Source organism: Trichosurus vulpecula, chromosome 4 (genome assembly GCF_011100635.1).
Source record: "Trichosurus vulpecula isolate mTriVul1 chromosome 4, mTriVul1.pri, whole genome shotgun sequence".
Taxonomy (NCBI): domain Eukaryota; kingdom Metazoa; phylum Chordata; class Mammalia; order Diprotodontia; family Phalangeridae; genus Trichosurus; species Trichosurus vulpecula.
In genome coordinates, this window is record NC_050576.1 from 266,372,410 (window position 1) to 266,444,498 (window position 72,089).

The window sequence follows — 72,089 nt, forward strand, 5'->3', positions numbered from 1 at the left end:
GTTCATGGAACAACAAAGAGTCATTGGATCAAAGAGAACATCTTGAAGAGTAAAGGTGTAAGGAGACTGGAAGGGTAGGAGGGGGCTAGGTTATAAAGAGAAAAGGAAGAGAGAAAGAGAGAGAGAGAGAGAGAGATAGAAAAGAAGGAAGGAAAGAAAGAACAGAAAGCGAAGGAAGAAGAAAAGAAAAAGGGAAGAAAGAATGAAAGAAAAGAAAGAGTATGAAGGAAGAAAGAGAAGGTAGAAAGAAAAGAAAGAGAAGGAAGAAAGGAAGGAAGTAAGAAAGAAAAGAAAAAAGGAAAGAAAGAAAAGAAAGAGAAGGAAGAACAAAAGAAAAGAAAGAGAAGGAAGGAAGAAAGAAAAGAAAGAGAAGGAAGAAAGGAAGGAAGAAAGAGAAAGAAAGAAAAAAGAAAGAAGAAAAGAAGGAAGGAAAGAAAGAAAATAAAGAGAAGGAAGAACAAAAGAAAAAGAGAAGGAAGAACAAAAGAAAAGAAAGAGGACAGAAGGAAGAAAGAGAAGGTAGAAAGAAAGGAAAGAGAAGGAAGGAAGGAAGGAAGAAGGAAAGAAAGAAAAGAAAGGGAAGGAGGAAAGAAAAGAAAGAGAAGGAAGGAATGAAGGAAGAAAGAAAGAAAGAAAGAAAGAAAGAAAGAAAGAAAGAAAGAAAGAAAGAAAGAAAGAAAAGAGAGAAGAAAGGAAAAGAAGTTCACATTCTCAGGGAAAAGACAAATATAGACAATAGGTTCAGCCACAAGTCAAATGGAAAGGTCTCCTGGGTGCCCACAAGACAAGAAAACATATAAATCAAAACCTTTCTCTATACTAGTAAGAGAAATCATTGAAGCCATATATTATTAGTAAATTACCCAGGACCAGCAGCCATTTAAAGGAACATACTTTTCACCATCAGGAGAACGGAGCTATTCTTTCTGTAGGGGGAGGCTCACCTCATGTGACATAAGTTTACAAGTCTATGCCCAATGAGTTCAAAGAAGTCAACCTCAGGTTGGGTCCTTGGTGATTGAGATTGACTCTAAAATATCCAGACCATTTTCTGCAGGAGGCTTTTCCTACTACCTTGCACCCCAGCCTGTGCTAAGGCTTCCCCTCCAAGGGTACTTTGTATCTCTCTGCATGCCTCTTGCTTACCTATGTATAAACATGTTGTCGACCCCGATAAAATGAGCACAGGACATGTTTTCTCTTTTTCTTTCTATCTTTAGTGCCCAGCATCAAGCCAGGTGCATGACTGATTGACTTGCAGAAGGGTCACAATGCATCCACATAGGGACTCACATTGACAAAGTGACAAGTCACAGAAGGATTGAAATCATTGCTCATCATACACTTCCTGAGGTTCTCCTCTGAGCCTCATCATGGAGGCCACCCTGCAATCTCAAGGGCTGTTCCAGTTGAGTACAAGTTCTGTCAGGTCCGACCAAACTGGAAAATCTTGTTGGATTGCACAGACACTAGATGACAAATCCATGTTCTGAAGACCAGCTCAGCTAAATTCAGGAAGCTTCATTAACAGAAATTGGCTGGCAGGTGATTTTTTTTTTCTTGCCATGAAAATCCCAAAAGTCTATCCTGGTCAAAGTACCATAATGATTCATAAAAGGAAGTGGTCTTGGTGATTTCTGCAGTAGAATTGTAGCTATAGACATAGAGAGAGTTTCAGAATACTCACCCTAAACTTCAAGAATCTGAGATTTCTTCAGTATGGATATTCCCTTCACTGATACAGATTACAACCTCACTGGAACCTGACAATCTTTAAGAGCATCCATGGGGAGTTAAATCATCAGAATGTGGACAACCTAGTGGTCAGTCTCTATGAACTTTGCTAGGATGGTCTAGGTATGACAGATGTAGTCTGTCACTGAGATCCTTCTCAATACCTTCCTACTTTGGTCAATGATAAGTTTTTATTAAGTACCTACAATGTGCTCAACACTGTACTAAGTTCTGAGAATACAAAGAAATACAAGATATATTCCCTGCCCTTGAGGACCTCACTATCTAACGGGAGAGATAATATGCAAAGAACTCTATACAAATAAACAAGATGTATACGGGACAGATCATAGATAATATCAGAGGGGAGGCGCTAAGATCAGGGAGGACTGGAAGGCTTTCTTGTAGAAGGTGGGATTTTATCTGAGGAAGCCAAGGAAGTTAGAAGGTGGAAATGAGGAGGGGAAGTAAATGCCTAAGATCCCAAGACTCTTAGTGTCAGAGTCAGAACTAGGACTCCAATATTCTTTGCACTAGGCCACAGGTAGACACCCCAAATCCTAAAATTCACTTCTGTGCATCATGTTTGATTATGTGTACCAAAAGTCTTAGTGCAGTTCCAGACTTTTAAAATCTATCTAAAAATGTGTATGTTAGGAAGTGTGAAGACACAAAGAATTGCTCATTCCTAATCTAAAAGTGCAGCTGCTTAATTTACAGACCCAAACAATGACTTTAGCAAACCATTTAATAATATTCCAAATACTTATCTTTTAACTCTTGGCTCACCCACCATCTTCAGCGCTGTCGGTCCATCATGACCCCAGTGCACACGTTTACTTGAATAAGAACATTTAGATACACATTGTTTTAGCTTTCGGCAAAAAATAACTCCTTCTTAGAGCCAAGAAGTTAATTCACCCATAAAGGGGAGTATGTTTTCTTTGTATCATTTCCTATAGTTTGACCCATCCTCGAAGCAGCAGAGGCTGTACATAGTGATTAAGGTAGCTGTCTCTTGGGCAATGATGAAGGTGGTTAAAAGTTATCTTTGGGGAAGCATTGCTTAGATAGAACATAAATCTTGAATGCTCTGCAGCAGAGGAAAGGAATATGCTGCTTATAAGGATCTAAGAGGCTATGAAGGAATAGTAATAATGATGTTCTAGCCTTTGTCAACTGGGGTGAGTACAGTGTGGGCACTGAATTATTTTTCCAGTTGTTGTGATAAATTTATCCTGGACACTTCACATTCTCACCTAATCTTGATGGAAACAATGTCATGCATGTTCAAGGCCGTTAATATTAAGACATCTGAATGGGGCAAATAGAATTAGGCATAGACGGTGAGAAAAAAGCCTTAGAAGTTCATTGTTTGGATTTCATTAGTCTCTAAACAGTTACAGAGATTTTCCTATGAGATCTGTGGCCAATCAGAAGAAACCTAGTCTAGTTATCCACTCTGGAAAAAACAGGTGAGTAAAGAATGAATATTGCCCCAAACATATATGGTGACATATACACTGACTCTCAGTGTAGGAATGACTTTAGAGTTCATCTAGTCCAACTTGAACCTGAACAAGAAATACAGAGTGGATTATTTATAATTTATTAATATAATTTATTAATATTAACATTGTTTGAACCTAGCTTTATGTGACTAGAAAAATTGTCTAACTCAAAAAGCTTATATAAAAGTCAGGTTAACCTCAGAGAAGCTTCAAGGGAGCCAGATAGTTGTAAGGAATGCATAGATCCCACCCAGTGCTTCTTTTGGGTCCACCCAAGCTTGTGTTTTTGGTTTCCTTTGCTCAAATTTTATTGAATGTTCACATTTACTGATATCCATATCAATCTATCTTATGTTCATGCCAGCAAAATTGCTTAACTGCATAAATGTGGCTCCTGCTCTGATACCCTTGTCTAAATATCATACAATGTCAACCTTCCAGAGCCTGGAGGAAAGGGAGTCATACCTCCTTTCTGGTTTGTTCTCCTCTACCAAATGACCTAACAAGTTTCTTCCTAAAACTATTTCAGATTTTGGAATTCATTCTTGTGAGTAACAACAGCATCCAAGACAAATGGTCATCCAGTCAGCCACTACTTGGAAAACAAAGTACAAAGCAGTTGTGGTGGCAGATGTCTGCTACTGAGGAGGATGAGGCTGGTAGATCACTTAAACTCGGTTGTTCTGAGCTAAGCTGATTGGGTGTCCACACTAAGTTTAACATCAATGGTGAGGCCCTAAGATCAGGGGACCACCAGGCTGCCTGAGGAGGGGAGAACTAGCTATGCTAAGCTGTGGGATCAGGCCTGTGAGTGGCCATGGGATTGGGCTATGAATGGCCATTGCACCTCTAGCCTGGGTGAGAAAGGACACAGTCTAAAAGCCAACCAAACAAACAAAATACTTACAAGGAGGGAACTTATCTCATTTTTGGACAGCTATGACTGTTACAAACGGTTATATCAAACTACATTTTTTTATTCATTAATTTACATATCAATCTGTCTGCTTGTAACTTCTACCCATTGCTTCAAGTGCTTTTGATGCACGGCATCAAAGAGCTGGAAGAAATCTCAGAGGTCATCTCATTCATCCTAACCTTTTAAACTTTACATTTGAGGATGCTGGGGCCAGGGAAGTGAAGTGATTTGTCCAAGGTCACACATCAGAGGTGGGGTTGGAACCCATGTCCTCTGACTCCAAGATCTCTTTTACATCAATTAAACTTCTCTAATTAATGGTGATGTCATCAATATCTTTTTGTCCATTTCTCATTTTTCTGAACTAACATCTTTTAACCAATTTAGGCTAGAGTTTCAGTAAACTTATACGGTATCTTCTCATTGTTATCCTCAAATGAATACTGACTTTGAGTTCTGCTCTAATCATTCGGTGATCTTTCTATACCCTTGATTCTGAAAGGGCTGCTACCTATAAACCAACTATTTCAGCATTTTGTTTGTTTTGTTTTGTTGTTCAGTTGTGTCTAACTCTATGTCCAACTCAACTTTGTCCATGGGGTTTTCTTGGCAAAGATACTGGAATGGTTTGCTACTTCCTTCTCTAATACGTCCCTATTTTACAGATGAGGAACTGAGGCAAATAGCAGTTAAGTGACTTGCCCAGGGTCATATAGCTAGCTTCTCAGGCTGAATTTGAACTTAGCTCTTCCAGATTTTACACCCAGTGTTTTATCCATGGCAGCACCTAGCTGCTCCTCTGGGCACATAGTAGGTATTTCATAAATGCCAGTTAACTATCTCCAGTTGTAGTCCATTTTCTAATATCAAGCCTAAATTTGTCTCTTTACAACTTTTATGGATTGTTCCTAGTTAGGCCCTAAGGAGCCAAGCTGAACAAATCTAATTGCCCTCCCAAGTGACAGCTTTTTCCAATATTTGAACCCAGCTCTCAGGCCTCCCTCCCTTGGATTCTTTAGGCCAAACACCCCAGTTCCCTTTTAGTAGATCTTTATAAGTTGTAGCATGGTAAAAAGAGCACTAGGGACATGGGTTCAAATCCTGTCTCTGATGCTTATAGTCTGTGTGACCTTAGGGAAGGTTCTTAACCTCTGTCTGTCTCAGTTTCTTTATCTCTAAAACAGGGATAATAATATCTAGATAATAATAACATTTCTAGAGTTGTTGTGAAGATCAAATGAGATAATATATGCAACTTTGCAAATCTTAAAGCATTACATAAATGTAAGCTATTATGAACCATCCCCACATAGAACTTTGGTAGAATCCTCAAATAGTACATTTAAAAATAAGAAATCCCTGATTTTCAAGATAAAACAAAATGCATTAATCTTCTTTCCCTAAATGGAAGAGCTTTCTATTTCTATACATTATTTTTACTTAGCCTTTCAGGTTGAAGTCACTCGACACATATTTCTTAAGCACCTATTATGTGCCAGGCACTGTTCTTGGCCACTGGGGATATTAAATGAAAAACCCCTACTTGCAAGGAGCTTATGTTCTAAGGAGGGAGAGATATAATATTACTCAAATGACTTGAATCTTTTGAGAGCAGCATTTTGCAAATAATACTTTAATTTCTAGATGTTGTTCTGACAGCTTTTTATATTCAACTTTTTTTGTCAATAAAAATCTTCCTCTGCAGCACCCCTACCCGTTATCTAGAAATTGAAGTATTATTTCAATTTTAAATCCTAAAAAAAACAAGGTAAAGAAAGGCAAGGAGATCCATAAGATTTTTTGATTGAGATTCATATCCATCCGCCATTCCTCTTAACAGTTCAGATATAGGGAAGAGACTAGAAGAACAAAGCTAAGATTCAAGGTAGTACTCACAAAATTTCTGTATGAATATTTTCCTTTTAGGGTGCAAGTTGTCTATAACTATTCAACCATGTTTGAGAAAATACAATAGTAATGTGTTTTACATTCTAATCTCTAAGTAAAACCATGGTATACCAGGCTACAAACATATGGGTTATAGGAAGGAGCTATTTTTACCTGGAATTCCAGATTTCCCAAAAAAGCATTCAGCAAGCATTATTTTTAGTAGAAAGATTAAGCAGAAACCTAACTGAGTACTTGAAAACAATCTCTCAGAGGTAAAAAATACCATCCTTCACAATCATTTGTGTTCTTTCTCTTTACAATACAGTCTTGCTAGAACTCTTGTCTGAGTTGGAATCATACATCATAACTGAAAACTGTCTGTTTTGATGCTGCTATCGCATGGCTTGTCCTTCATCCTCGAAGAGGACCATGACATCAGGGAGATGATGACTTGCATTGAATTGGAGTGAGGGAGGGCTGTGCAAAGTCACCAGCCTCACTTTCTCTTCCAGAGCCACCTGGGTCTAGTGGCCTGATATAGATCAAGATGACTGGAGATGGCCCAGGATGCACTGGGAGACCTTGGCCTTTTTAAGCTATCTTTCTGAGTTCTCACTTTGAGGGAAGCAACACCCATTCAGTGAATAGGCCTGTTGAAGAAGTGAATCAAGGGATGGCCCTTTAATAAAAAAAAAATCAGACTGGGAGGGGAAAACGCTCAGGTTTGATGACCAAAAGAGAAACAATTACTACTTACATTTGCTCTGAACAAGTAGGGCCCAAAAAATAATAACATTAAGTGCTGCTGTCAAGATAAGAGTCAGAGGAAGAAAGGGATTAGTTCACATAGTCAACTATAGAATTGTCCATCAAACTACAGAGCACGGTCTGGTCAATGATAATTTTTTATTCACTTGTTTGTGTTTATTTTTCCTATGTGAGCAAGCGCACCAAACCTTTTTTTAGTTATGATATTATTTAGGAAGCTTCGTAATGTTCCTTAGCTTGATAAAATCAGCACATTGATGACTGTTAAAAAAAAAAAGCAAAGCATCTGAAGAACTTCATCTTATATAGGGAATTAATGCCTCTTCCATTTGGCTTTTGCATGAAATATCCTCCATGACAGTGGGAAACCATTTATGAACCATACGTTTTCCTCATTTTTTTGTTGTTATTCAGTCATTAGGCCATGTCCAACTCTCTATGACCCTGTGGACCATAGCATGCCAATACTGTCTGTGGATTTTCTTGGCAAAGATACTGCAGTGGTTTGCCACTTCCTTCTCCAGCTCATTTTGCAGATGAGGAAACTCAGGCAAACAGAAGTTAAGTGGCTTGCCCAGGGCCACACAGCTAGTAAGTGTCTGAGGCTAGATCTGAACCCAGGTCTTCCTGACTCCAGGCCCAGCTTCCCTCCCTTAGGCCTCGTTTTCAATTAATTACCAAAAAGTTACCTAATAGTTATTTATCTCTATTGTTACCTCTTTTAAGGAATTCTATATGTTTTTAACATGTGCATGGGAGGAGATCTTGATAAAGAAGAACCTTTACAGAACCTCTACCAAATCAGATGATTTTTCATAGACAATAATCAATCCCTACAACTTTAAGGCACTAGTGTGATAGTAAAGATGTCGTCTACTGTACAATGGTTTTTGTTCCTATCTCATACCTTCATTAAGACAGGAGCTGCCCCATTGAGGGATGGCAGGGCCCTTGTGTTCTTAAAGGTGATGCCATCAAAATTCAATGGTTGGTTCTAGCATTCTGGAAAGGCTTTACGAATGGTCCCATCAAGAAACTTTGCCTGTATTTTGAAGATCAGACAGCTAAGTTCAGAGACTGGTAGGTAATGGCTCAGTGTAAAGAGTGTTAGACCTAGAGTCAAGAAGACATGGGTTCAGATCCAGCCTCAGACACTTACCAACTATGTGCCCCTGGGCAAGTCACTTAACCTCTCAGCTTTCTCGCCAATAAAATGAAGAAAATAATACCTATCTCTAAGGATCGTTGTGAGGATAAAAGGAGATAATACTTGTAAGGTTTTTTGCAAACCTTAAAATGATATGCAAATACTATCATCATCATCATCATCATCGTCACCGTCGTCGTCATCATCATCATCATCATTGTCATCATCATCGTCATCATCGTCATCCAGTAGCCTGACCACCAGCTGCAGAATTCTTTGGCCCCATCAACCCATGAAACAAATAAAAAATACAAACTAGTCCTCAGACTTGTGAAGCCCCTTCCTACTTTTGCCAAGACGCTGGCAAAGTAGTGGGAAAGGTTTCCAAAGGGGCTGAGAATCACATGGTTTTTAAATGATCTACAAATAATAACTCAGCTGTTCCTACTCTGAATATGATATCATATCTAGTGGTCAATGACAGACATTTTGTATTTCAAGCTTCCTTCACGTTTTGAAGATGAGCTTATACTCTGAACTATTGGTGCCCTGGGAGCATATCTCTTTGCTTTGCAGGAAAATCAAACTGTAGCAGACTGAGGCAGCTTCTGTAGTATTCCAGTTTTTCATATGGTAACAAATTTCCATTGGCTAAACTTCTCTAAGAAACAGGGATAATCGGAGTCAATAGCTTTTGAGTCAATATGATGTTGTAGAGAGCATCTCGACTCTAGAATCAAGGACCAGGGTTGGAAACCCATTTGTGCTACTTACCACATGTGATCTTGAACAAGTTAGTTGATTTCTCTGAACTCCATTTTCCTCCCCTATACAATAAGAAGGTTGGGCAACAGGACCTCTAAGGTTCTTAGCCTCTCAAAATCTAGAACCCCATTTTTATCCATTTTCAGCTTGTTTAAAGAAATCAAGTTGGATCTATCATTTCTGCTTATCTTTAGCCCGTCTTATAATTTGTCAAATTTGAACTTTGCTCTGACTAGTTGACTGGCCCAACTGAACACTGACAACTAATCTGGAAATTACTTCTACATCAATAACCAGTCATTTTCTCTCTGTTAAGATATTGTATAAAATCAGCCACAAATGAAGGCATTCTGAAGTGACTCCATGTTTTAACTTCACTTGGCTTTGGCTAGCTGAGGCCAGAAAAGAGTGGTCAGCATGAGTACTAATCATACCTCCTTAGTGTTAATCCCATGTCTCTATGATGCTGTAAATAGGTGAGGAGCTGAGGCTGCACTAAAGCCATCTCCACACTGGAAGGACTAGCACCTCTGGTGTGAGAGCGCCTTTGGTGTGTCTACCTGGTATTCAGCTCTCACCTGTGGCTCTAAGGAGTGGCATATGAAGTGGCCACACCCTGGTAAAACCTTCTAGGCCAATGGGCTAAACCAGGTTGAGGGTAACCATTGTTCACGAATTAGGGGGATGTTGACTCCAAGCATATGAAAACTTCTCCTAGCTGAATGGCTGGGTGAGAACAATTTATTCCAATGGCCATGAAGGCAGCTGAAGCAGGCCCTGTGGAAAGCTTAGAGCTTGGTCAGACAGAGAAGACTCCAAGGTCATCCATTGCATCTGGGGGCCATTGCCAGTCATCTTGACTTTTGTCCTGCCCATTGACTTTGATGACTCCAGAAGAGAGAGGGAGCCTAACTTAAATCCAATTCAAGGGCAAGTGAAGGCAATACTCCATGCCATCATTGGTCTTCTTCCAAAGAAGGAGGAACAACAATTAGGATTGTCTCACCTTTATATTGAAGTTGTTTACTCCTGTCTATAAGAGCAGGGCCCACACTACACCCAAAGCTGCTGACTTGTTGTACTAGAAGAAACTCTTTTTTGTCTTAATTTCCTAAGTTTCCCTTATTAATCAGGGTGGGGCCTGAACAAAGAGTTTCCCTTTTAACAACATAGTCAATTTTTTGGGGGTAATCTTGTTTAATATACCCTTTTAGAAGTAATTATTCATGATATAAGGATATGATGTTTATCAGTAATGAATAAGCCTTTTGGTCACTTTCATTTCTTAAATATTGAACCACATTTTCCCATAATTTTGACTTCATGTATATGGTTAATTAATCTATAAAGAAATCATCTATAAATAAAAATGCTTTTGAAAAAAAGAGGGATACACTTCCCCCAGAACAACCTCAAAACAATCCCTTTGTTTGACTATATTTTCTACAGCTGAAAGTATCTCATTGGGAATGATTAAATGCCGTGGAACAAGTATTGAAAATTACATCACAGGTATATTTTTAACTAGCAGCAAGCTGTCAACAACATGTCAGGAGGTAACAAACATTCCACAAAAAGGTGTCAAGAATTTTCACTGTGATGAAAGATCTGAAAATCTTTTGGCAGTAACACTAAATATGTCCAGGAATAACCCAATATCTCACAAACTGGTATAGAAGCTTTTAAGCTAACTGCATCAGATGCATTATTTCTACAGGTGTAAGTTGGACAAGGTAAAAAGAATGTAAAAACTTAAAAAAAGAAATAGACACAAAAATGGAATCATAACAGCAGTACTAGATGTGGCAGAGACCTTACCATACCTAGTCCATCTAACCCCTGGATGAGGACCTGAAGGTTTCATTTTTGTTTTTGTGTCTCCAGGATTTAGTACAGTATTGTGGGATGTGGTGAATGCAACTAATAGCTGTCAAATTGAATTATAGACAATACTAATAGCAAACCTTTATTTAACACTTTAAGATTTGCAAAATGCTTTACATATGTTATTTCATTAGATCTTCACAATAAACCCACCAGGTGTTGGTATTATCACCTTCATTTTACAGATGAGGACACTGTGAATGAGAAAGGTTAAGAGACTTGCCTAGGGTCACATAGCTAGTAATTATCTGAGGCAAGATTTGAACTCAGGTTTTCCTGACTCCAATTCCCATGCTCTATTCATTAGGAAGAGCTGTCCTTGAGGACAAATGAGGAGATGAGGAGAATGAGTCTTCAGAGAAAGAAATGCCTGTCACAAGGGCAGCCAAGTGGCACAGCAGAAAGAGGGAGGGGCCTGGGGTCAAGAGATCTGAGTTCAAATCCTGCCTTAAACACTTTTGCATAATCCTGGGCAAGTCTCTTAACCCTTCTCATTCTGTTTCCTCATCTGTGAAATGAGGATAGTAATAGCCTCTACCTCACAGGGCTGAAATGAACAAAGGAAGCAATAAATGTGAAGTGCTTATCACAGTCCCTGGGACAGAGGAGGGGCTTAAAAAATGCTTGCTCCCTCCTCCCCCTCCTGTTAGTGACAGATTCAAATAAAAAACTCTTGTCTTCTGATTTCAAATCTAAAAAATTTCCTAATACTCTAAAATTAAACCTTGGGCAGCTAAGTGGTGCAGTGGACAGTGTCAGGCCTGGCTTCAGTCTTCCTGAGTTCAAAACTGGTCTTAGGCACTTACTTGCTGTGTGATCCTGGGAAAGTCACTTAACCTTGTTTGCCTCAGTTTCCTCATCTGTAAAACGAGCTGGCAAAGGAAATGGAAAACCACTTTAGCATCTTTGCCAAGAAACCCCAAAATGGGGTCATGAGGACTTGGACATGACTGAAACGACTGAACAACACATGTATAAAAATCAGACATGAAGGTGAAGCTCATAGTTTGGACCAATAATAGTCATAGTCGCTCTGTGTAATATTAATTAAGTTGGGACTTTTGTTTTTACTGTTTTAGAATGCTAAATTAATTAAGTGTCTTTGATTGAGCCTTACTAGGTGCAAAGCCCCAGGCCCAAACCCCTATCTACTAGGTGCTAAGCCCATGTGGGTGTGAAACCCTTGGGGCCCTAAGGGGAGTTGCTAAGATGCTGAGACCAAAGGGGAGTTGCTAAGACCAAAGCCAATAGTATGCTCCTAAGTTCTGGTCACTCAGATGATGTTTGATGACCAAAGACTGTATAAAAAGAGAAAACAGAGCTATTTGCTTGGGGCTCTGAGCCACAGGAGGAGTGGCTTGTGACTCTGAGCCAGCTGCTGTTATGAGCTCCATGGCTCCTGAACTCAGATGTTGATGGTTTCTTGGTAACTATGAATTGTATTTGGTCTGTTTAGAATGTATGTTTGTAACTTGTTTGTATTTGCTCTGAAGTTCAGGGTGCTGGCTTTTCCCCCTGAACTAAGCGAATGATATTTGTATGTTGGATTAAAGTAAGCTTGTCAACCCCTTAACGTTGCTTTCCTTAGTAAAGCAGATCAAAAGAACCTGTGCTGGCAGCATTCTTGTGTTCAGGCTTGTGTTGGTCTTTCACCCCCACAGCAGCTGCTAGCCAGATTGTTGCTATGACGATAAGCTACAAGATTCAATTCAAATACATCTCCAATGAGCAGTCTTTCTAGACTCTCCTCTTCCAATTATCACATACATGTTGTCATTGTTTGCATGTCAGGGCCTTCTTGTAGAATGTAAACTTCTTGAGGGCAGGGATTATTTTTAAATCTTTGGTTCGGTATCCCAAATGCCTAAGATGCCTTATACATGATAGTCACTTAATGAATGTTGGTTGGATTGGGTTAGATTGAATAAAACAGAAAAACCACAACCAGACAGATCAAAACTGCAATAGCTTGTGGGTGTCTAAGGAAAACATTTATGCAGAAAGAGATGTGGGCAAATTAGACGTGGAGTCCAAACTCTGGTGTAGTGTGCTTACAGACATGGAAAAGAGTGGGTTTGTAAAACAGACAGGAAAGCCAGTTGATGCCCTTTCATCCAGAAGAATAATGTGAATAACTTTTCCTTAAGGGACCAAATTACCTAGATGTGTTTCTGACAACTTGGACAGCTTGTCTGAATAGCAGAAGCATTGCTAAAGATCTATCCTGCCTAGTAATTTTCTTGGTGATTGTCGAGTCATCTCCATTTTAAATATGCTAACAACACATTCATAATTCAGGCCTTATTTACAGGATTCAGGGCTTACGTGTAGACAACTAATTCTCTTAAAAATGAAGCCTGAAATATCTTTTCTGGAGGTAAGTATTCATCATCATCCCAAAAAAACCCCAACAATTAACCCAATGCTTTTAACTCCATACCTTCTTTACAATGAAATACCCAAGGTTTCATATTTAAATTTTAAAAATTCAAATTTTGGACAAATAATAAAGTATTATGCAGACTGGACTGTATGTAGTTTTTTTTTAACACAATTTTTCCAAGTCTTAGCAATATGGAGTTGAATGTTTTTGTTTTTTGGTTTGTATCTAGGATTTCAGCATTTAGTGAGCAAATTCCCTCTACCAAGTGAACCATCTAGCCTTAGGGAGATTCCTAGGGCACTGAGATATTTCATATAGACAGTAGGGTAGGAGGCAGGATTTAATACCAAGTCATCCTGAAACCAAGTGTTTCAGAATCCAAGGACAGCTCTCTGCCATTCTGCCACAATGGTGTTCACAGGATGCAAAGCTGAGTAGGAGAGACATAAAGACAGGAATAACATAAAGTAAGAGAGAGGTCTGAGCTACTTCCAGTTCACAGAAGATATTTGTTTGCATCCCACTCAGATCTGTCACTAACTGGTAGCCTCTACCGGTCTCTACAAATGCAACATGTACTTACCAAGTGCCTGTATTTGGCACTAGTCACCAGGAGAGATGTAAAGTTGGGCTAAGATAGGTTTCTGATTTCAGAAAGTTCAGAGCTTATAGCAAGTAGATCAAGTACCAAAACAGTCAATAATACTGATAGTAAATTTATTAGAGCACTGAACAACAACCAAAAAACGGTATGAAGGGGAAGACTGTCACCAACCCTCTCATTGCTTTACGGTTTTTTTTGGCAGTTGGATTATGCTTTAAAGATGATTCCAAAAGGTAAAGAGGAATGAATTAATGAAAAAATGAATGAAGCATTTCTTAAGTATTTACTATTTTTAAAGCATTGTTCCAAGCCCTGGGGATACAAATAGAAATGTAAGACTCACCTTGCTCTCAAGGTGCTCACATTCTAACAGGGGGAGACAACATATATAGAAGGTTTTGCCTGCATGTCAGAGGGACAGGTGCCATAGTCCTTAGGGTGCAGTAGCAAAACAGATGCCAAGGCCTTTTCTTTGATGGCATTTCCACTGATAAAACCACATCAGTTTCTGGTGTTGTACCATTTGACAGCACCAGAGACTCTGATAATAAGAACCTTCTTTTCTGGGTCTTCAATAGATGTAACTAGCACCTGTAGGAAAAATTACCAGGTTGCATCCCCACAGGGGTCGCTTCTCAGGATGATGACTGAGACCACTGAGCTGGACGAAGCACTATCATTCTCAAGGCTGTTGGGTCCAAGGTCCTGGACTGTCTCCGTGAAGGTCTTAGGGGAGACAGTGGTCAGAGTGGTAGTGTTTCAACTTCCTTGGCCCATGCTGCCTCCAGTCTCCCCCAAGGGAAGTTTGCTGCCTCAGTTAGACTGGCTTATCAGCCCTCTGGGTTAGTAGTTGGTGGGGAGGGCTGATCCAGTCTCCACATGAATTGCTTCCCCAGATGATCAATGTGAGGACTTGTCTGGAAGCAGGACTAGTGGTCTGGGGGCTGTGTTGGGGGGTGGTCACAGTTGGTCAGCCATTGGTGGTGGTGTTGAGAAACGTGGGCTCTGTCTCCACCATGATTTCTTCCCTCAATAATGGCTGTGGGACCTGGGCTAGAAGCTGATCTAGTGGTTTGGGAGACACTGCTATTTCTAAAGGTCTTGGGCTCAGGGTCCTAGGCTGTCTCCCTCAGCATCTGAGATGAGGAGGAAAGAGGGAAGGGAAAGCACTGCAGACAAAGGAAGCAGGACAAAGAAAGCCATGAAGGCATTGGAGGAGGAGGTGTAGAGGACAGAGGAGACTCTAGGTGGCAGGAATATAGAGGACATGAAAGGAGGGGCGTAACCGATAAAGATAGAAAGGAAGATTTTGAACTTTAATCAGCAGGCCTTTTCTTGGAAGGATTTCTTGAAAGGGTTTCGTATTTGTTTTAAGTAGAGATTATCATAAAGATAGTGGATTTCTAGCTGGAGGGGACTTTAGGCCACATCTAGTGTAACTCATTTAACAGATTAGGACCTGGATGCCCAGAGTGGTTAAGTGACTTGCCCTCAGGTAGTAAAGTGGTTTTCACCATCGCTAAGATTAACCACAAGGAGCCAGGGGTTCAGGCAAACAATAACCTGATTACAATTTACTAGGTGACTGCTAGATTACTAAGGGGGGACAAGCAGCCTATGAGGAGGCTCTGTGGGGTCTCAGAATCCTTCTACTGAATCCTCAGAACTGTGCTGGGTTTCAAGTCAATGGCGGGCAGGAAGGAGTTAATGTAGGCTGATGCCAAGTGTATCATGGTGCCCTGGCACAGTAAGTGTTGGAGTCAGCATGCAAAGCACTATACAAAAGCAAACTATTATCATGAACTGTGGGGTTCTTATTGTGCATGTTTTCTCTTTCAAGCAGAACAGTTGTGAGACTAGAAAAAGGCAAGTCAAAGTGGCTAATCCATCCTCCACACAGCTGCCAAAGGGCAATTTCGAAAGTCTAGATTTGACCATGTTGCTCCCTTCTTCAGCAAACTCTTAGTAGCTCCCTATTAACTTTAGGGCCAAATATAAACTGCCATGATGGTATTTAACATCCTTAACAACCTAACCTGGCTCTAATCTGCCTCTCCCTCAGTATTAGATATTACTCGCCCTCATCACATTCTCTTTGTTCTAGCCAAAATAGGGTTCTTGATATTCTTCAAACATTAAATCACCTCTCCCAGTGCCTTTGCATGAGTGGGCCACCATGTACGAAATGTACACTGTCATCTCCCCCTCTGTGAATTTTTAGTTTCCTTCATAGTTCATCTCCAGGGTCCCCTTCTACATATCCTGATCCCTCCAGTTCCTAGAGCCTATCCTCATCCACCCCAAACAAATTACCTTTATTTTGCACCTACTTACACACTGTGCTTTTCCTTATGGAAGGAAAGCTACACATAGGCAGAGACCATCTCATTTTTGTCTTTATATTGCTTGTGACTAGCAGAGTCTGACACATAGGAGACATTCAATACGTACTTATTGATGGCTAGATAAATTGAGTGAAGATAAATAGGGAGACAGTAAGAGTATATTGATCTGTCCTTAAGTATGTTATTAGCTCCTAAGGAAGACTATCCCAGGTACTGAAACTACTAGTAAACATGATTGTGAAGTCATTGTCAGTTTCCTTTGAAAATCATGGACAATGAGAGAGGGACCACAGGACTAGAAAATGGCAAATGTTTAAATTTTCAACAAAGGGAAGAGTCTGCAATGATGGATATTCAGCTTGATTTTGATACCCGGTAAAATTCTACAACACATTAAATGGATGGTTTGGGAATATCTAGAAAAAGAAGTAATCACACACACACACACACACACACACACACAGCACGGCTTCATCAAGAATAAGGCATGTCAGGTTGGAATAATTTCATTTTCTGACAGGTTTACTCCACTTGTAAATCACATGAGTGCTGCTGATCTATTCTACCTACATTTCAACAAAGCATTTAAGGAACCTCTCCTGCTATTTGTATGGAAAAGGTGTAAAAAAGAGGGCCAGATAATGAAACAGTTAGATGGATTTAGAGGTGATGGAATAGCCTTCCCCCAAAGGTTGTCATTAATGCATCTGTGTCAGCTTGGAAGGTGTCTAGTGGATTGTCCCCAGGGAACTGTGTTCTGTCCTGTGCCATTTAAAAGTTTTATAAAACACTTGAATAAAAGTATAGATGAAAGGTATAGATGGTATGCTTATCACATGACACAATGTTAATAGAAGGTTTGAAATTTAAGAACACTCTGAAGGACCAAGCAAATTTTTACATCAATTGGCACACCTGGTCCTTCTAGTGTTAAGGTAGGATAGTTAAGCAACTAAGTAACTGAGGTTTCCAAAGGCACAAATAGTATCTCCTTTTATCCTTTCAACAACTCTAGGAGGCAAGTGCTATTATCTCCATTTTACAGATGGAAAAACTGAGGTGAACAAAGGTTAAGTGACTTGAGCAGGGTCTCATAGCTAGCATGTGTCTGAAGCTGCACTGGATTCAGGTCTTCCTGACCCTACATCCAGTGCTCTATTCACCATACCATTTTGACAAAGCTTTCACTCCTCCAACTCCCTCTCCAACTTTTCCCTCCTGATTGATTACAGTTCTTACTATTAAGCATGTGGGTTAGCATGCAAAACATAAATAATGCAGGTGACTAAGACTTCCCACATATGAATGGCTACAAAGATAGCAATTCTGAGACAAAACTTAGCCAGGAGAACAACAACAAAGAATTAGAGGAGATGGGGCCCATCAAAACTATGTAAAGTCAGTCTATATTCTTCATAGGTCACCACCTGGCAGAGGAGCTAGAAAGTCAGCCTTATACAATGCAGCATCATCCTTCAGCCTTTGAAAATGTAAAAAATTTAAAATAAAGAGACTGTGACACAGCAAATGGTGAGTTACAAGAGTAAGAACAAAGGCACTTTATAATTGGTAAACGATGAGATAACTAACAGTCACAATTTCAGAAAACTGAGTTGGGGAAAGAAAAAACATGAAAACAAAGAACAATGGACAAACTATCCCCCTCAAAAGCAGGGTTACCAATCATTTTGATGAGCTTTACATTTTAGAGAATTTAATAGGGATAGTACGTGGCCTTCGAGGAAGAGTGACTTACACTTTCCTATTGGCATAGTCCACTAGAATGCTGCTTAGTCCTTTCTCCTCAGAGGTATTTTTCTGGAAGGTACAACTCTTCCTTCTGCACCTCTTTTTATAATCAATAGTATGTATGTGCATCCCCCTAGCCCAGTGATGCTTGACCTCTTTAGCAGTGTGGCATGGGCCCCTTTAGCAGTATGGTGAAGCTTACAGACCTCTCCTCAGAGTAACATCTTTAAATGCATAAAATATACAAAATTGCAAAGGAAATCAATTATATTGAAATAAATGATTCAAGTATTTTTAAAAAACAGATTCACAGACCCTACATTAGAACCCTTCCCCTAAAACAACATTTGCCTCTATCCGTCCCTTCATTCATTCAGTCAATAAACATTAAGTGCCTACTATGTGACAGGCACAGTGCTAAGTGCTGGGGATACCAAGAAAAGCAAAAGACCATCCCTGCCCTCAGGAAACTCACAATCTAATGGTGAAGACAACATGCAAACGGCTACCTAAAACTATATATATATGTACACACACACACACACACACACACACACAGGAGAAATAGGAAAGAATCATTCTATGTAGAAGACTCTCAAATTCACATTTCCAGCCTGCCCAACCCTAGCTTCCCACTTCACACAGTCATTGTCATTATCATTGCTCTTGGGAAGGGCAATTAACCACCCAATCCATCACCTCAACATCCCCTTGATTCTCTGGACCAAAGTTCCCTTCTCTGGCCACCACTCCCCTATATGTTGTCTTTTCCTGTGAGAATATAAACTGCTTGAAGAAAAGGATAATTTTTAAAAAATGGTTTTAAATTAACCTTTATTTCCTCTGCCTCTCCCCTACAACCACCCCTCCTCCCCTCAAAAGACGAACAAAACCCGGGCAACATGTATTTATATCCTCTATGCTTATTAGCAGCTGTGTCTGGGGCTTACAGCAAGTACTTAATGAGTTTTCATTCATTCATGATGGGGTAAAGGATTTCTCATCATCACTACTTTCATCACACTTTGGCTAAATTGTTGAAAAAAAATTGGGGGGGGGGAAGGGGAGGGTAGTTCAAATGAATCATGGTATACTAGAGCTAGAAGTAGCATTAGAGAACCTATGGCCTAAGGCCCTCAATTTAAAAAAAATAATTTATTTTTAGTTTTATTTTACAGCATTGTTCCTCAAGTTTTTGAGTTTCAAATTTTCTCATCCTCCCTCCTCTCCTCCCCCCTCCCCACCCATGATGACATGCAACCAAATATAGACTCCACATACAGAAGGCCCTCAATTTTACAGGTGAAGAATTTGAACCTCAGGGTTTTTGAGACTTGACCCAAATTCCACAGCTAGTCTACAGCATATCTGAGATTAGAAATTAGGTCCAGACTCCTAGGCCAGACACTTTTCCACTACAGAACTCCAAAAAGAAAGAAAATAATCATAGCCAAGTCCTAATTCTTGCCAGCTCATAATTCTCTTATCTATTAGATAAAAATAAGGCTAAGGGCATCCAAAGCCGGGGGCTAGAATCTTGTGTTTTACCCAGTGCTACTATTCTGCCTCTTGTCTTCTCTCCTTGAACTGGCCACGGTATGAAATAAGTCTTCTTTAATTACATTTACTTTAAAAACTTGATGTTCCTTGTCCTTAAAGATGGTTATGATAAAATAACAAGGTCTCTAGAAACGAGATTCAAATCTGGTTTTAAGGTTTGTCATGAACTAGCTAACAGCAGGCAATTCATTTAATCTCTATAGGTGGCAGGTTCCTCATTAGAAAAATGAGGGAGTTAGACTAGATTGTTTTACATTCCTTACAACTCTTAATAGATTATGAACCTGTTTTTGAAAGACATATAAAAGACTAAAATTAAGTTTTTCATTATCTCCCCAAACTTTGGGGAATTCCCTCAAACTTCCTAGCTCTCAACAGGGGCATAAGACACCCTAGCCTCCATTATAAAGAAATATAATTTAACTAATATACAGGACTGAAGTTCTGGACATGTTAGTAAAAAGAAAGGTGCCTGAATTCTTCCTCATTGTTTATAGCATATATTTTTAATGATTAGCAAGAGGCAATTTAAAATAGTCAAAGTACAGAAGCAAATAATGAACGAAATTGTAATTATTTTTAAAAAGTTCACCTTAAATTTCTTGCTTGCATAGCAGATACAACTCTGACCCCTACTCACTGTACAGTTCAATAAAAGTTTATTTTTACTCAAACCAAATTTAATACAGACAATAATGAGCTTCAAAAAGGTGAGATTCATAAAGTATTCTTTATTAAGATCATTAAAAGTTGTAGAAACAACTTTGTAATATAAAGGCACAGGGAGACAGTTCTGGTAAAATATTGAAATTAAACAGTAACTTACAGTACAAAAGACAATTTTAATGCACATACAAATCCCAAATGTCTCATTCAAAAATATTTTACCGAGTTTGTCTATTAATGGGCAATGGTTAAAAATATAAACTGCTGTTGTATAATAAATATCTGATAGGTGCAAATTGAACAAAATATTTATTGCTTTTCACATACAAGTTGTTCCCTATAGTTTTAAAATTCCAATTTCTTTCCATAATCTGCTTTATCAGCCTATTTCAAAGGAACTAAGTTCCACAACAAATTTAAAAGGGAAAAATGGCAGTTATGAAAAACTACCTTTACTACTGATCATTGCAGGCAGTGTTCTCATACCATTCAGTAACCACACATTCAAATCAAACATGGAGAAAAAAGTAAAATGAACATCAATTTCAATGTCAGGTCAAGGTCTTTTGTTCCTGATTTTCACTGGTATTCTAAGGTTTGTGATATGAATGTGTTCAAATAAAAAAAGGTGCTTTGTTTCAAGAATGTAGCTGTTACTTGAAGGCTTTTCAAAGTGTTGAGTATGGATAAATGTCTGCCATAGATAAAAGTAAATTTACTTATAACAAAACCTTTTAGAATTTGCAAAACCAGCTTTTAAATTATTTTATCCAATTAAAAAATGTTTCATAGAGCTAGATTATGACATTTAAAAAAACAAACTCTAAATGACTTGCATGATCTATACACATTTCATATTTGGCAAATATAATCTAATTTCTCATGTTTAAATAAATTTTCAGAACTATCAACTCTATTTCACCCTGCTCTTTAAAAAGGAAAAAAAAATCTTAATTTGGTTTGAAAGAAATTTCCAATACAGTACTCAAAATAATCCATCATGAAGCCATAATTTTGGTTTAATTCCATGCTTTTGCTACTGTAAAAAACACAGTGGCTACTGGTTTCATTATTATTATAGCTCTATTGATAATTGTTTAAAAATGCAAAAACCAAGCTCTTGTGATTTTCAAGAAAGTTATTTTGGTTGTGCATATTTCAATCACTTTTTTTTATTTAGAATAAGGTCAATCTTATATCAGACACTGTACTAAATTGTACTGTAAACAGAAATGAGCTAAAATTACCTACACTGACGGTAGGCAACTTACAGCATGATTATCAGTCTTAAATGACCCACACAGCATTATCATCTGTGATATAAGGAGCTATCATCCTTGCATATGAGCAATGAATACCATAGTTGAGAGAGTAGGCAGATTGGCTGAATAGCCCAAACCATACACTCAAGTTCAGTCTTCCTTGGAGTAAAAATTTACATCAGTCCCTCCTGCCTACTACTCCTGAACTAGGTAAACATTAAACACTGATAAACTTAAATGATCTTGTTAACTTGGGGAAATACACACACACACACACACACACACACACACACACACACACACACACACACACGCGCGCGCGCGAGCACTTGCTTGCGTGCACAAAAACAAAATACAAATGACCAAAATTACCCTAAAATGTACAGCCCTAGAATAACTTTGCAATCAGTTACCAAAAGTTAAGGAATGAAGAAAATTTACATCTTAAAAATAAAACAGCTAGGAGGCTAATGAATCTAGGGTTAGTCAGGCTAAAGAACTCGAAAATGCTTTTTAAAATCTAGCCTAGGGACTAATGTTTCTTTGGCATATGCTTTATTTACTCCAATGTACCAATTCACCTTTATAAAAACAAAATTTCAGGGTTTTCCCCTCCCCTGCCAAAAGCAGATCTTAAAATGTAGCTTCCTACTAAGCTTTTCTTAAAGCCTCTAGTCAATCTAACTTAGACATTTTGAAACATATGCCAAGAACTCCCTGCTCAGTTATACTTATTGGCATAGTGGGTAGAAATCTGGATAACTACTAATTGACCTGAAGCGTTCTTTTGAAAGCTGCAACGACAGAACTACAAGAAAGAAATAAGAAGTTCCTAACATATTTAGAATGTTTAAAAACCAAAAAGCAACTGGCATATACATAATATCCAGTTGAAAGACAGTAAACGTGGGAATCCTGCCCTCATAGTAAATATGAACCACACAGCAATGAATGAAAACCAGTTAAATTAAAAAAAAAAAAATGCAACACCTACATTTAGCTGCATGTATATAAATTTAATAAGGTGAACATAAAGTAGAAGAAAAAAAAACTCCCACCTATCAGGAGGAAAAGAGGCCTATAAAACAGGCCATTCTAACTTGACTTTCCAAGTAAATGCAAGAGCTTCACAAAATTGTGATACTAATGCAGGTTATGTCAAGCACCCTTTGATACACAAGCCAATTAAGCTATCAGATACCTCCAATAGCTTTACAATTGCTGATCCATCCCTCAGATATTCAGGGGAGAAAGTCGATGGTAGCTCAAATCTTCATAAGACAGATATACATTTGTTTGCAGAGAAGCATCATATTATCTTTGAAATGCCACATTTGATGAATGTTAACATAGTATATTTACTAGATTAAATTTATCTTTTGAAGGTAACTTGCAAATTTCATTTCTCCCCATAGAGTGATATCTTCAGTTTTAGCCAGTGCTAGTCAAAGGGAAAAAAGAGGGAAGAAAATTGGCATGGACTACCTCCCATTGTTACTTAATTGTGCTAAATACTCCCGCAGTTCTTTTGCAGCTTGGAATCGGCCAAATCGCTTCTTTGGGTGGGCACACTCATCAAGCAAGGCCTCCAATCGGCCATCTTTGGCAATCTCGCCTGGTGGGTCATGAAGTAGTCCTCCAGAAGTACCACGCCAGGTGGCATGTCTAGACAAGAGGTTCTGACAAATAGCATAGTAATTGTGATCCACAGTGGCACGAGAACAAAGAATTTCTTTTGAAAATGATAAGCAAGCTTCTTTATCACAGTCATCAAACTTGCTTTCATACCATACATCCCAGTTTTCAGGTTTATCTGTGAAAGAAAGAAGAGGAAAACATACTATGAAATGTTATCAAACACTTAATTCTAAATCCAAGGAATTTCACTATTTCACATAATATTTTTAGATAATCAAGTGCAGGTAACATATAGTGAAGAATGTGGCTTCTATTCTAGAACAGGCAAGAAAATGTGTACATTTATAGACAGCTAGATACGTATTTAATTAAAGTTTTATAAGCAGAAAGAGGAAACCCAAATGGTTAGTTATACATTTTGGAGTTAGCTCTAGCAACCCGATTCAGCTCATTTTGGTCTTTACTGATCCAGACACTATTATTAAAAGTACAGTACCACATTTCTGTAGTAAAAATTCTGTGTGTATCCAGACTAGTTTCTTTAGACAACCCTCCCCCACCCCAACTTCCTTGTAATTCTTTGTGCTGTCGGAATTCCATTCCTAAATATGATATACTTGCAGAATTTTAAGCCATGAGATCCTAGATATTCAGTTACTGAACATTTTGAAAGCTGCACTCCACAAAATTGAGGTCACATGTCAAAATGGGACAAGTTTTCCTTTCCTTCTCTATCACAAATTCTAAGACAGAGCAGTCACTGTCCTCCAAGGTTACCATCATTTCTCCTACAGTAACCTGCTCCTTCTTGTTTAGAATCAGACCCAGAATAACAATTTCCCTCATAGTTTCCTCCACCTCTCTTGGAAGATAACAGTATTAATGGTAGCAAAAGAAAAATTAGCATATTAGCTTTTGGCTGAAAAAACAAACAAACCTCCCAAAAAACAAGATGACTGGATATCTGAAGTTTTTTTTGCCACACTTGTGATCCATTTCCCAAACTCCATCTATTTCTTTGATTCTGTACAAGTTATCTGAAGTATATACCAATGATGACATATATCATTTCTGATTCTGCCTCCATAGATCTTCCACTAAAAACGTTCTCCCTCATGTTCCACTTGTCTGGGTCCTAAATTTCCTCTCATGAATTTATAAACTCTTTAATATTCAATGACAATTATGTCCACCATTCTGCCCAGTACCAATTCTGCTCCTTCAAATAAGCTATCCCCACCTACAAGGCAATTTCAGTCACTAGTCTCACCTCACCAAGTTTCAGTTATTTCTGTAAGCTCAGTTTTGTCTCTGTGCATTAAGCTCCCTGGTTCACATCCTTTCTTATCCAAACTTGGCAATTTACGTATTTTTCATTGCTCCTTAGCTTTTGCTTCCTATGAATTTCTGGGCATCTCTAAACTGGAGCTATTCTCAATATTGGCAGATTTCTTACTCTCTCTTGCTTTTCAATTAAAAATTCATTTGAAGAAATTTGTAAAACTCCAGGCGAATACATTTTAAAAAATTAAACCTCTAGTATCATTACATCACCTCCATTTCCCAATATATGCTCCCTCCTCTTTTGTTCCAGAGGGTCATAAGAAGGAAATTAAGAACAAAAACAAAAGTTTAGCAAAACTATTTTGTAACACATCAACCAAGTCCAACATTATGGGCAGTATTTAACATTCATAATCTCCCACCTTGTCAAAGAAGGGAAGGAGATGTGGTCTTATCTCTTCTTTTGATTTCATAGACTCTGTTTCTATTCTGTATTCTATCTACAAAACTATTCATAGTTTTGTAGTCATTGTATATTGTTTTCTTGATTCTCCATTTTGCATGATTTCATAAGTTTTCCCATGTTTCTTTTTTTCCATGTTTCTTAACATTCTTCATAATCCCTTCTTATATTACAGTATCACATTACATTCATGTACCAAAATTTGTTTAGCCATTCCTCAATCAGTAGCCATCTACTTTGTTTCTAGTTCTTTGCTACTAGAAATAATGCTACTATAAATATTTGTGTGTGTATGAGACGTTTCTTTCTGTCTTTGACATCCTATGCCTACTAGTGGCATCTCCAAGTCAAAGGCTATGAACATGTTAATCTTTTTATCATAATTCAAAACTGCTTTCCAGAATGGTTAAGGACAAGACCAAGCTGCCTTGATATGCACGAATATGTATGTATATACATGCATGCATGTATACACATATATATGTATATATATACATATGTCTTCATAGAAAAAAATCTTTTATATCGAGGTAATAGATATTTTTATTCATCTATAGATATCTTTCTCCACACACACATCTACATCACATACAATAAACATATATGTATGCACATGTATATACATGCATGGCACAGGCATATCCATGCATACATTTATACATATAGATACATATATAATACACACATGCACACACAGGTATGTAACACACATATACATACACACACAAACCTTGACTATTTTAATCCTCATTGAAGCTATACTCTACTAATGGTAACAGAATCTGACCACCTTTTTAAAAACCATTCTCCAGAGAGCTAAGTGCCAATAGGGCTAGAGTCACTGCTATCAAAGACTGCCACACAACGTTCTGGATTTGTCAATGTTGATACCCCTAAGTCTCAACTAAGGAGGGAATTTCCTGAAAGGGAAGGGCAAAAAGGCAAAGAAGGGCAGAAACAAATTATTCTCAGATCACTACTGGCAGCTATAATTATTAATTTTAATGTTCTTAGGCAATTATTAAAAATGAAGACATGTATCTTGCAAATCAGAACTTGATCTTATGGTGTTATTGAACATGGAAAACCTAGCCTCTTTTCTGTTTCATGGGTCACACAGAAGTACTATCTGATAGGCTAGATTTAATTCAAATAATTGGGTATTTTATAAGACTTTCTAAATCTGGTCTTGAAACAACCTAATTATGAGCAAGAATTCCTTGTAAAATAAAAACTTGTTATTATTACTGGGAGATATACACACACATATACACATACATACACAATATATATGCTCACATGTGTATGTCTTTTCAAAGAATTGAAGATTTACTCAGTACTTTAAAGCTACATGAAGAGTTTTAAATGTTGAATTTAAAATTAAATGGCAGAGATTATAGAAAACAGTTTTAAAATAGTTTCAATGACTGTATTAATTTTATGCGAAAAGTTTGCATTTATATAAATAGTGACACACATGGGAAGTTTGAGCTAAGGATTGGGGCAGGGGGGAAGATGGCATCTATCCAAAACACACTACTCAGAAAAAGTCAAGATTAATCAAATGATAACAAAAATTAAACATAGTGGCAATAAGGTTTCATGGGGTGTTGCATGAAGAAGGTTCAATTAAACATGTTTGAATATGGTAGGAATCACGGTAAGATCAATGAATTTGCTCTCAGAGAAGCAGAGTTTGAACTCTGGATCTGCCATGTACGAAGCCCTGGGCAAAACACTTGGCTCCTCTGGGTCTCTCTCTCTTTGTAAAATGAAGGAATTGCTCCAAGGTTTCCTCTTGTTATAAATTAATACTTAGGAAATAGGATCCATAATACCTTGGATGGGGATATTTAGTAGCATTTTAAAATTATGTAGTACATTTCTCAAGGCACCACACCATCAAGCTTCCCTTCAATTTTCTTTCTTAAACAATTCTGGAAAACAATTTTTGCCTTCAAAAGTCTCTTTTCCTATTTGTCCTGTTGGGGGATTAGGAGCACTAAGATGCACGCATGAAAAATGTGGGGTTCCAGGATGAGGACTGTAGCTCCTAGAATGACTCACTGGGCCACGGGAAATGTCAGCAATGAAAAAGGTAATATAGATCGACAAGAAACAGCTTCTATGAAAGGAGGCTCTGGCACCTGCATGTCACAGTAGCACTGAATGGCACAAATTCAAAGGGACTCGGAGATCTTCAAATGCAAGCCCTTCATTTTATAGAGCCTCGAAGAGGTCAAAAATGACTTGCCCATAGATGCAGAGCTAGGATGCTTTCTTCTAACTTCTGAACATGAGTTTGGTGAATTTCTCTCTGAAATTTAATTCTGCATTTATACAGATGAAGATATGATTACACTTCTTCAAAAAAAAAAGGTCTGTTCAAGAATATAAATACATTAGTATGTAAGAATGAACACAGGTTTATATATGAGAGAGGAAGCATTGCTTAGTAATACAAATATATGTAGGGTCAACGATAGGCAGGTACCCATTTTAGTCTTCTTAGAGCAGTGGTGTCAAATTAAAGGAGGGCAACATATTGACTTAGAAAACCACATATTAACATCTGTTTTATTTTATTTTTATTCCTTTTGTTAAATATTTCTCAATTACATTTTAATCTGGTTTCACCAGCATTCAGAGTGCTGTGGGCTGCATGAGACCACGCATGCTTGAAACCTCTGATCTTAGACAAATAAAAAAGGTAAGAAAGAGGAAGAATGGCTCTTAACTTAAGGAGTCATAACTAACCACACAAAAATTGGGAAAATTGTTTTATGTCTATCAAACTGAATTTGTTAGAAACGGAGAAAGAAAATTAAAAGTACTTACTTTGTCTAATTAATCTTTTGTCTGCAACCAAAACATTTTCTGCATCTACAATGATCACCTTCCCATCTCTAGGACCAACTGCAAAGTTGTCAAAACTGACATCTAGGAGGTAGAGTGCAAATTCAAAGTCATTGTTGGTAAGCTGCTCCGCAATTTCCATTAACTGCCAAGCCAAATCGACACGTTTTTCCCAGGGTGCATTGAAGTAGCTCCATAATTCTTCTCCAACATAATTTACAGCCACCATTCTTCCACATGCTCCAAGGTATTTTGCAAATGGCCAGCCTTCGTCGGATGGAAAACTCTGTAAAAGTGGGTTACAAAATATTTTAATTCCAACATACTAAGACATCACAAAGATGTTTACTTAGATATAGAGTAGTTTTCTGATGGCTGCAGAAGAAAGATATTCAAGGGCAATTATTTTATTACATAATGCTAAGAACCATAGAACTATTAAGTCTTCACTTTCTCTGGTCCAAAGGACAAACAAAACACATTTAGGTATCATCAGAGAGTGGCTACTACCTACCCAGGGCTGAAAAACACATTTGTTTCACTTGTTCAATTATTTATTACAGATAAATGGTAATTTTTAACTAGATAAAAGCACTGTTATTGTGGAATAAGGAAATAACTTTCTTGTTTGTGATGGTATTAGTTTTAAGGGAATTTTACTTCTAACACAAATCACGCTTGACTAAAGATTGAGAATAAATCCACCAAAGCCTTCCTGATAATAGGCATATATATTCTTCCTTCCAAACTGATATAAAACTATAAAGGCTTCCCTGCCTGCCCATTGGAATTCTTCTAACATTTGTATTTCTGGACTGGGAGAAAGATATTTCTATATTAGAAAAGTGTCAGTAGAAAAAACTGATTTGGAGTCAGAACCTAGATTGAAATCTCAGTTAGCTTACTGCTTAAAATCACAAGTATTAACTAACTGCTCAGTCATCTTTGGTTTTTGTCAATCAATAAAGAGAGTTCGCTCAGTGTTCACTAAAACGTTCCTCCCAACCCCAAATCCCATAGTGCTCTGACCATCTGAATGAAAGGCCTCTACTCCATGTGTCAGCTTCCCTGATTTTTCCTTCAACATTTGATAATGTAGGACACAGTGGATGGCTAAAATCCCACCTTCAGCAAGAAGTCTTTCTCAAGCCTCCACAATTCTCATGCCTTCTCTCTGTTGATTATTTTCAATCTGTCCAGCATGTAGCTTACACAGAGCTGTTTGCATTCTGTCTCCCCATTAGAAAGTGAGGTCCTTGGGAGACAGGATTGCCTTTTGCCTTTGTATCTCCAGCACTGAGCATGGAGCTTGAGGAATTAATAATTATTATTGACTGATCAAAATAGGTTCTTTCTACCTACTTGCCTTTTTTTATTTTGTCCTGGGAGCCAAATATTAGTTTTCATCTCTAAATCATTGGCAACCATTACTCTATTTCCTTTTTTCCTTAAAGTAGATATATCCTAACTAAAACCTGGACCTTCCAAGCTTCCAATCTGTCTCAAGGAATGCTCTGGCTAGTACAAGATGATTTCTTAAATCCCAGTCTTTAGCTGAATGGACAGGCTTTTCCTCTGTGGCTGGCTCTGTAACAGAGAGAACACTGAACCTGGAGTCAGGTGATCTGCATTTTAGTTCTAGCTCTGACTTACCAACTCTGCTACATTAGGTAAGTCACAACTTCTGAGTATATTTTTCCTCATCTATAAAGAAGGGTGGAGCAGTGGTGGGGAAAGAGTAATAATGTGTGTTAGATTAAGTAATCACTAAAATCCCTTTCTGTTTTAACATTCTGGGGAATCTAGGAGTCTCATTCAGTCTAACCCCTTACGATTCTGATCTACTCTCAATACCTTTTTACAAATATTGTATTTTCATATAATTAGTCATTAATTATCACTATAATCTTCCAGAGCTTGACAGTCTAGGCCATATGTCTTTTAATAGATCAAAATTTGCTTGGATACCTTCTTAATTCTGACTTAACTTTTCTTTAGAATTTGCCTTGACTAAAATGGTCAGTTATTTTAATGATTAACTAGTCCTCAAACCTAGAATTTCACATACCCTAACCTTCCTAAACTTACTCTTGGTAGTCTCTACCAATTTCCAGACTATTGGGTTTCACTGGACAGTCCCAAATGTGTGCTGTTTTCACTCATAAATCTATCAAAGCTTTTTAGAAAGGTGATTCAATTCTCATTGATTTCCCTCCTCATTCTGCAAAGCAACTTCCCCCCTCCTCCACAGTTTGCCCCAATACCCATACATTAAGCAGCACCTGTTGACTTAGCCTCTTCCTTCATCAATATTGAAACCACACAGTGAGTTCTACTCCATTCAAAGCTTCTCATGATCTTCATTTATTTTTTATTCCTTCCCACTTGTCAAAGAATCCTGACCTCTATAGTGTCAAATCCAAAGACATTTTCTCAGTCATCTACGTCTGAAGCTTGACACTGTTGACTACTTCCCTCTTTCTGGACTGGGGTTATTCTCTTGGTTCTCTCATTACATTTATGACTATTTTTCCTCCTTTCCTGGCTCCTCTTCCTAACTTTATTACAAATATTTTCTAAATTTGTCTCTGGTTCTCTTTCAACTTTACAATTTTTCCCCTGACAATTTTATCAATTCTTATATATCATGTGTGTACCGATGACCCCCAAATCTTTATTTCTAGTCCTGAACTCTCTCTTCTACTTTCAGACCATCATAACCACCTGAGTTCTCCCAGTTCCCAAAAACTGTACTTAAACTGTACTTTTCTTTACCCTATATAGCTTCAACAAACCTTGGCTTTTTGCAGGCCTTAGTTTTCTTCACCAGCCTCAAATTTTGGCAGCAAGGTGGCACCACAGTGCAAACAGAGCTGGGCCAAGAGGGAAGAAGACCTGAGTTCATATCTGGCCTCAGAAACTTATATTGAGACCCTGGGCAAGTCATTTTAATTGTTTGCCTCAGTTTTCTCAATTGTAAAATGGGGATAATAACAGCACCTATCTTCCTGGGTTACTGGGAGACCAGATTAGATAATAATTTCATTTCACAAAGTGTCTAGCTGCCAGCACATAGCAAGTTCTATATAAATATTAGCCATTATTTTTAAAGCATCATTATTGTTATTCACCTTATAGATGTCTTAGCTCCTTATACATTGTTAACTTCATGAAGGAAGAGACCATGTCTTATTAATCCCCTTTATTTACCTGACAAGGTGCTATGCATATAAAAGACATTTAACAACTAAAGTTGAATCAAATGACTGAATATCTAAAAAGAACTTAGTCAAGTGTAAAGTAATATGCAAATGTGAACTATAATGTTATTTTAATACTGAACATAATCCAAAAACTTAAAACATTATATGCCAGGAAATTACATTCATCTGAAATTTTTAAAACTGTAACAGTAAACTACTCAGTGGCATGTATACTGTTACTAAATCTATATTATTCAATTGAGAATTAGTATAGAATTTAAAACTAGTAAGGCAGTAATGTGTATGAGTACATTTTGTGTATAATGATATATCTGGGATAGCATCTCACTGTAGCAAGCAATAAATACAATGCAGGATTAAAGCATAAAGGTATTCAATACCTTTTTTTTTTAAAAAGAATCAAATATGTTATCAAGAGACAAACTAAAACCATTCACAAATATATGCCTTCACTGTTTGATTTAAGGGCAATAATGGCTTCCAATTAGTCACATTAATGTTTTCAGAATTGAAAAAATCTCCACATATAATTCAAGAACTGACAAATACCATGGCTTGATGCCATCTCAGAATGATATCCAATGGGGGCAGCTAGGAGGCACAGTGACTAGAGCACCAGCCCTGGAGTCAGAAGGACGTGAGTTCAAATGTGACCTCAGACACTTGACACACTTAGCTGTGTGACCCTGGGCAAGTCACTTAACCCCAACTGCCCTGCCTTCCCCCATTAAAAAAAGAAAAAAAGAATGATACCTAATGGATATTTTAGAAATGGATAGCTAATATAGGGTCCTAAGAATCTGCTTACATTTTTATGTACTCAGATTTGAGAATTAACTTACTGTAAGTGGTAAAGGGTTATGTTAACTTGTTTTTTGACACATCGATTTATGCTAGAATATCTACATTTTGTAACCCCTTCCTGAAGCTAAAATGCAATTAGTACTTTGTACAAAGCCATGTTAATATGATGGGTTGCAAACTGTTAAAAAGCACTGTATGAAATACATTACAATGTATCAGGAATTAAATAGTTTGTGCCCTCTTGGCATTCATAATAACATGATATGCCTAGTTATGATATTCAGGACAAGATCCACAGGCTATGGGCAAACTAAATAATGGACACATTCAATGGAGGGCTAATGAAGACCAAGAGACATTTTAGAAGAACAACCACTACTCTTACGGAAGATTTACAGAAGTGGACAGAGAACTAGCCACAAAAATTAGCAGCAGTCTGTATCCTTAAAGAAATTAGAATGGGGCAGATAAGAATGGGGCATTGTGCTAACTTTTAAAACGAAGTTTAATATGGTTTTCTAGGAGCACCTGAGGAACATATTCACTACAACTAGAGAACTTTTTTTTTTTTTTAAGCAAAGGGCCATTTCCGATCAATGCAAAACACAAATGGCATGCCAGAGTTTCAAATATGCCTCACAGGCAGTGTGTGAGTAGGCTTTCTAAGGAGAAAAGCAGATATAGTCAACTAATTTAAAGGTAGCTAAGTATTAGGAGAATCCATTTTATTACAGTTTTTCTTTCAATCACTGATAGTCTCAGATGTTGCTATCTTATTCTTTTCCAACTATCATACTCTGTTTTCCCAGAAACACTTGCAAAATGGGATTCTAAGCATACAAAAAATAAATGTAACTGAGTCCTACATGAAAACAACAATCATAGTTGCCCATAATACATATTTTCATGAAATAACCTAACAACCTTCACACAGGATCATAAAAGATCTAAAGGTACCTGGAGACCTTTTAGTCCAATTCTACCATTTTTTACAGATAGGGGAACCAGGCAATGATTGATAAAATGAAGTGACAGACTTATGATAAGGTCTTCTAACTCCCACATGAAGGTCATAAAACACTTAAAAATGTATAGCAATAGATAGACAGAGAGACAGATGTATAGCCTGCTAAATTGAGGAATTATGCAATTAATGCCTTTAATAACCTCAAGCTGACCTTTTTAACACCAAGTTCTCCTGGTAATACTGAACAATTGTGTATCTTGGAGTATCATACTCTCCAAGGTAGCAAAGTTTAAGGCAATTTGAAGGGTAATGGGGATACAAATGTTGAATGCAAGTAGGCTGAAACACATTTGCAATGATGACTGATGGTCAAGAAGTAGTTTAAGGGATATTACTGAATATCAATATAATTAGGAAAGTTGTCTGGTAGTGTCAAGGCCTGATTGTTTCACTGGTAATCATGAAATGTAAGACCTCTAAGAGGAAGCCCAACATGGCTAAGAAGTGTGCCAGTTGAGAAGGCATGGATGGTTTCCAGTTTGCTAGAATTCTCATTACTGGGGACATAACATATTAATGCTTTGGAGTGGAAAGAGACCTAGGTTGGGAATCAGAAAACCTAGCCTCAGGATCAGAATCACAACTTATCTATATGGCCTTAGACAATTAGTTCAGCCTCCAGAAGACCCGGCCTTTCCAGCTGACAAAAAAAAAAAAAAAAAAGGAACACTATCTATTCTAGTCATCTCACACTACCACTAAGATCCAGTCCAACTCTGTAAGTAAAAGCAAGCTGAAAAGCAAAGATGTATTCAAATACTATTATTATTTCTGGTTAAAGTGACAGTACTGAGGAGAGGTCTTCAAATTGTGACATTAATCAATCAATAAGCTTTTATTAAGCTTACTATGTAGCCAGGCAGTGTGCTGAACACTAGGATTTAGGCAAAAGAAAATGTCTGCCCATGAGGAGATCATAATCTAATGGGGCAATTAATTAAATAACCTATTGTAATAAAGGATTTAAAGCTAAAAGAGCCCTTAGAAGTCATCTACCCCAAACCTCCTATTTTACACATGAGAAAAAAATTGTGGTCTAGAAAGTAAGTGTGACTTGTCAGTGGTCACAAAGTATTTGGTACAGCCAGGATTCAAATCTAGAACTTCTGGATTCTGGAGACACTAGCACCTGGGATGGGCATCAGGAAAGGCTTTATATAGACTTAGCTCTTGAGCTCACTTTTAAGGGAAACCAGAAATTTCAAGAGACAAAAAATGAGGTGGTAAATGCATTCCAAATAGTGGAGGAAACCTGAAATGTACAGAGACAGGAAATAGGAAGGAGGAAGAACAAGGAGTCCAATGGGCTGGACTGGAGAATGTACAAAGGAGAATGTGCAAATAGATAATTAAGTTACAAAGGTCAGAGAGCCAGGTTATGAAGAGATGTAAATGCTAGAGGAATTTGCTTGGCTAACTGAGGTAACAGGATGCCGATGGAGTTTCTGAAGTAGGGGCTTAACCTGGTCAGAACTATGCTTTAGAAAAGTAACTACAGCAGCTGTGTGGAGAATGGATCCAAAAGGGGAGAGCCTATTTGAGATAAGAGCCCTAACAGTAGAGGTGATTGGTGCAAAAAAGGGAACAGATGCCAGACATATTGTAGGGGGTAGAATCAATAGGACTTGGCAACTAACTAAATATGTGGGGTGAATAAGAATAAAAAGTCAAGGATGACTCTGTGTGAATTTGGGTGCCTGGAAAGACACAGGTGCCCACTATATAAATACTTCATCAGAGGGTGAGTTTGGGACGCAAGGAGAGCGGAGGAAGGAGTTGTGTTTCGGATGTGTTACATTTGAGATTCCCATGGGATTTCCATTGGAAATGTCCCTAGCACAGTGTATTGCACATAGTAGGTATTTGAATTTAAGGCCCTGCAGCCCTGACTCTTTACTGGTCAGTATTGTGTAGAAAAGAGCAGTGGAAGAATAATCAGAAGATCTTGCCTCAAAGCCCAGTGTCATCAAATGCCTCATCACCTTGGCTATATCATTTTACTTGTCTTGGCTACAGCTTTGTCCCCTGTAAAATATGGGAGCTGGACTGGATAAGCAGCTCACAATTTTTTTTGGGGGGGGTTCATGAACCCCTTTCAACAAAACAAATATTGTAAATCCACCCACCCACACCCCCAGTAATTTACTTCTTCATAAAATTCTGCAATTATTGACTGCTTAAGTTGGCATTAAAGAATTTTTAGCATGAACCCCTTGGATTAACATTGAGAATTCTCAAGGGGTGTGAGAACCATTGATTGAGTACCACTGTTTTAGACCAGACAATCTCTAAAATCCATTCCAGCTCTCAGTCTTAGATCTTATGATTCTAAGGGCATTTCCCTATGACCTTATTAAACCTCATTAAAATTTCAGTATCATTAAAGGCTGTAATCACTAGGCTATAAGGAAGATTGGCTAGGCCTTTTTAAACAGACATTCACTGGAAAGGTGCTGGATCTGGCATCAGAAGACCAGAGTTCAGATGCTGCCTCTACCATTTATTACCTGTGTGACACTATCACCCATCCTCAAATGTAAAATAAAGGGGCTTGACCAGATGGTTGCTGAGGTCCCTTCCAGCTCTGAATCTCTGATCTTAGGAACATGCTCACCCCTGCTACAGCAGAGGGGGAAGGCCCTCTAACTAGAAGGCTGTGCAAAGGAAAACATCCTGGGCAAAACAAAAGGCTTTTAAAAAGGGGAGGTGGAAGAAGAGAAAGGAAGGCACGTACTAAAGGTTGCACCTGGCTTAACAGCTTGATTAAATTTATTTGTTATCCTGAAGTAAAGCTCTTAGCTGTAAATATTCTCAAAGATCCAATGCTGTTGGGTAAGTGCTGCAAGTGATATAAGTATTTGCTTGTTTTACACATAGTATGCACTCCAGTGTTTCTACTTGTACCTGATCATATAGCAGCAACTCTGATCATATAGCAGAACTCTCTATTTTTCTGATTACCAATAAGTAAATTTTTTTTCTACCAAACTGGATGAAGAACATCATGTGCTAGTAACTTAATATGTAAGTAAGCAGGGCATGTTTAAGTGGCCCTCATAAAAATCAAACTTATTAAATATAATTCAGAAAATATCACAAGATGCTGACACAGACTCAATCCATCTAGCATATCAACTTAGTTGTGGTAGGAATTGCTGCTAGGCTAAGTAGCACTGGAAGCTGTGGGCCAGACTCCAACTGACATCACCAGCACCTGACAGACCTAGACATGGAACAAAGACAAGTGCCATGCTAACATTTTAAGAAATTTCACATTTGTGGATAGATCATTGCAAAAAGGAGGTAATAAAGAAAAATGATTTTCATCACTAATTTCTAAGCATCTCCTTAATACAGCTTGTTGGGCTGAAATGGCACAAACACAAGAGTCAACATGAAGCAGACACCCAAGTGCAGCTTTAAAAATATGTGCCTTATCCCTGGATGGGTAGAAAAGTAGTGACAGATTAGACAAACGAGCAACAATCAGGAAGACATTGAGGGCTGACTAGGTCTCTGCCCTCTGAGCTATGACAAGCTAGGCCACAGGTATGGTTTGTCACTAGTGGGTGTGAGAGATGGGCAAGACTATTAGGAAGCCCTTGAGCATCTCTCCTATAAATCCCAAGATTTATAGAATAATTCGTATTAGAGCAAATTGCACTTTGACATGCAAGTAGGGTTAAGGCACAAATGCATGCCCTTAGTTTCCAGGGATTTTTTCCCCTTTGATATTAGAATGAGAAACAGGGAACTCTAATATAGAATAAAGACAATTTTAAGATGGTAAGTCTGGAGTAAGGTTTTGAATACTTGGAAGACAGCATAAGGGATGGAAGAGACATTAAGAGGTAAATATAAATATAGAAAAATGTTGCCTAGAGACAACAACCATCTTTTCATAATATACAGACTAAAAGAAATTGTTGGTCATTCTCTTCTAGTATAGCAATAGTAATCTTCAGGAGTAGCATCTCTGACTGTAACAGATAGCCATACATTACACATGATGAATGCTAGCAAATTCCCTTAATACCACTTAATATTCTAGATGAAGAAAGACTAGCAAAAATACTTTTTTATCTGGCAACTATTTCATGATTATATACTTTACAGAGATGTTCTGATTCAGCCTAAAAGAAAACCTGCTAAAAATATTGGCTAGCTGATAAAGCCTCTTCTTAAAAACAAGAGAAAATGCACAATCATGCACCTCAGTGAACCAAAATTTAAAAGACAGCAATAATTTTATGCATTAAATGCCAGTTTCCAAAGTTTGCATTATTTTGATGAAATTACTCCAGTTACATTTCAAGAGCTCTCTAATCTAGTCATATAACTCTTTAGGTATCTATGCAAATGAGTGACCAGATCATTAGATGAAACAAAGTAAAATCTATGCAAGGTAAATCACTTATTTAAAGCACTGGCCACCCTCATGTTGAAGACATTTCCTGTATTAGAGGAAATATTTCATCTAGAAATAGAAATCTATCTGAAAAAATTTCATCTAGCAATACAAATAAATATCACTCAGTGTTTTTTCCCCAGGTATAACTCATAAAATACTTATTTCAGCACTATTAGCGAATCTTATTTACAATGACTCCTCCCTGCTTACTACTTTGCCATTTCATTGCTCCAAGGTATCTCAGATAAAAATGAGGCAAAATCATACCAATTAATCTTCTGATTTGTGAGAAGCTTTGGTACAAGATTAACAGAAAGGGTAGAATTTTTTTTGCTAAAAAATTACCACAAACTCTTTTCGTTATTCATCACTCCTTTACCCTGTCCACTCTAACAACTGAGAGTTGCCTAAATTAAAAAAGAAAAGGTATCAGTGGAAAGAATTTTTTAAAAATCCTCTTCGGTATTTTGAAACACTATGCTGGCTACAAATGATTTAATGTTTTAAGAAGGGAAGGGGTAGGAATGAAAGTGGAACAGATAATAAAGAGATTTTTTTTTTAACCACTGTAATCTGCTCTGGGTTACTACTAAACTGTATGAACTTAGATATCTATTAGAAGTTCCTCCAGCAATACAGTGGAGAATTGCAGGTGTGATAGCAGTGGCCACTGGAGCACTAGTGGCTAACCACAAAGAACGCATCTACAGGGAGATGTGAAGTTACTCAAAGACAGCAATTACTTTAAGGATTATGACGGAGAGAAGTGACAACTATGGTCTCTATAAAGGCACTGATCCATGGAATACAGTAAAGACCTATGCCTAAAGGGAACCTCATGAAGACCCCACAAAGAAGAAAGCAAATTCTATTTCCCAGGGCTTGTGAGGTAACAAGGGGAGAAGGTGTCCATGATTTTAAGGGAATATTTTATACCAACTCTTCTGGCTATGCCTGATTAGTACATGCCCTTTGCTAAAAAGCTACTGAGGCTACAGGTTGAATGACATGGGAAGCATACCACTGAAGACTGGTGAGCAACAGTACTAGAAACTCATCCCCCTAAGGGCTACCTGATGATAGAACTCTGAGTAGGAGTAGTCGGCCACCCTTCTCCCTCTGGAGACCTTGTGACTATAAATAAGTGGAGTTGGGAGAATGGTTCCAGAGGCCCAGCTATAAAGTTATTCCCTTATAATAAGATATCATAAATTATTTAACCAGTCTACAATTTTTAGATGTAAGAGATTTCAGTTGTTTTATATTAGAAATAGACAAAATTTTTGTACTTTGTCATTTCTTCACTTTTCATGGTATCTTTAAGATAAAGTCCTAGCAAAGGGAATTTTAGGTGGGAACCATTTTGACATTATATATTCTAAAACACTTGACTAATCCCAACAATGATGTATCAGAATGTCTTTCTCCCATAGATTCACTTAGAATTTTTTTTTCTGTTATTCTAGTGGATCCATAAGTAGTATCTTGAGGCTGCCTTGATTTGCACTGGTCTGATTTGGGAATTTGAACATCTTTTTACTTGGTTAATAATTTACATTTTCTCCTTGCCACTGCTCCTTTAGGGAATATTAGTATTATAGATACATATCAAGTTTTTGTAGCTTTTAAGTGATAGACCTTTACTTGACATACTACTTGTTATCTTAGACAAGCCAAAACATCCAAGGGTGTCAGTTCCTTCATTTGTAAAATGAGAAGACTGGAACAGATGGGCCTCCTAGGCCTCCTCCAGGTGTAGATCTATGATCCTATTTATTTCCAATATTCCTCCCAATCTATTTCTTTTAATTTCAAAGGTACTGGTTTGTCATAAAAATCCCATTATTTGGGTATAAATCAAACATGAATTTTATCTCCAAGAATTTCTTCCATCTGTTTGACAGAAATATTCTTCCTCTCCATACGCTAACACATTTGTGACCTCAAAGTGGGCATTTCCACTAAGGAAGGAAAAGGAATAATCATTTATTAAGTGCCTACTATATGTCAAGCAACATGCTAAGCACTTTACAAATATTATCTCATATAAGCCTTACAAAAAGGTTGTAAGTTAAGTGCTATTATTATCCCTATTTTATAGTTGCCAAAACAGAGGCAAACAGAAATGAAGTAACTTGCCCAGGGTAGTCACAGCCGATGAATATCTGAGGTCACATGTGAAGTTAGGTCTTTCTGACTCCAGGCCCAATGTTCTATCCACTGGACCACCTAGCTACCCCTAGCAAAGCCAATTATAATCCATCCACATCTATCTATACTGCGCAACTCTGATATATGTCCTTGCATGAATTCACAAGAAGGGGTTCACTATCATGTACTGGTGGAGGGGGGCCTTCCTTGGATTCTCTTGACATTGCATCATACCAGTGACATATCCTGTAATTGGCTCATCTTTTTCAATTCTTCAGATTTTTGTATTCTATGACACAGTCTTATAACACCCACAGAATAAACAGTGTTAAAAGATGGCCCTTTGTTTCAGGGAGAAATGTAGTCATTAAAAACATAGAACAATTTCCTAGAAGCAATCCAGTCTGGTTTACTGACTCATTGACCATTTCAACACACTGTCAAATTGCAGCATCTAACCCAAATATATTTACTGATAGTCAAGCTAAAGCCTGTAAATGGATCAGAATGCACAAGAAAAATCTAGTTGTTAGCTTTTCCTGACACAGAGCCTAAATACTGACTTTCTGCTACATGACCTTCAAAGACCACAAAGAATGTATGTATTTTAAACTCCTCTTCCATAAGATAGCCCTTCAGATATTTAGACAGTTATCATGTCAATCTTCTCTTCTCCAGATTAAGCATCTTCAATTCCTTCAGCCAATGTTCATGAAATGTATTCAAGGTATATCTACAGTTAATGAACACTCTGAGTCAGAAACCCTGAACTTTAATTTTAGAGTCTACCTTCTTAATCTGTTTGCTTGTTTTTTTTTTTAAGGAATATTTTAAATGATTCTTGAGATTCCTTCAAGATCTAAAACTCAGTAATTCTACAAAACATGTACAGGAATGAAAAACAACATCTGAAAAGCAGTGATCTAAATCAGTAGTGTCAAACTCAAATGGAAATGGGAGTATCATACAAAAGGATCCCTGTAAGCATCTTCACTTAATTTTAAGATGTAATTATGTATGGTTTATTAAATTTATTTGTTAAATATTTCTCAATTACATTTTAATCTAGTTCAGGCTGAACTCAGGAGTATCAGAGTCATGTCTGACACCTCTGATCTAAACAATTCCTTGAAAGAGAGCATCTTTCAGATCAACAGGCAGATCATTTTAAGGTACCCCCTTCCCTATGAAAATATGTTATCATGGGTTGCTATACTAAGATGCTGCTGCCTACCTAGCTGCTGAAGGAGGTGAAAAAACATAAAGTATGCTAAGAGTACAAAAACACCACTTATAAAAACCCATATCTACTGGAAAAGATAGACAGGGTTGTCCATAGAGGGTAGAGTTTAGTTTGGTGGTAAAATGGATGAAGTACAGAGTTTGGAGTTAGGAAGACTCATTTTCCTGAGTTCAAATCCAGCCTCAGACATTTACTAGCTGTGTGACCCTGGGAAGGCACTTAACCCACCCTGTTTGCCTCAGTTTCCTCTTCTGTAAAATGAACTGGAGAAGGAAATGGCAAACCTCCACTGTCCTTGCCAAGAAAATCCCAAATGGGGTCATAAAGAGCCAGACATAACTAAAAGCTGAATGAATCCACCAGCAATATACACAAATGTTACTTTTGATTTCACCAGGGTGAAAGAAATCCTTCTGCCATTACAGCCCTCTTCTCCCCCTGGAAGTTCTTCTTAGAACCACCATTTTGGGGAAGGAGCCAGAATAGTCATCCTTCATTATCTAGACATTACCACCATGTTCCTTGGAAAGCTACCTCCTCCCCATCCTTGCTTTTCAGCTCCTTAAAAAAAAAAGTCGTTTTTCCACATTTGAATGTAAGCTCCTTGAAGTCAGTGAACTCTCTTTTTTACTCTTATCTGTATTCCCAACACTTAGCACAGTATGTACAGATGTAAAAGGAAGCGTGATGTAGTGGAAAGGGCCATTGATTTGTGGTTGGAATACCTAAGTTTAAATCCCAGCTCTGTTTCTCATTACTTGTGTAACCCTCTGCAAGTCACTTAACCAGGGCTTCTAAAACTTTTCCCACTCCCAAAAGCTTTTTGCATTTTAGCAGCATTCCTTGGGGTTGTGTGGCCTGAGGGCATATGCCTGGCATGCTTTGCAGAACCAAGTCTGCAGTGAAGTTGCAGGATACAAGCTGCAAGCACAGCCAGAAACATCTCAGATTCATTACAGTTTGATTTTTAATTAATTTTTGGTCATTGTGAGTGCAGAAATCTTTTACTATTGCTAAGGGTCAAGACCCACAGTTTAAAAAGTGCTGGCTGTATGATGGGCCTCAGTATTTAAAATTCATCTTTAAATTGAAGATACAGGATAAGATATACAATCTCTGGTCCCATGATTTGAGAACTACTAAAAATCAAATCTTTACGTCTGAATGAAAGAAATATTTTCCTACCTGCTTTTTTTTTTTCTGACAGCCAAATTTTGGTTCTCTTTTCTAAATCTTCCCTTTAGCAGCTTTCCTTCATGCCTCAGAATGCAAATTTCTTAAGAGCGGGGTTACTTCATATATGTCTTTGTATCCCCAGCAGTCAGAACCTGATAAGCATGGGGGCCAGATCCATGCATGATTCACTGGTATAGGAAATTGCCCAAAGAGGAAACTAGATCTACCAATGCAGGTTGGCACTTCCTTGAAATTATAAGGTTAAGTGACATGCCCATGGTCACACGGACAGTTTGTGAGAGAAAGATTTTGAATTGACATCTTGCTAGCTCCAAGACTGGCTATCTATTCACTAGGCCATGCTTCTTCTGCCACACAGGCACTTACTTAATAAATGCTTGTTGAGCAGAACTGAAATATTTTAAAAGCACTCTGCCTTTTTAACATAGTTCGCTCATTTTACAAAAACATGTCTTGAGATGAAAAAGTTAAAAGGAACAATTTGCATTATAGAAAGTGTTATAAATGGGAAAAATATTCCTGAAGGCGTGAAATTTCAAGAGGAGAATGAAGAGATGAGACAAGAGGTTGATCAGGGACCCAAGTTATTGGAGTGACTATGTATTTGTTACTAGGCACTGGTGAGGTCCAGAGTCAGGGGTTCACAACATGGAGTCCATAACTTGTTTTTTAGAAATATTTTGATGAGTGAATTTCAATAGCTGGATCCTTTGCAATCCTAGTATTTTGTTTTATGCATTTGGAGATATTATTCTGAGAACGGATGTCATTTATTTGCCAAAGAGGTCCACGACACAATAAAGGTCCTAGGGGAAGAAAAAGAGTAGAGTGGTTTTATGTGTGTGCCCTAGCTGGTGATGGTCATGGTCTTCAGCAACTGGACCAACAATAAGCCACAAATGTTGTGATTTTGTGATTGTTTGAATTTTTAAAATATAAAATTAATATCATTACAATATATTGGGGCTGAGGGCAACTTTACATAGAGTATATCTTACTTTAGTAATTTGAAATCTTAATTGAAATGAGTTCAAGGGAATTATTCAATTTAATTAAGAATCAGAAAGTGAGTTGAAAGCTAAAAGTCTTTATGGTAGAAGTTACATAAATTAGGCAAGTCATCAATACTATAATATATTTAGGGGTTTTCCCCTCTTCTTTTTGGAGGGTAAAAGAGAAAGTGACACATTATATCTAATGTGCAAAATGTCAGGATGTTTACAAGCAAATACTAGTACTCAAGAAAATCCAAACCTAAAATTACAGTAGTCCTACTTTTTCTACATTCCTCTGTCCTTATAAATTCAAATTTAAAATGATTGCAAGAATTTAATATTTCCTATGAGAATATCCTTCTGAAAGTATAAGTAACTTAATATCTCAAAATAGTTTCTCATGTAAAAGCAAAAACAAAAACCTCCCCCCACACAATATTGTTATAATATTCACACACCACATTGTAAAACAGAGACAAATATATCTTTGTGGCAATAAAATGGTCTTTGACAACAAGAGAAAAGGGAACCCTGCCAACATCTGCACATGTACAAATGCCTCGTCTTTGGCTACTTTCCAACTGGCAAACGACAGCCCTATCTACACTTCATTACCCAAGTCACAAGCAGAAGAGGATAAAATATATGAACAAATGTCACAATGAGCAACTTTATATTCCTACAATGATTCTGACATGTTAACTGAAATTTAGATATGCTACCCTGTAAGAGGAATTCTAAAATGTCGTTTTATAGTTTGTTACCTATCTCTTAGAAGCATTTAATTAAAAGGATTCATACTATAGTTGATGTAATAGTAATTTTTCATTGACTAATCAGAATAATCATATCTCATTAAGAAAAAAATTTCATTGAACACACTGTGGTAACTCTGGCAACTCAGCCAATAGAGTATTTAGAGTATTCAAAACAGTAGTATTTTTAAAGGCCTAAAACTTAAACTAAAAGAAAACAATGGTTTTGGAGCAAATGACCATAATCAAGCAGAATTTCAGAAACAACCAACTTAGAAAATACAGCTTAAATATTAAAGATATTAACCATTAAGCCATTTGCTTTCTTCCCTACTGTCTGTAGTTTATAAATACAAAGGACTGTATTGTCCAAGTCTACTATACTCTAAGGTGAAAAACTAAAATATGGTTCTACAAGGAACTATTCATTAACAATGTATACATGGTTTATAAATGTACAAATCTAATAGAAATGATTTATCTAATTATCATATATAGTTTATTTACTCAAAGTAGTTTTGAGTAAATAAAAATTAAGAGACATTCAAACAAACTTGGAACTACTCCAATCCTAATTATATCAAAGGCACTCCATCTCACTATTCAGGGCTTTTAATCAGGCTTGATTGTCTACCATAAAAAGGGTTAATATATAAAAACTTTTAAAGAAGTAAACATTAGTTTAAGATTATATGTATAAGTACATTTCATACTTTTGCATCATATGTGAAGATTCTGTCATTTTTAAGGGAACCTGTAAAAGACATTCCAGCAATTTTTAAGAATGGCATTTTAATGCATTAAAAATTTACCAATGTTTAAAATAAGACCAAAATTATGAAATGCCTTGAGTACTACAATATTAAAATATCTCCAAGACTGAAGAGAAAAACCCAACCCCATTATGCCTAAATTCACAGCCATTACTTCTGTAAAAGAAAGCCACAAGCTAAATAAACCTCAGAAAACACCAGTAGCAGTGTTGGATACATGGACAGTGGCTTGAAGCCAAGGTCCCAGATTGAAGTAAACAAAATCTTGTAATATAGGAGAAAATAAGATGAAGGTTGTCCAATATTAATAATTAATGTTAAAGTTAAGGAAAGAAAAAAGTCTAAATAGCGATAGACTTTTAAAAAAGTTTCCACCTAAAGCACATTAACACCACCTTGTACAGAGTTACAAGTTCTTTTTATAGAACCTACTTTTAAGATTTCTAACTTCTGTGCATAAACAAAAAGACTAAACATTCAATGGAGACATGTGGGTCTCAGAGCACTACTGAATAAATACCTGACACACAGTACAATACCAACTAAAAAAAAAATCTGTAAAACTCTTAAGAGTTATTAGTTTAGGACATTTGACTAAGTATTTTAAGTAGTTAAGAAACATCAAAATAAGTTACCAATGCTTTGGAAAAACTTAGTGAATGCCTACAAATCATAATTTAAAATTATCTGCTGGGACCGTGGATCAAAACCAAAGGGTATTAGGCTACATATTAAAAACAGGGAATGAAAGATTTTGTATAGAACTAAATAGATTCATATAAATATATTTATTGATGTATATCAATGAGAGCAATGGAAACTGTCAATTTACTTGGAACTTTTCTATTTTTCCCCCTCCTAATCTATACGAGCATTTTCAAAAGGTCTAATTCAAGTTAAAATTGTAACTTATAGCCACAATTCCTTTTTATGAAAGAAGTAGAAAAATGTTGTATCATTTTATAACATTCCAATGAAAAAGAAAATGATGAAATATAATAGTCATAACTTGTTTAAAATCATAGAACAAGTGAACAGGCATTTATTTCTTTCCTTCTTCATTCAAAGCAAACTTAAACCAAAAAAATTTAATACTTTAGAAAAGATCATTTTTATCTAATTGTTAAAACATGAAAACTAAAATTCTGGTAGATTTTCAGCAAAGATGATTATCTCTGAAGACAAAAATGCAAACATTGAATGTTCTTGGAAAGTTAAGGCTATCAAAAGCACAAAACACACACACGAAACAAAGTATGTTGGGGAAGGAAAAACAGTTCAAATTTAAACCTAAATCCCATTGTAGTAACGCATGTTATAACAGCTGTTCATCAAGATTAGTGAATTGTGCTGCTGAAAAATAACGTAATGTGTTCACAGTTGTATGAGCTGTCTGGAAGGGGAATGTAGAAAATCACAGGGATGATTTAATGTTTATCTAATTTTTACTGAAATTTCAGTGGGAACTTAGTTTCTTGATTTCTACTGCTAAGTACAGGACAGAGTCCATTACAAATACGCTATGATCATAATGAAATTTCTGTACAGCCAAAAGACTTAGGTCCCAAGAAATGATCTACTTATGTCAAGAAATATCTTGAAGACAGTAAAATATCACTCCGAGAGATCCTGGAGTTCACCGTAATAGAATTTCAGATCCATAACCATCCCTGCTTCATGCTGCCATATAATACAGTGAGTGATTTCATCTCACTAGGGAAAAAACTGCTATCTGACATTTTTTTCTCCTTGATTTTGATTACAAACCTAGATCTTCTACTAGACACTTCTTGATTAATCCCGTCCTTCAGTTATAGCAACCAATTCCCTCTACCAGAATTAAGTAGCAGATCTGGCCTTTACAAGAAGGCATCATTTTCTGAATACCACTTACTACCCACTGCATTGGAACACAGCAAGATTAAGAAATACAGATTTCATGCCATAACTTCAACTAAAATGCAAAACTCTTGTCAAAAGATACTGGGAAATAAGTAGGTTCATCTAATTACCGTTAAAAAGAAAAAGGCTTCTGAAAAAAGCAAATTTTTTTAAATAAACAAGCCCACACACAAAATGAGTCCTGAATAGACATATATTTGCCAGTTTCAACTTGTCCCTTTCTTAGCTATTCTCATATACTCTAACTGCTCTGCATTCATTGTAAATGAAGGAGGATATGTCTATAAAGGGCAAACATACTCAAAAGTTTGATCCCATGTGCAAATCCCTAAGACCACACACACACACACACACACACACACACACACACACACACCCCACCTGTGACTTTGTTGGTAGAGAGAAGTTCCTGTGAGACTTTTCCCATCAATGCAGATATGAAACTATTCTGTAACTGAAGAGTTTCAGGGAGTTGTTTAGAAGTCTGAGAGGTTAATGGGGTCACAAATAAACAGTTAGTTTGGAGCAGAAGTTGGACCCAAACCCAGTTGCTCTAGACACAACAGATATGAAATAAAAGGCAATAGGTCTTAAAATAGTTGTAGAGTATATGGTAGAGGAGGTTCCTGAACTTAACTACCTTTAAAAGTTCTTTACAACTCTATGGATCCCAGATGCTTCAAACCTTATAAGGTGCACAATGGTGAATTTTCTTACCTGTCAAGTCAACAAGCATTTATTAAGTGGCTACTATGTGTCAATCATTGTGCCTAAGCACTGGGGATAAAATGAAAAACAAAAGGAACTCATCTATGGGGGAGAGTTGAACAATTTATGCATAAATAAGATACACACAGCATGCTCTGAAGTGAACTTGTGAGAAGACATGGTTCATTTGGTATCAAAGCTTTTCATGCCCATTTGCTTCTCCATACAATAGACACAGGGCTTTCAATTCCCTAGAGGGAAAAAAAAAACCCACTAAAATTACACATTAGTAAGTGCTTAATCAATGTTTTTCCATTCCCTTCATTATCTGGAACATATGAGGGAGGCAGCAGCATTAGGCCAGGTAAGTGCAAACTGTGAACCAGGTCTCTGACACACTGCTCAGTTCAAATACTGCTAAGTCATTTCCCACTTTCTGTCTCTCCTCTTTGACTGCAGCACTTTGCATAGAGTATTACAGGCATCTAGAATTTAGCAGAGAAAGGACAATGAAAGGACGATTCAAAGTGAAAAAAGGATCTAGAGGGAGGTACCAAAAAGATATCACCAGACCCCAAAGTAAGGGACTTTGCTGAAACATCCTAAAAGCATGATTTTCCACTGGGTGGTAGAGTTCCTGTCATCTCCACTTACAGATGATAAATGTAGCAAAATAACTGATATGTACCTTCTTTCACTTCAACTAACCATCCCTAGAGTTTTGTACTTGACAGTAGTCCCAAGACTGAATACTATAGGAAATAGTAAAGAATTAGTGAAGCAAATTAATGCTTCATGTATTTACAGGACTTAGAGTCAGAAAGGACCATATAAGTTCTCTAGTCAAACCCATGCATTGTAGAATGAGGATGCTGAGCCTCAGAAAAGGTTAGATGACTTGGCAAAGGTCACACTCTAGGACCAGTTGTTTTATTAAAGCTGAAAGAGGTTCAATTTCAGAAGTCTGGCTAATAGCTAATCAATTTTTGGTGCTACAACCTAAGCACTGGAGAGGTTGCGATTTACAACAGAGGAAATAAACTTAAGGAAATCCTAGTTCCTTGAAGTATCCCAGAATTTCAGAGTTAGAACGAAGCTTTTATTCAGTGTTTATTATGTGCAAAGCACTGTGCTAAGTGCTATGGATACAAATAGAAAAGCAAGAAAGCCCCTGTTCTCATGGAGCCCACATTCTATTGAGGGAGACACCACATTTGAAAGGTTTCAGATGCAAGTCTCATGGTCCTTAGACTAGTGCAGCAGCAAAGCAGATGGTAATGACTTTTAGTGTCATTTCTACTATTAAAATCACATCAGTTTCTGATGTTGAACCATTTGGCAGTTCCAAGGACTTTGGTGACAGGCACTTTCTTTTCTGGGTCTTCAACACATGTGGCTGGAGCACCTGCACAAGCAGTTGCCAGGCTGCATTCCTCACAGCGGTTGCTTCCAAGAGTAAAGATTGTAGGCCCTGGACTTGAAGCATTGCCATTCTCATGGTTCTTGGGCTCAGGGTCCTGGACTGTCTCCATCAGTGCCTAAGGGGAGATGGTGGTCAATGGATGTGGTGGCCTGACTTTCTTGGCACATGCCATCTCTTGTCTCTCCCTAGGAGTGCCCTGCTACTTCAGTTAGGCTGGCTTGCCTTCCCTTAAGACACAGTTAGTAGGCAGCTAGGGTGGGGGGACAGTGAGCTCCCTCTCCACCTGATGCCTGTGAGAAAAGAAACTCATGGACCTGCTAGTCCAATCCATATCCAGTCCTCAAAGAGAATTCACTACAACAACATACCTGAGGTGCTCATTCAACTATTGTTGAAGACCTCCAATGAAGAAGGACCACTACTTCCTCAAGAGTATCATTCCACTTTTGGATAACTAATTGTTATGAAGTTTTTCTTGACATCAAGTCTTAATTTATTTCACTGTAATTTCTCTCAAATGTTCCTAGTCTAATACTTTTTTTTTTCCAATCAATAGGTCTTTAAATGAGTAAAGACAGTCATCACATGCTCCCCTATGCACGTCTGGTCTCCAATTCTTTCAACCAACCCTCCATTATACATCATGGACTTAAAAGGCCTGGTCGCCTTGCCTCTGGATCAAAAGCTCTCATTTCTTGGTGTCAATGGATCCCCTGTGGCAATCTGGAGAAGATAATACACAGACTCTTTTTCTCAGAACATTTTTTAAATGCGTAAAATACATAGGATTATAAATGAAACCAGTTATACTGAAATACAATTCTCAAATTTAAAAAAAAAATTCATGGACCCCAGCTAAAGAACACTTGCTCTCAATGTTCTTCACAGTTCTCTAGCTTGTCAGTGATCCTCCTAAAACATGCTGCCCAGTACTGCACCCAACACTCTACTGAGTGCAACGGACCTGTCAGCTCCTTGTTTGTGGAAAATATGTCTTCGCTTTTTTTGCTGTTACATCACAGCACTGACTCACTGCTTGGAGTCAAGAGTTAATGATTTTTTAAAAAAGGCTATGAATAGTTTAATATGAGTCAGAATTCATCGATATATACTGAGCCCTGACAGCATCCTAAGCACTCTGACCTTTTAGCCTAAAGTCAAGGTTAAGTTTTTTCAAGCTTGCCAGTCAGTGTCAAACCTCTTTTAGAGCTGTCTACTTTAAAACTGCTGGCTGAAGAGTGAATCAAAGAAGCATGCCAGTGAGAAAATAATAGTAATAATAAAAAGAATAGCTAAGTTTATTTAGCATTTACTACAATTGTTACTTCATTTGATCCTAATAAAATCCTGGGAGGTAGGTGCTATTGTTATTACGATCACTATTTTTGTTGTTGTTCAGTCATTTCAGCTGTGTCTGACTCTTTGTGATCCCATTTGGGGTTTTCCTGATGAAGATATTACCATTTCCTTCTCCAGCTCATTTTACAGATGAGGAAACTGAGGTAGAAAGGGTTAAGTGACTTGCCTAAGGTCACAAAACTAGTAAGTGTCTGAGGCCAGATTTGAACTCAGAAAGATGAGTCTTCTGACTCCAGGCCCAGCAAGCCACCTAACTGTCCTTTCACCTTTTCATAGACGAAGAAATTGAGGCAAACAGAAGTTAAGTGACTTGCCCCAGGTCACACCCGGGACACAAGTTAGTGTCTGAGGTAGGATATGAACTCAGATCTTCCTGACTCCAGGCCCAGAGCTCTAACCACTCCACTACCTAGCAACTGCTAAAAAACAACAGCAACAATCTCCCCAAACTCAAAAACTACGGAAAAAGACAGGGCTCTTTCTCTTTCTCATCTTATTTGGGCTTCTATTCCCTCCGAGCCCACTCTAGATGTTCATTTAAAACTGATTCCAGCACAATAATTATAGCTAACATTTACATATGCTTTAAATTTTGCAAAGTGCTTTAACAAATATTACCTTATTTGAGCCCCACAACAATCCCTCCAGGTAGATGTTGTTATTCTCCTTTTCAGATGGATCACAAGCTGAAGGTGACTAATTATTAAGTGACTTACCCAGGGTCACAAAGCTAGTGACTAGGGTAGTTCCTCCCAACTCTATCCCAGTTACAGACAAGAAAACTGAGCCAGAGAAAAGTTAAGTGATTTGCCTAAGGTCACACAGCTAGTAAATGTCTAAGGCTGGATTTTAACTCAGCGTATAAAACTTCCATATGGAGCTATGCCTCTAAAATAAAGAATTTTCCCTGTAGAAATTATTCTGGAAGGCAAGAAAAAAAATTCAAAACTAACTACAAATAGCCTAAAACCTTTAATATGTAACTGTGTTCTGCCAATGACTTTTAGACTCACTGCTACTTAAAGGTAATCCTTACCTTCAACAGGTTTCAAGTTAATCTGCCAATCTCTGATAAAATGTTTCAATCTAAAGTCATTCAGTTTATCAGATTAAAGTCACTTCTCTCCCTTTACAAACAATGCATAAGCATTGAATTTACTGCCAAGCTAAGTTTTCTATGAAGTTGGACTAGTATTTATTTCTCCTCTCCAGACCACTAAAAAACTAATACTTAGCGCCTCATCCCTGTCCACACTTAACTTTTCAGTCATAAAGATAGGCACACAATCATTGAGTGGTAAAGATACACCAACTCTGGAAATCTATTTTCTACACATGTGTTAGTTACTCACAGACCTATACAGAGGAGGTGAAACGGATCTTTCTCATTGAGACTGTCTAGAATGGGAAACAGGTATTTAGAGGCAAAAAGGGAATTTACCTAGTGGGTCACACCTAGGCTTACTGGCAGAGATAGGACTAGAACCTTTGCTGCTTGAATCCTTGCAAGTAAATTTCCTTTTATCTTCTACAAATGTAAATGCTCTACTTCCATTTGTAGCTTTTCTGTTCTTAAAATACAGCCATTAACTCAGATCTGAACAGATACTATCATTTTGCAAAATATTCAATTGTGATATTAGGCAGTACAGGAACAGATCACTCCTTAAAGGACTGAGGTATTTTTCAGGGAGACAATAGGAAAGTACTGGAAATGCAAAGACAAGGAAAAGATGGGGCAAGCACGGGAAGGATGGGACAATCCCTGCCTTCAGTAAACCATTTCTTGTCATTATTCCAGATACTGTGCCTCTGTCTCTGTCTCTCTCTCTCTGAAACCTCCTTTCTTATCTAAAGGAAAGGAAATACAAACTTGCTCAGAAAAAAAAAAAGTTGCAACTCCAAGAACATTTTGCCAAACTAGGCAGGTAAGTGTAAAGCAAGCTAACAACAAAGTCATCATAATTTCGCCCAATTTATCCAACTTGGAAGACAGAGTTGGATACTTTGACCTGATTATCAGGTCAAAAACATACTTCTTTCATAACACATACCACTGCTACATACAAGAATGACTTTGTGGGTGATTGCAGTTCAATTTTTCAGAAAAAAGAGGGTAACAAGCTCAAGTTCTAAACAATTCTCACATCCTATAATGTTATGAATTCTAATGCAAGGATAGGGATTAAAGGAAAAATTTTATGACTAGAAACTTTGGTACAATTTGATGGGGTTACTAGTACAAAAGTTTTTGGTTTGGGTTTGTTTTTTAAACGACAAGTCTAATTTAATCAAGGAGAAATTTTCTCCTTTGGGATTTGGCAATTTTTTTTTTTAATATAAACTCAGAAGGAACCATCTTTTTTTTTTTTTCTCCCCCTTAAATCACCAAGTAGCTCCCTCTCCTGGAAAAATTTCTGAACTGTTATGAAGACTAAAAATGCAATCATATATGTTCCCTCGAAGGAAAGTGAACGAAATAAAAAAAAAAAAAAAAAAAAAGGAAAAACCAAGATGCATAAGAGCCTCATGAGCTGTCAGTAATGTAGATTTTTACAGACAATGTCAAGTTCTCAAGACTACCATACAGCATTATAGAACCCTGTTTTGATTATGGAATTTTGTAACATGAACATAGATATATAGACTTTTTTTATTATCAACCACAACAAGAAAAAACAAATGCTCAGCCTCATACTAGCTGTGGGACCTTATGTAAGTCACCTCGGCTACTAGGCCCATTTGTTTGTGTCTGTAAAATGAGAAGGCTGGACTACATGACCTTGGAGGCCTTCCAGTTCTAGATCTTTGATCCTATGTATCATACATGTATGTGGGAGAGGCATTTTCTGACTTTCAGTAACCTGCCTGAGGTTCTGAGAAAAAGTTTTGTGACCAACAAGTCCCACATAGGTAGTACTCTATTGTAACCACACACTTAAAAAAAATGTCTTATCTTATTAAATAAAAACCTCCCAAATCTTTATGGAATTGACCTTGGCTTTACTCACACCAAGGTATTCCCTTATTCAAAAACATGCCATCTTCCATGTACTTGCAGAGTTAGTAAAAGGTAAAAATTACATGACTGACCAGGCCAAATTTATGAGTGTCATAAACTGTAATAGAAGCCTAAATGTTTTCTTTAAATGATTCCATTTCCTATTTCACACCATAAGTAATATTACAAAATATTAGTAATGATGGATTTGAATTACTGGTACTAACAGCATCATTTAGAACCACTTCAGCCAACAATATGACAACCACTCTAAAAAGTTAAAAACCACCCATCTAAAAAGCAATACTGCACACTGCATGTTCCCTACCCTACCCCCTTATCTATAACCCTATATTCTATTCACTTATCTATCCACCCATTTGAAGCAATTATTGGGATTCTTTAGGCTTAATCAACACTTAGGACAATATTTCTGATAAAAAGCTGTCACTCTACAGATACGGTATAAGGTGAGGGGAAATTACAAGACATAAGCCTAGTGAAGATTTAACTTTCTGGTTCTCGTAACTAAAAATAATTTTTTTTGTTAACTTTCTCATGCAACCAAGCCTGAGGAGCTTAATGAAGTCAGTAAGGAACGAGGGGGAAAAAAGCCCCAGGTTCCAAGTTCTGGCACTAAATGCTTTATAAAGAGCCAAGGAAATAGCTTGGAAGTAGAAATAGGAACTAGAGCAAAGACAGCAACACTTAGTGTTAACTTTGAAACATTTTTTGAATATATAGCTGAGGTATGCTAATACTCATAACAAATGATTTAAATTTCTGATATTCTTAAGAGGTCTATTTTGTAACGACTGTTTCTAATAAATCAGTCCTCTAAAATACACAGCGATAAAATCATTTAGTTCATCAGTTACCTTTCCCTCAAATGCCAAAGTGTATTGGTATTTTTTGAAGACAAAAGAAATATAGAAACTCTGAAAAGTCATCTGCAGTATACTTACTCCAAATATTCTCCCAGAGAACATGCTTATATAAGAATCATTAGGATTTCTATTTCATTAACAGAAAACAGTGCAAATGAAAGAACAGAACATTCAGGGTTTGATTCAAGAGGGCATATATTATAAATATCTTCTCAAGGTTACTGGTTTTTACAATTACTTTAGGATATTTCTTCAAGAGAGTGAGAGTCCTTATTAAGATTTAACTTAAAAATTATAGAAGTATTTGGGAAATTCCTCCTTGCTTTGAAATGTCAAGCCTAACACACTCCCTTACCAGTATGCATTATCAAGATTTATATAAATGATTTTCTTTTTAGGGAGCAAAATGTTTTCCCCATAGACACGGTAATCTTTACCCTGTCTCCCTGTTTGCTTGCATCATGTTCTCACATAAAGCCTTTTTTAAAACCAAATTGCTTTCTTTTTCCAAATCCCAAAACAGTGAGGCACATAAATACTACCTGTGTTTGGGCCCGAAGTGTTTCTCCTAACACATGGAAGATACTAAAAGAGAGAGGAGGGAGTGGGGGTGGAACACACATCCACATAAAAGGCACTTTCTTGCTCCTGCTTGAAACACTGTGACTCAGCACAGGATCTCATCCCACTGCTTTATTTATTTCCTAATAAACAGTCTCCCATAATCTTAAAACGTTATGCTAGTCACCAATACAAGTAACTATGTAGAAGCTCAAGTGATAGCTCAAAACGAACACTTTTGTTGCTTTATGTAACACGTAAACAGTATCCATCTAAAGAGCTACACAAAGGACTAGATAAGCAACATTAAAGACTATGGGGAAATGAACTCATTTTCTTTCACTTCAATATATGAACTCTGCCCTCGTCCAGCACTGGCATGTCCAAAAGGGCAGGAAGGGCATGGAGGAAAGTGGAAGTAACACTGTGGGGACTCTGCTGGTCCTTTTGGTCCCTATTCCAGTTTTACTTAAATGTACTTTTCTTTACTCCATTCTATTCGGCACTTTATATTACTAGTATTTGCATCATACTTGATTTAACTTTCACTTAAAAAAATCCTTTCCTCTCTTTTCTTAACTTCTCCGACTGAGTCTTCCTCTTTTGGTGAATCTGTTAAGGAAACTAAAAAGGGGGGGAGGGGAGGGCCCTGAGAAGGTCAAGTTCAAAAATGAAGTTTAATCAAAAACACGGATACAATTTCAAGTAGAAAACTAGTTAAAGTTGTCTACCGAGGTCACATCAAGAGCAGCCCAGAACCAGAGCGGGAGGCCAAGTTCGAGTGCCGGGGGCAGCTCTCCCACACAGAGAAACAGGGAAGAGTAAAGGGCAGAATTAGACTCACTCCAGAGACATTCTCCGAGACAGAGACAGGGGAGGAGAGAAGCCTCAGTCCAGAGACATTCTCCGAGACAGAGATACAGAGAAGAGAGAAGACTCACTGCAGAGACATTGTCCGAGACAGAGATACGGGGAAGAGAGAAGACTCACTTCAGAGACACGCCGAGGCAGAGAGACAGGGAAGACTCGGATATAGACAGAGAGAAGGGCAAAAGTCGCATTCCAGAGACATTGTCCGAGGCAGAGAGACAGGGAGGAGAGAAGACTCACTGCAGAGACATTGTCCGAGACAGAGCCACGGGGAAGAGGGAAGAATCACTCCAGAGACATTCTCCGAAGCAGACAGACAGGGAAGACTCGGACATAGACAGAGAGAAGGGCAGAAGTCGCACTCCAGAGACATTGTCCGAGGCAGAGAGACAGGGAGGAGAGAAGACTCACTGCAGAGACATTGTCCGAGACAGAGCCACGGGGAAGAGGGAAGAATCACTCCAGAGACATTCTCCGAAGCAGAGAGACAGGGAAGACTCGGACATAGACAGAGAGAACGGCAGAAGTCGCACTCCAGAGACATTGTCCGAGGCAGAGAGACAGGGAGGAGAGAAGACTCACTCCAGAGGGAGGGGAGAAGAATCAGTCCAGAGACATTCTCCAAGAGAGAGATACAGCGAAGGGAGAAGACTCACACCAGAGTTCTCCAAGACCGAGATATATGGAAGAACGGAAGACACCCTCCGGAACAGAGACGGAAGGGGAAAGGGGGGCGTTTTTGGACTCCCTCTGGCGATGCAGACGTCAGGGTCCAGAACGTGTAGACGGATTGCCAGCCCTCAGCCGAGTCTCTCCCGAGCGCCAGGCCCTCCTTCTCGCTCCGACCCCCCACCCCCCTCGTTTTCGCCCGGTCCCCGGTGGCGCCCGCCCCGTCTCGGCGCCCGCCTACCTGTAGCACCAGCGGCTCGGGGTTGAAGGCAAGCGTGAGCAGCAGCTGCATCCGCTCCGAGTCCTTGAGGTTGCGGAGCAGGAAGCTGCCCGAGTCCTTGGTCTCGGCGTAGCGGCGCACCAGGCGGTCGAGCAGGCGCTGCGAGGGGCAGTGCACCAGGTCGGACCAGCCCTCCACGGCGTCGGGCGTGAGCAGCCGCACGTCGCCGTTGAGGCGGGCGAACTCCGTCTTGGGCATGGCCTGGAGCAGGTCGCAGCGCGGCCGGCCCGTGGCCCGCTTGCAGATGCTCTGGTCGAGCTGCGCCAGCTCGCGCTGCGAGCCCAGGCGCTTGAGCACGACGCGGCGGCGGCCGCCCTCGCGGGGCTCGCCGTACTGCCCGAAGTACACGTTCTTCACGTTGAGGAAGTCCAGCAGGCGCAGGCGGCCCCACGCCTCGAAAGCCACCTGCCCGTTGAGGAAGCGGCGGCACCAGCTCGTCCCGAAGCACGCCGGGCACTTATTGAGCTGCAGGAAGCGCCGGTCCGCCAGCTCGTTGCGCTGCCAGGACGCCAGCAGCGACGGCGAGTGCAGCACCATCAGCACCAACAGGCTGCCGAGCGCCGCCAGCTTCAGCGAGCGGGACAGGCGGCCCAGCTTCGGGGGCACCAGGCGCCACATCCCGCCCGGGGGCCGCCGGCGCCCCCCCCAGCCCCGCCCCGGGGGGGAGGGACCCCCCGCTGAGCCCGCGAGCCCGACCCGGCCGGGAGGGAGGAAGGGAAGGAAGGCGGGCGGGCGCCGCGCGTGTGTACAGAGCGCGGGGAGAGACCTGGGGAGTGCGCGAGAGAGAGCCGGAGTGTGGCGGGGAAGGAGAGAGAAAGGAACCAGCTCCGGCTCCCGCTCCTCCCCCCAGCCACTTGTCCCCACCAACTCCTTTCTCCCTCTTTCTGTCTCTCTCCCTCCTCCCCCAGTGTCTCCCTGCCCTCCGCCGGGTCCGACTCCAGCGGCGCCTCCTCCACACCAGCCAAGTTATAGAGGAGCCGGAGGGGGGCGGAGGGAGGAGGGAGAGCGGGGAACGGGGCACGGACGGGCGGGAGCGCGCGCGCGTGCGCGCCGCACAAGGGGGAAGCGCGGGCCTCGGGATGAGGGGAGAGAAAAAGAAAAGAGGTAGACCGCCTCCTGCTGGAGACTGGGCGGAAAGGAGGAGGAGGGGCTCTGGAGTCCGCGAGACGGAACGCCAGCTGCCCCAGCTGCCACACACTTTTCTCTACACGCGGGGCGGGGGAGGGAGGTTCCTCCCCTCCCTCTAGTGAATGGGGCGGAGACGGCGTGACGGGGCGGGGTAAGGCGGACGAATCGCACGCCGCCCCGGGGAGCGTGCGCGCACTCCTCGAGAGGGGCGGCTTCGAACGGACGTCCGGGGGTGGGCGGGGCGCCACCTTAGCCGGAGGAGGAGGCGAGGCGGGGATGGCGACCTACCCGGGGAAGAGGCGAGCTGGGTGGGGGTGGCATTGTTAAGATGCTGCGGGGCGCGGCCGCCCTGGGCTCGATCGTCGCTAGGGACGGAGCCTCTGGGGAGGGTGGGCGGCATTTAAGTAACTATTGGATTTTCTAGGAGGCGGAACGTGGTCTCTCTGGGACCGCGAGGGGCGTGTTCGAGAAGGCGGCCTGGCGAACGCGGCGGTTTTCTCGTGGAAGGGGCGAGAGGAGGAAGTGGCGTTTTAAAAATAACGTTGCTATGCCTCTGTAGGAGCTCTGAATTCACGTGGAAGAACGAGCCGGAGTTGCCCATCCGCCGTGGGCTGAGCTGGGTTAGCTCCGCCAGGGCTAGGGAAGGTGGGCGGAACCACGCTTTGGCACCTCCCCCATGCCCTTATTAGGACCCCGGGGGCGAAAAGAGGCGGGGTCAGCCCCTCCTCGCCGAGGGGTGCGCGCGCTGGCGGGGGGTGGAGCCAATGCCACGGGAAAGGTGGAGGCTCAGAGTCGCCCGAAGCTAAGCTGGGCTGCGGGGCCGGGGATAGCCAAGTCCTCACTCGGAGGTGGCTCCCTCTGGGTGTCTCTTTTGAGTTCCCAGGCGGGGATGTGAGCGGGAATGAAGCCCCTCCAGACCCAGACCGCGCCCGCGGGATGACTGCTTTGCTCGCTGCGGTCCCAGCGCGAGTCCGGTTCCGGCTGCCCGGGGAAGCTGCACCCCCGGAGCCCGAGGCGCGGAGGGTCAGCCCCGGGCTCCGAGCTCCCGTAGCCAGCGCGTATTCCCAGGACCTGCCTGGTGTGATCGTGGGGCTGGAGGAGGAGGCTGCGAGTAGTTATGAAATAGGGGCGGAGAAAGAAAGCCCCCGCAAAGCGAGGAGCGGGGCGTAGGGCCGAGGGGAAGGCGCCGTCCGGCTTGGGCTGCTGCGGCGACTCGTGACCGGGCGCTGTTGAGCTAGCTCGTGTGCCCTGCTGATGTGACGCCTTCATCCTCTACCTTTACTCTGCGAAAGAGAAGCAGAGAGCGTTCTTCCTGCGAACTTCTGCCTGCCCTGGGCCTAGGAACTAAATTCAAACTTGAAGGGGGAAATGGAGTAATGCATTTAAATCTACCCTTTTTATTAACGTCGAAACTGATACTTTGATTTAGTTGAGCCTTTTGTTACTCTAGCGCAGCCTAGGTAATGCTGATGACGGTGACTTTCTTAAGTAATTTGAGTGCAGTTCTACTTTATTGAGCAACAGAATTCTGTTGAGTGCGTAGCCTGACCAAGCGTATGATCTGGTGTAAAGAATTTGGGGGCTTAGAAATAAGGAAAACGGGTTTTAGGGCCTCTTCTGCAAGAAACTCGCTGTATGAATACACTAGTCACTGACGAATAGTACCAACTGAATAGTAGTTAATATAATGCCATCTTACGTTTATATGGTCCTTGTATCACAGCCCTTTAGAGAAAGGAGTTGAAGAACTCTTACTTTTTAGAGAGGAAAGAAGATTACAGACAATAAAATAGTTTGCCCAAGGTCTTAGGGCTGGTAAGTGTTAAGAGCTAGAACTTGAATTACAGGTCTTTTGCTTGGCAGCCTAGTGCTGTTCACGAGTAAAAACTTGTTAAAGTTACTATGCAATAAAACGTTTTCTTATTTTAAAAAATGAAAATTGTTACTATGTTGACCCGAGGGTGTGTTTTGTTTACTTTTTGGAGTATGGTCACAACATATTAGGAGTTACTTGAATGGTAGCCAAACTTAAACATTCAACAAACTGTTTTGATTCAAGGTGAGATAGAACATTTTGATATTTCTTAGTTCCTTACTTTACAAAATGTTCTTGAAGGCATACAGTTAGTATTACTTAATGTAGATCAGCCGGATCATTACTGTTATTTTTTTCCATCCTCTTTCTACTCCGTGTATAATTGACAATTTTCCTTTTTTCTTTTAAAGTTTGTTTTTTAATTCTTAATCTTTACTGTCACCCTCTTGGTTGTTGAGCCCCATTTCTGGGTAGCAAATTAAGCATTACTTAGGGACTAGAATGAAGAGGTATATACTCTACAGAATTTCACAAAATCTTAGAGTTGGAAAGGACCTCGTAGGCAGTCTTGTCCAACCTATTATGGAACAGGAGAGCCTTCTAAAACATACCAGAGGAGTACTCATCAAGTGTTTGACTGTTTGCTTGCAGATGGACAGAGGTGGAGCATCCATTTCCTCTCCAAGACTCCTGTTACTCTGAATTACCAGTCTTGTTACTACTTAACATCTCTGTTCTTTAGTTTCATCATCTCCAAAGTGGGAAGAATAGTATCTTCCTCCCAGGGTTGTTCTGAGAACAGAATGAGATGTTATTTCTAAAGCACCTTGCAAAATGTAAGGAGCTATATATGCCAACTTCAATAAATATTATCATGTTCTCCTTTCCCTCTGCCTTGTCTTCCCTAAGCTAAACATCCCCAGTCCCTTTTACAGCTTCTTATATAGTTATGACCTCAAGGCTCTTTACCATCTGGTTGCTTTACTTTACAAATACTTTATGGACTAGCAATGTCATTCCAAAAATGTGCCAGAAATTAAACTGCAAAGTTTAGCATTAAGAAAAATAATAAATTATTTGTACTTCAAATACTGTGCATTTGTTTAAAAGTAAAATTTCCAATATTCCTTTTAGCTGAATCTTTTTTTTAATTTTCTATATTTCAGTTAGATCATAGAGTTAGCTAGAAGGGACCCATAAAGATCCTACAGTTAGAAGATAGTAAATAGCCAGGATTCAAGCCCAGAACATCTGACTCCAAATTCAGTGTTCTTTCTGCTGTCCCATTATACCTAAAACTTAATCACTTTCACAAGCTAAATAAAAGTCGTAAAACTTAGTGTCTGAAATAACCCAATACCAATACGTAGCTGGCTGGAAAACTTGGGACAAGTTACATAACATCTTTAGAGCCTTAACTTGACTTAACTTCAGAGTGGGGGTGATCTGTGTGTACTTCCTCCCTCACAATATTATAGGGAAAGAGCTTTGTATGCCTTTCAAAACCTGACAAATATGAGTTATTGATTAATATTGGGTGGTTGGGGTTTTTTTGCTATATTAAAATGTGGAAAAAAGGCCAATGACTCAGTTTGTTAGGATACAATAGTTCACAAGGTATTTCCCCCCAATTTTCAAATTTTCACTCATTAGCCCTTGAGAGCAGAGATTTTTCCATGATTAATCCTGTTTCATTTTATGTTTAGACTTGGATTCAAGACAACCTGATGTTAAGTCCTCAGACACTAGCTATGTTTTTAGGCACATCATTTTAACTTTTTTAACCTTTAGTCTATTCACAAATAAAATGGGAATTATAGCATCCATCTCATAAGACTTTTGTAAGGATTGATTAGGATAATTTACCTAGTGCTTTAAGAATCTTAAAGGGGATCCAAAGTTCAAAGGGAATTGAGTAGTAAAGTATTCATTTTCATCTGTGAACTTCAGTAATATTGTATAGTAGAGCAGTTAACACTTTATACCTTGTATTTGTGTAAGGATATTTTTTTAACCAATCTTACTATTAGCTTCTTGAAATCAAGCATAAAGTATTATTCATTCCTAAATAGCGAGCTCCTATTTTTTCTTAACACAGATCACAGGATGCAAGTGTTAGAAGGGATCTCTGAGGCCAGCCAGTCTAACCTGTACTCAAGCGAGAATCCCCTGTAGAACATATTCCATATTCAATGCACTTAATTCATTTTACAATTCCAGACTATATAAGGCAAACTAAAGAGAAATGTTCTTTACCATCTAGGACTTTGTAGTAGATACTCTGAACATGTACTGTAATTAGTGTGCCCAAATGGATATTATCACTGATGTATTTAGGTAGGACCTCATAACACTTTTCAGCAGAGGAGACAATTACAATGTGGCTGTAATTTCATGCTCTCACAGAGTAGCCACTGTTTTATTACTCATCTGATTTCCCATTTTTCTTCTCTTACAATCATTTCTTCTTTATTTCACTATTCCTATCACCCATTTGCTTATTTAAAAAAAATCACCCATATAAAATGCTTCAAACAGGAAAAAAATCCAGTTTAAAAATTATTGTAACTACTTGAAAAAGTTGCCATAATTTCACTAATAGGATTATTAAACATCTCTTAAAGCATGTGTTTCTTGGGCAGTTAAGTCTGAGTAATAGGCCCAAACCTCTACTTTTGACAAGGTTTACTAAGGTGTTAGGTATCATAGGTTGGAGTGGTAGTTGTTTTACAATCCGTTCAACACTACAGAAGAAGGGCCTGTTTGCTGGACGTCAAAGGACTGATGAACCAAGGGCTTGTGTTATTTTTGATGGTATTTTCTGCAATGGTGACCTCAGTACCCAGTTGCTCCTGCAGAGAACAAGTGAATGAATGAATAAAATAGCAATTATTGTGTTTACTATAAATAAAATAGGTAATATATAAATAAAAAGTTAAGACAGTCTCAGCTCACATTCTAATGGGGAAGCTGACGTATAGCAGGTTTCAACTTCAAGTCATGGAATAGTCTCATGGTCCTTAGGACACAGTGGCAAAACAGATGATAATACATCACTTGTCATATCCACTGCTAAAATTGTTTCAGTTTCTGATGATGGACAATTTGAACATGCCAAAGACTTCAGTGGCAAAAACTTTATTTTTCTCAGTAGCCCTGTCTTCAGCACTCATAGGAATCTTTGCCAGATTCTACAGGGGTTACTTCTCAGAACGAGGTCTTCTCGGGGTGGGCAGGAAGCAGGATTGGCCTCGTAAATGCTGTCACTCCCAGGACTCTTGGTGGCAATTGGTATTGATGATATCAAGAAGGTGGACTCTTCCACTGTTATTTCTCCCCTCAGTGATGGTTGGAGGACTCAGGCTAGCAAAAGTGTGGTGTTCTAGAGGGAGCTACAGCTCCCAGGGCTCTTGGGTTCAGGCTGGGCAGGGGTGGGGAACCTGCAACTTAGAGGCCGCATGTGTCCTTCTAGGTCCTTGGCTGCAGCCTTTTGACTGAGTCCAAGTTTTACAGAATAAATCCTTTTATTAAGGAGATTTGTTCTGTGAGATTTGGATTCAGTCAAAGGGTTGAACTTGAGGACCTAGAGGGCCACATGTGGCCTCAAGGCCACAGGTTCCCCACCCCTGTTTTAGGGTCCTGAGCTATTTCCCATAGGGTCAGAGGGAAGGTGGGGATAGTAATAGACTCACTTGGAACAAGATTCCCCTGTGTCTCCCTCACATTGTGTTGTTGCTCCAGCTAGGTTATCACACCTGCCCAGGAGGTAGCAGTTCATGAGAATGGCTGCCACTTCTGCACATGAGTTCCTTCCCTAAAGACAGAAAAAGGAGCTTTAATAGAGTAATGAGACTCTCCTTTGCAAAGTTTCCTGCATAATGACTCTTATTTAGTCTCTTTAAGACTACTATTTTAATTATTAGTTTCCTATCTCAATCATAGTTACAACATGAAATACTTGATAAGCCAGAATTCCTGTTGTGAAATCAAGACTTAGGAAATCTAAGCAGCTTTCATTTACTCAGACCTGTAATTATGATACAACCTCTTAATTAGCTTTGGGGAAGGAAATGTAAACAAGTGGTTCACGATTTGCTAATTATTAAGTCCTGCTACAAATATTATTGAGCATTTGGTCCTTAGCTCATGAGGCAGACTGTATATCCAATGTGTCTTGGCATAAAGGCTGATAAGAATTAGCTTTTTGCTATCATATAAACATCATCTTGTAATAGCTTCCTTAGAATCCAGTATTAAAGTGTTGGGTAGTTTTTTATTTTTTTGAAAAAAAATTTTTGAGCAGTGAGAAAAATCTGTCTTCAGCATGTACTACTTTTAGCTTTGCCCAAAATAGTGCCAGTGTTTATTATTAGTCTCTAGCATTTTAAATTCTACTAATTCCTTTTAATATGTTCTTACTTTCTTAGGTTCAAATCTGATAAGATCATTATTTTTTGCCTTTACAATATGGCAGGCTTTTCTATTTTTCTCATTTTTGCTAATGCTATACTTAATGTGCTCCTAGAAGTTTTTTTGGGTTGCTCATCAATGTATGAGGAGCACCTTCATCGTCAGGCTCATTTAAAGGACCAGGATGATTTTCCACAAAAGTGGAATTCTTCCCATACCCTACATCATATACTTTGGACAGTATTGCTTACTGCTTTGAGCTCCCTGCTAATTTAAGCTACAATATAAAGTATCATTAAATACCTTTTGATCTTTATAAGTAGTTTTCAGACCTTTTGCCTCTCTCTTCCCGCCACCCCCTTCTCCCATTCTCCAGAGGCCTTTCTTGGATTAGGCCTGCCTTGAATTTCCACTTCCTACTTCCTGATATGACACCCCCCAATACAATTCCTTTCCCTGCTTCTGGGCCTCATGGATCCCATAGAACTCAGTGTTTTACCATGTGCCCAATCACCTCCCTCTCTCAATCAACTTCTCTTTGGTAAGATAATCTGCCAGAATTCATTCCTCTATCATTAGCATGCTCACCCTCCATTATACTTTCCCCATCCCAGTAATTCCGAGCCCCTGTCATTGTTCAAACCCCCTCCCCATCCCCCTTCCTTTCTATTTTACTCATGACCCCCTCAGTGCTCTCTGGAGTACTGCTCTATAGTTTATGGACTCGCTTTCATCTTTAAGATGAAGGTTTAACCTTTGCCTCTCCCAACGCTTCTGAATTCTGGCACTCAGAGAGAGACCTGGCTCCCTCTTGATAACAGTATCGCTCGTCACTTTTTCTATTACATTATATTTTCATATTCTCCTACTCCATACTTAGGGTGGGAGAATTAGAATATTCCTTGCTCCTGCTTGCCACTGTCACTCAGTTACCACTATTCCTTTAAAGTTCATTCAAATTAAGTGACTTGTCCAGGGTCACACATCTAGTAAGTGTCTGAAGTAGCATTTGAACTCAGGTCCTCCTGACCCTAGAGCCAGTTCTCTATCCATTGTGCCACCTAGCTGCTCCTCATTTAATTCATTTTTTTATCACCCAATAAGATTCAGATACCTATTATTTACTGACCTCTTCCTTCTTCAGTGAGTTCAGTGCTCAGCTTATGGTCTTTCCTTTCCAACTGCTGTCACTATACTTGACTTCAGCATCTAGTTTTCTCACAAGTCACAACATCACCTTCCTCATATCATAGTCCTTTTCAAGAATGAAGGACAAACAACAACCTGTGAGTAGTAGTAGCTGCCCCACTGGGGACCCAACCAGCCAGTTCTAGTTGGGCAACACAGTTCTTTCCTTCCTTCCTTCCCTCTCCCCCTCCCTCCCTTCCTGCCCTCCCTCCTTCCCTTTCTTCCTTCCTTTCTCCCTCCCTCCCTTCCTTCCTTCCTTTCTTCCTTCCCTCCTTCCCTCCCTTCCTCCCTCCTTCTTTCCTTCCTTCTTTCCTTCCTTCCTTCCCTGCTTCCTTCCTTCCTCTCCTCCCTCCTTCCTTCCCTCCTTCCTTCCTCCCTTCCCTCTTTCCTCCTCCTCTTCCTCTAGGAATAGGGAATCATACCATTTCCTGAGGGTACTCTGCCCTAAGGAATATACATTTTGGTTGCTGAAACCTTGCAAGATATCTTGGGGTTTATAGGCTAGATCTTTTTTAAGGACCATTCCTCAAACCCAAATCACTCTGGCTCTCATTGATTGGCCAACAGTAGATCCTAGCCCAAGCTTCACTTGGTCATTGGGCTCTGATGGTTTAGAGTAAGTGTAAATAGCAATTATTTCTATTTAGTCCAGAAACACTAAAGATCTTCCCCTCACAGATTTATTTATTCATATTTTTTGGACTAGGTAAAAGAGGCCTTTCTTTGCCTCATTTCTTACCCAGCCTTAGTCACTGAATGGTTTTTGCTTCAGACAAACTGAGCCATGGGAAAGATCTTAGCTTGAAAAGGCCAAAGTCTCCCCCTGCATCCTGGGCCATCTCCAGTCTTCCTGATCCATATCTTGCCACTGGACCCAGAAGGCTCTGGCAGAGAGAGTGAGGCTGGTGACTCTACACATCCCCGCCTCACTTAAATCCAAATTCACTTGCAAGTCATGACATCACCTTCCTGATGTCATGGTTTTTTTCAAGGACAAACAACAACAACAACTCCCTTAAACATTTTAACTTCCAAGCTCCTCGATTGGGTAATTTCCTATGACCTATAGTACTTCAACCCCACTTAGGCCATACATAGACATCCCGCCATCATCCACAAGTTCCACTCTGAATTCTGAACTCCATCTTTACCTTTGCCTTAAAAACCCTATCCCTGCTTGATTCATTTCCAGGCCATCACCACTGCACTGACTACCCTCTCCTCCCCCATCTCAGCCCTTTGATGAACCACTTCGACTCTACACTATCCACAACACTCCAGTCCCCTGTCCCTTTATCCCAAAGCCAGTCATATTTTGTTATCCCCGAACCTTGCTTTACTCCCATTATCTGCTGCTTTGCTCCTAGTTGTGAGCCCTTGAGTGGAAATGAAGAAAACCAGGAAACTGCTGGCTGAGACCACCACAAATGTGTTCCATAATAGCCAATAGTAATAGCTGGCGTTTTAAGGTTTGCAAAGTGCTTTGCCTGTGTTACTTCATTTGACTCTCACAGTGACTTTGTGAGGTAGGTGCTATTATCCTCATTTTATAAATGAGGAAAATGAAGTAGAGACTAGTAAGTGCCTGAAGCAATTGAGCCCTTTTTGCAATAAGGCAATATTTTATACCTCCTTAATTGAGTTCCTATCTCCTTCACGAAAGCTGATTCTTCTAAACTTTTTCATCCTTCCTTAACCCTCCCATGGCGCTTCTCCCCCACCCTCTCAGCTGAGAACTCTGGCTTATATTTCACTAAGGAAAAACAAAACAAAACCGAGGTCATTTATCTAGAGTTCCTTCTCCTCTCCATCACCTCATATCACTCAGATGTCCTCCCCTCCATCTCCTCCTTTACCCACGACTCACATGAAGGTATGGCCCTTCCTGTCAAAGCTTACCTCTCTACATGCCTCCATCATCCCATTTCATTCTATATTTTCCAGCAAATTGTCCTCTCTATCATTCCTGTACTCTTAGGAATCTTCAGTGTATCCCTCTCTACTTGCTACTTCTCTGATACTGAAAACATGCTCATATATCTCTCCTTAAAAAATTCTCACTTGATTCAACCATCTACACTAGCTACTATTCTCTACTTCTCCTCCCTTTCATGTCTAAACTCCTTGAGAAAGTGGTCTCCAGTTGGCAGCTCTACTTCCTCTCCTTTTAATCTCTAAACTCTCTGCAGTCAGGTTCATCTTTCAAATGAAACTGCCTTTTCTAGAGTCACCAATGATCTCTTAATTACCACATCTGATGATCCATCTGGTCTCAGTCCTCATCCTTCTTGACTTTAGCCTTTGATGCTGCTGATCACCCTCTTCTCTTAGATACCCTCGTCTCCTTAGGTTGCTTTTTTGTGACATTGCTTTCTCCTGATTCTCCTCCCATCTGTATCCCCAGTAGCTTACAGGTCAAGATCACTGAGTTGGTGTCCCCCCAAAGGCCCAATCCTGTTGTTTTTTAGTTGTGTCCAGCTCTTCATGACTCCATTTGGGGTTTTCTTGGTAGTGTTACTGGAGTGCTTTGCCATTTTCTTCTCCAGATTATTTTACAGATGAGGAAACTGAGGCAAACAGGGTTAAGTGACTTGCCCAGGGTCACACAGCTAGTAAATGTCCGAGGCCAGATTTGAACTTAGGAAGATAAGTCTTCCTGACTTTAGGCCTAACATTCTATCAACTGAGCCACATAACTGCCCCCAGTCCTGATCCCTCTTATATTCTCTATACTGTCTCATTTCATGATCTCATAAACTCCAATGGATTAAATTATTATCTGTATACAGATAATTCTCAAATCTATTTGTACAGCCCTAACCTCTCTCCTTCCCACCTCTAATTGCCCATTGGATACCTCAAACCAAATGTCTCACAGATATCTTAATCCACCTGACCAAAACTGAACCCATAATCCTTTCCTCCAAACCCTACTCTCTTCCTAAATTCTTTATTACTGTGACACGGGCCACCATGGTCCCAGTCACCCAGGCCCTTAGCCTATGTGCCAACCTTGACTTCTCACTCTCATTCAGTCCACATATACACTCTGTTGCCAAGTCCTGTCCATTCTGCCTTCTTGTTATGTCTTATATATGCTTCCTTTACTCTGATACTGCAGGCACCCTGGTGCAGGCTCTTACCACCTAATGCCTAGACTATTGCATGAGCTTTCTGACAGGTCTTTCTTTCTCAAGTCTCCTTCCACTCTACTTCATCCTACGTTCAACTGCCAGTGGTTTTCCTAAAGCACAGATCTTACCATGTCACACTCCCTGCCCTCCCCTCCCCCACCCTGGTCCCCGACTCAAATTCTAGTTGCTTCCTATTACCTCCAGGATCAAATATAGAATTGTTTGTTTGGCTTTTGAAGCCTCTCGTAATCTGGCCCCTTCCCACCTTTCTAGTCTTCTTACACTTTACATTATTCACTACTTATTCTTCAGTCTGGCACCACTGGCATGCTTACTGTTTCTGGCACACAGTATAATAGGCAGCTAGGAGGGACAGGGCATAGAGCACTGGGCCTGGAGTTAGGAAGGCCTGAGTCCAAATCCACCTTCAGACGTGTGTGAGCCTGGGTAAGTCACTTGGCCTCTCTTTGCCTCAGTTTCCTTAACTGTAAAATGAAGATAATAACAGTATTTACCTCACAGGATTGTTGTTAGGATCAAATAATATATGAATATATTAATAAAGGACTTAGCACAGTGCCTGGCATGTGGTACACACTATATAAATGCTTATTCTCCTCCTTACTCCATCTCCCTTTTTGTATAGTCTAGCCTCCATGCCTGGAATACTTCCCCTCTGTGTCTCCGCTTCCTGGATCCTTGACTTCCTTTAATACTTACCTCAAACCCAACTTTCTTCAAGAGCCCTTTCCTGGTCCCCATTAATGCTATGCCTTCCCTCTGAAATTATCTCTGGTTTATTATGTGTGTATGTATATATGTATGTTGTATGCATGTAAAATGTACATACTTGTTTGCATGTTGTCTCCTCCATTGGAATGTGAGTTCCTTGAGGGCAGAAAGGTTTTTGCCTTTTTTTTCGATAACCTCAGTGCTTAGTTCAGTGCTGAGCATGGAGTTAGAGCTTAATAAATTCCTATTTACTACTACTAATATTAGCATTTATATTGTGCTTTAAGGTTTGCAAAATACAAGTATTATTAAATTTGATCTTCACAACAGCCCTGGGAGTTAGGAGCTATTACTACCCACATTTTGCAGATGAGGGAACTGAGGCAGACAAGCTAAGAGGCTTGCCCAGGGTCATAACTAATAAGTATCTGGGGCTACATTTGAGATCAGGTTTTCCTGACTCCAGGTCCAGTGCACCACCTAACTAATTGATTAGAAGTATAACTAGATACTTCAGAAGAAGCTCTGAGACCTTAAATTATTGACCATTTGTTAGAATTCTTCCCAACTTCCTCAGATAAAGTTAATGAAAATAAACAGATTTTGAAATTATATTTTAAAATTGTGAAACAAAAAATGTCATTTTTTTCAGTGTACAGTTAAGTGAAGAATAATGGCTATTTAAAAAATTTTAAGATCTTGAATAAAAAAAGCTCTGTAAATATAAAATGGTATTTTAAGGATTTGATTCTATGGCTGCAGTGCTATTTTAAAATCATTGTTCTAGTTACATAATTGAGAGGCAGTATAATGGATACAGGGCCAGTTTTAGAATCAGGAAGACCCATGTTCAAGATCACCATCTAACATAGTAGTTGTTGACAAGGTGACCTGGGATAAGTCACTTCACCCTCAGTGCTTCCAGGTAAATTTTCATAGTGCAAATTACAAATGATTTGCCAGTCTGCATCAGTTAAGGGAGTTTCCATACTGAGATTTCCCATACCAAGTTGGGCCAAAATATATGCATGCATATTTATCCACACACAATTAAATACAAAGATATTTGTAATTACAAGAAAGACTGATCAAATGAAGCAGTTTGGAATCTACAAGACACATTTTGTGTTTAATTATACTATTTTTCACAGTAGAGAAGCTACAAATAGTGGATACAAATTTTAAAAATATAATTATAACAATTAAAATAGAAAATATCTCCCTGAAGTTCTTTGTGTATAAGAATGATCTCATTTCATTAAAAATATGAGCACTTTCACTTATTCACCATTACTGACATATGATATGGTTGTCCTTATAAACTATTACATTATATTTGGTGATCTAATTATAGAAGTTTTCAGAACATCAAGTATTCCTTTTTTTCTCCCTCCTACCTCTCCCCACCTCCCACTAGGGGAAAAAATAAAAAGCTCTTATATAAGCATAGTGAAACAAAACAAATTCCTACTTTGGACATATCCAAAAATATGTTTTCTTCTGCAATATGTTAGTCTATCACCTCTTCATCATGCGGTGTGCAGCATTTATCAGCTGATCATTATATTAATCAGAGTTCTTAAGTCTTTTGGAATTGTTCATTTTTACAATATTCATGTTCTAGTATAAATTGTAACTCTGGTTCTGCTGACTTACCACATCAGTTCATACAAGTCTTCTCAGGTTTCTCTGAAACTTAACTTTTTTTATAGCATATTAGCATTCCAACATGTCATTTACCATAATTATTCAGCCATTGCCTAATTGATGGGCACTCCTTTACTTTCTAGTTATTTGGCTCTATAAAAAGAATTGCTATAGTTTTGTGCACATGGGAGCTTTTCATTTCTCTTTTTTTCTGGAGTATAGGCCCAGTAGTGGTATTGATGGGGTAGAGGGCATGCAGTTTAATAACTTTTAGGGCATAATTCCAAATTATTTTCTGGAATAGCTAGACCAATTCACACCTCCCTAAATAGTGCATCAATATGCCTGGTTTCCCACAGCCCTTGCAACATTTGTCATTAAATTTTTTTTTGTCAGCTTTGCCAATCTGATGGATGTGAGCTGAAATCTCAGACTTGCTTTAATTTTCATTTCTCTATTAGTGATTTGCCAAATGCATTTTTCATACAGCTATAGATAGTTTGGTTATCTTTCCCTGAGAACTGTCTGTTTACATCCTTTGACCATTTTCCGTTTAAGGAATAGCTCTTATCTTTACAAATTTGAATCAATTCCCTATATATCTTGGAAATAATGTCTTTGTCAGGGAGACGCTGCCAAGATTTCTTTCCCTGTAGCACCTTGCAAATTATAGGGAAATTTTTTGTTTGGAAGTATTTTCATGACATTCAGAAGCATCCTAGGCAATCACTGTTGTTGTTGTTCAGTCATTCAGTCATGTCTGACTTTTTGTGACCTCATGGACCACAGCATGGCAGGTCCTTCTGTCATCCACTGTATCTCAGAGTCTGTCCAAACTCATGTTCATTGCTTCCATGACATGATCTATCCATCTCATCCATCCTCTATATTCCCCTTTTCCTCTTGCCTTCAATCTTTCACAACATCAGGGTCTTTTCCAATGTCTTCTCATTATGTGGCCAAAGTATTTACACTTTAGCTTCACTATTTTACCTTTTAGTGAATAGCCTGAATTAATTTCTTTATGTCTTGGTGAATTCAATCTCCTTGCTATCCAAGGGACTCCCAAAAGTCTTCTCCAATCCCACAGTTCAAAAGCATTGATTCTGTGGTGCTCAGCTTTCCTTATAGTTCAATTCTCATAGCTATAAGTTGCTACTGAAAAACTATAGCTTTGACTACAAGCACCTTTGTCAGCAAGGTGATGTACCTGCTTTTTAGTATGCTGTCCAGATTTACTATGGCTTTCCTTCCAAGAAGGAAGTAAACTTCATGGCTGCTGTCACCGCCTGCAGTGATCTTTGAGCCCAAGAATATAAAATCTGACACTGCTTCCATTTATTCCCCCTCTATTTGCCAGGAAGTAATGGGACCAGTTGCCAAGATCTTAGTTTTTTTTTAATCTTAATCTTCAAGCCAGCTTTTACTCCCTCCTCTTTCACTCTCATCAAGAAGCTTCTTAATTCCTCTTTACTTTCTGCCATCAGAGTGGTATCATCCGTGTACCTGAGATTGCTGATATTTCTCCCAGCAACCTTAATTCTAGCTTTAATTCATCTAGCCTGGTATTTCATATGATGTACTCTGCATGTAAATTTAATAAACAAGGTGACAACATACAGCCTTGTCATACTCTTTTTCCAATCTTAAACCAATCAGCTGTTCTATGCTCAGTTTTAACTGTTGTTTCTTGGCCCACGTACAGGTTCCTCAGGAGACAAGATGATCTGGTACTCCCATTTCTTTGAGAACAAGATGATCTGGCACTCCCATCTCTTTCAGGACTTGCCACATTTTGTTGTGATTCTCACAGTCAAAGGTTTTAGTGTACTCAGTGAAGCAGAAGTAGATTTTTCCCCCCTGGAACTCCCTTGTTTTTTCTGCAATCCAGTGGATGTTGGCAATTTGGTTTCTAGTTCCTCTGCCTCCTCAAAAACAAGTGTGCTCTTCTGGTAATTCTCATTTCACATATTGGCTGAAGTCTACCTTGCAGAATCTTAAGGATAATCTTGCTGGCAGGTGAAATAAGCAGTTATTCAGTAATTAGAACATTCCTTGGCATTGCCCTTCTTTAAGGTTGGGACATAAGCTGATCTTTTCCAATACAGTGGCCACTGCTGTGTTTTCCAAATTTGTCAGCCTGTTAAGTACAGCACTTTAACAGCATTCTCTTTTAGGGTTTTAAATAGCTCAGCTGGAATTCCATCACCTCCACTAGCTTTATTGTTAGCAAAGCTTCCTAAGGCCTACTTGACTTCATTCTCCAGGATGTCTGGCTCTAGATCCACACTATCACAGTTATCAGTGTTGTTAAGATCTTCCTTGTATAGTTCTTTTGCATATTCTTGCCACTTCTTCTTAATCTC

At 39.1% G+C, this 72,089-nt stretch overlaps 1 protein-coding gene across 2 annotated transcripts; it reads right to left on the reverse strand.

Moving 5' to 3' along the window:
- Nucleotides 1-19,970: 19,970 nt before the first annotated feature.
- On the reverse strand, nucleotides 19,971-56,537 carry DIPK2A (divergent protein kinase domain 2A). 2 transcript variants are annotated; one of them, XM_036756159.1, is made up of 3 exons: nucleotides 55,630-56,537; nucleotides 27,411-27,714; nucleotides 19,971-23,000 (listed from the first exon to the last, which is right to left on the reverse strand). In XM_036756159.1, exons 1-3 carry the CDS (start codon nucleotides 56,284-56,286, stop codon nucleotides 22,669-22,671), a joined length of 1,293 nt encoding a protein of 430 aa, XP_036612054.1. In that variant the 5' UTR covers nucleotides 56,287-56,537; the 3' UTR covers nucleotides 19,971-22,668. The 2 variants fall into 2 exon arrangements, with proteins under 2 accessions (XP_036612054.1, XP_036612055.1); XM_036756160.1 differs by lacking the exon at nucleotides 55,630-56,537 and adding an exon at nucleotides 55,376-55,457.
- Nucleotides 56,538-72,089: the final 15,552 nt, after the last annotated feature.

Excerpts from the sequence above, each read along its gene's own strand:
- DIPK2A (XM_036756159.1), bottom strand. The coding sequence starts at position 56,286 with ATGTGGCGCCTGGTGCCCCCGAAGCTGGGCCGCCTGTCCCGCTCGCTG. Across the intron at positions 27,715-55,629 it reads CCGAGCCGCTGGTGCTACAG|AGTTTTCCATCCGACGAAGG; the intron begins GTAGGCGGGCGC and ends CCACTTTTACAG. Across the intron at positions 23,001-27,410 it reads CAAAAGATTAATTAGACAAA|ATAAACCTGAAAACTGGGAT; the intron begins GTAAGTACTTTT and ends TTTCTTTCACAG.